The sequence below is a fragment of the Anomaloglossus baeobatrachus genome, chromosome 2, assembly GCF_048569485.1.
Source record: "Anomaloglossus baeobatrachus isolate aAnoBae1 chromosome 2, aAnoBae1.hap1, whole genome shotgun sequence".
Classification (NCBI taxonomy): domain Eukaryota; kingdom Metazoa; phylum Chordata; class Amphibia; order Anura; family Aromobatidae; genus Anomaloglossus; species Anomaloglossus baeobatrachus.
Window position 1 is genome coordinate 619,484,494 of NC_134354.1, and position 72,089 is coordinate 619,556,582.

A 72,089-nucleotide genomic window follows, 5' to 3' on the forward strand; every position below is an offset into this window, starting at 1 on the left:
TGCAGACGTTTTTTGCCCACCAAAAAAATGACGTGGGCTTCGCCATATTTTTGTATGCTAGCCAGGTACAGCAGGCAGCCACGGGCTGCCTCCAACCCCCAGTTGCCTATTTGTACCCGGCTGGGAACCAAAAATATAGGGAAGCCCGTTTTTTTTTAATTATTTCACTTATTTCATGAAATAATTAAAAAACAAATGACGTGGGCTTCGCCCCATTTTTGTGTCCAGCCCATTTTTGTGTCCAGCCAGGTACAACTAGGCAGCTGGGGATTGGAATCCGCAGCACAGGTTAGCCCGAGATTTCTGGGCGCCTCTGCTGCGAATTGCAGTCCGCAGCCATCCCAGAAAATGGCGCTCTCATAGAAGCGCCATCATCTGGCGCTGTATCCAACTCTTCCAACAGCCCTGGAGCCGGGTGGCTTGTTGGGTAATCATGAGTTAATACTAGCTTTGTTTTACTAGCCAGTATTAAGCCAGAGATTCTTAATATCAGGCACGTTTGACCCGGCCATTAAAAATCTCCAATAAAGGGTTAAAAAAAGACACCACACAGAGAAAAAATACTTTAATAGAAATAAATACACAGACACATTAGAGACTCCATCTTTATTACCCCCTGTCAGCCCTCCACGATCCATGGTCTTCTGTCTTTCTCGTTCAACAAATGCAGCTCTGCTACATCACTGCTTCATGGGGGAAGACGCTGCTTCCCGTGGAGCATTCACTCCGTGAAAGCTGCACGAGAAGCAGCGTGCAGCCTTCACTCCGTGAGTGATCAGTGCTGCTAGCGGTATCAGCGGTAACGCTGACAGACGCGTTACCATAGCAACGGTGCTCCCGGAGCCGCGGTTAGCGGTGACGTCACCGCTAACTGCGTTGCTATGGCAATGGTGATCTCCGTTAATGACCGGCTGCGTACACATATGTGCACCGTGTACCGGAGAGATGCACTCGCAGGTCCTACATGACGCGTCATAGTCATGTGACCAGTCTGTAGCCAATGAGATAATAGCCACGTGACTGGTCACATGGCTATTTTGACGTCACGATAGGTCCTGCATCTCTGCTGGCAGTGCCGGTCACCAGGAGGATTCAGCGATCATCGGATGGATTAGCGGCAGGAGACAGAGTGCAGGAAGGATCGCGGGGACCGGTAAGTGTTATGGCAATGTTTATTAAATGTATGTGTACATTTATAATGCATTTTTATGTGTTTGTGATTGCCTCCCATTATAGCCTATTGGTTCGAGTTTGGTTCGTCGAACGTTCGACGAACCGAACTCGAATGGGATCTCGGCTCGGCGAACCGACCTCGAGCCGAACCGTGACCGGTTCTCTCTTCTCTACTAAAGAGGGTTGTACACAGGAAATGCCTTCACAATCTGACAGATTTGGAGCTACTGCAATAAAGAGTGGGCAAAGATTGCTAATTCTAGATATACAGTATGTGCAATTCTGATTGCTCCTACCCAAAAAGACTGGATGCTCTCATAAATTCAAAGGGAATTTCAACAAAGTATTAGATTGAGGGTGTGCATTTTTATGCCACTACATTATTTTAGCTTTTTTATTTTGTTTTGTTATTTTTTATTTTATTTTTCAACCAAAAAGATTTATGATTATTTTTCGATTAAATTTTGTAGATTATAATCTGTACAATGCAATCATAATTATGGGTGGTGATAAGATGGAAAAAGTTCTGAAATTATTCTTTTTGGTATGATTTTTTTTTTACAAGGGCAAAATCTGACATTTAACAAGGGTGTGTAAATTTATTTTATATTCATTGTACACATATATGTACATATACCGTATTTTTCACTTTATAAGACGCACTTTTCCTCCCAAAAATTTGGGAGGAAAATGGGGGGTGCGTCTTATAATCCGAATATAGCGGTACCTGGGGGTCCTGTCTGTGCGGGGATCGGGCGGCCGGGTGCCTGTGGCTGCGTGCAAGCGGCTGGGTACCTGTGCTTGCATGCGGTGGCAGCCAGGTACCAGTCGCTGTGTGCGGACGGCAGCCGGGTGCTGTGTGCGGGCGCTAGCCGAGTGCTGTGTGCCGGCGGCAGCCGGGTGCTGTGTGCCCGTGGCAGTCGGGTGCCCGTGCAGGCGGCAGGCACAGGTACCCTGCCACTTGCACGCAGGGTGGGCAGGCAGCCTGCTGGCTGCCACTCTGTGCGTGCGGGGCGGGCGGATGTGCAGCAAGTTACCCAGTTTGTCCGCGGTCCCACTTTCAAATGATGGCGCCGGGAAGCGGGCGCGTTCGTAGATGGAGCTCTTGGATGAAAGGTCCATCTGCGCACGCGCTGCTCCGGGATTCAGCGCGTGCGCATGCACCGCTCTGGGCGCCATCACTTGAATCGGGACCGCGGACATACTGGGAAAACACCACATCGGTTTGCTCAACTACTGAGCCGTCGCCACCGCTGCCACCACTGAGCCATCACCGCCGCTGCCACCACTGAGCCGTCACCGCCGCTGCTACCACTGAGCCACCATTTGAACCGGGACCGCGGACACTCACTGCACCGGCCTGCTGCAAGACTCAACCACCACCGCTGCTGCCGCCACCACGGACCCCGCGGCTCCTGCCACCACGGACGCCACCGCGCCTGCCACCACTGACCAATCGCGCCTGCCAGCACAACCTGTGCCTCCAATGACCCGCTTCACCACCACTGCTGCCCCCCTCCAGTAAGAGAACACCGGAGTATAAGACGAACCCCATTTTTCTTTTTTTTTTTACCTTTTTTTATGTCTAAATTTGTGGTGCGTCTTATAATCTGGTGCGTCATATAAAGCGAAAAATACGGTATATTTTTTCTCTACATTGTATGTAACAGGGAGTGATGCTCTGTTTGCTGGATTTGCACTCCAGCTCCTGGCCGCTTCATTAGCCTCCTTTTTGTTCACCAGCTGCTCTTGTAGGTTTTTAAAACCAAGAAAAGATGCAGTTTAGAGTAGGACCCAGCAAAGGAGGGTGCCGTGAAGATGCGCCGGGCTAATATTACAATGGCCATTATAAAATTCTAAATACCTCCATTAATATTTTTTAAGTAGAATTTATTTTGGTTTTTCAGTGTGCGCGACTGTTCTTTTTTTCTCTTATCATGTACAGATATACACCTGTCCACATTGTAAAGGTGCTGCCAGTCCAGTTTGAAATCAGGTTAGTACCAGCGTGGGAAACCAGTAAGGGAATACCTGTTTCATTCTGGGGTTTTTTCTCTACATATACATATATATATATATATATATATATATATATATACATATATATATATATACACACACACATATATGTATGTATGTATGTATGTATGTATGTATGTGTGTGTGTGTGTGTGTATACATACAGATTTTTTTTATTTATTCACATTTTGTTACGTTCAAAGATAAATCTTCCAATGACAAGTTATGCTTTATACAGTGACTAATGTGAATAGAATACATTGCATTATGTAAGTAATCATCCTTTATTTTTCTAAGTGTGTGAGCTCCAGTGCTCCAGCTGACATTGTGCTTATTGTTATATTAATGGTCAATGCATATGAAGCCAATGCACCTGGCTTAATATGATGCACGAGAGCTGTAGACTGATTGATCATTTAATTATGATTATACTTTACCTTTACTTTGACCCAGATGTCTGAAAACATGATGAAACCAGGACAGCACATTGAAGTCAGAAACAAAGTAGTGATATGTGACCTTCAAATCTCTATCATGTATTGTCTTAGTTATATATCTTTTCATCTCTGTCAAAGATCCTCTATTTTTAGACATATATAACCTCAGTGTGTTCCTTCCCTCCAAGGTCCCCCGCATAAATTGTGTGTCTTGTCTCTTCTGGCTTCTAAGTCAGTGAGCTGACATAGTCTTTTTCAAGTTCATATTCCATTAGCGTTCATTAAAGGGAGCTATATAATTAGAGGGTGATAGAGTAGAAAGAAAGCTTTGCGACACTTTCAATAGGATATTAAAAGCACAATGAAGTTCAGAGTATACAGCATAATTACATACCCTGAGAAATGAAGTATTAAAAATAGAAATTGATATATGATTTTCTACATTCATTTATTATAGTTTATATTCGCTGAACTATATAATGCAATGATGAATGCTCTACTGTTAGAATACCCTAATGCCCTGGTAACAGTACTCTGAACACTGCGAACTGAAAAAAATATTGATATAGTAGAAACAAAGAATAATGTCAAGAAAAGGAAATGTATACCCCCAAAATATGTTAAAGTTGATATAGAGTTCTAATTAGAGATGATATTTTGAAATTCAATTTCTCCGACTTTACCAATTTTTCTCAAAAATTCTGTTTGCGGAGCATAAATTCGTAAATCTCAATGCTTATATTCGCGGGGAGAGAGAGGGGAGAGAGAGAAAGACGCTCTGATCATAAGGCTTACACACTAGAACACTACAGAAAGAGGTAGAGTACCCAGCTGGTCATAAGAGCTTACACTTAAGGCAACACAACTTGCGTTGTGTGGTATCCATCACATTGCGTTGTGTGATGGATGTAACGGATGCGTTGCATATAGTGGCACAACTGATGTGACGGATTCGGCAAAACAACGGAATCCGTTGTAGCTTTTTTCCAGCAATTTACTCAACTGAGCATGCGCAGTTGTGTAAAGACGGATCCGTCACAGGAATCCGTCAAACGACGGATGCCAACGGAATCCAGCACATTGCGTTTTTTTGACGCTCTGTGAAACGCAGAAAAATGCTACATGCTGCAATATTTCCGCCCGGCGCATGCAACGCAGCGTCGGCCGGCAGATGCAACGCAAGGCCATCCATCGCAATGCGTCATCAATGCAAGTCAATGGGAAACAGCGCATATCCGTTAATGGATTGCGCTGTTTCCCAAAGCAGCGGATTGCGACCGGTGCCAAACAACGCAAGTGTGAAAGTACCCTCAGGAGAGATAAACGGAGAAAACTCTGCTTTGATCATTAGAGCTTACTCTACAGGAGAGAGAAATAAGAGATCACTGATCATAAGAGCTTATACACATCAAAAAAGAAAGGACCTCACTGACCAAAAGAACTTACATACTACAGAAGAGAAAAGACCCCACTGACTATAAGAACTTACATATTAGAGAAGAGAGAGACTTGGAAAATGACTCTGCTGTACAAATCACTAATCTGTTGAGTCCCAGGTACTGACCACCAGTGTACTAGGTAATCCATTAGATAGAGCTGAGAAAGTTGTCCCAAACAGACCAGGCTCTGTATGTACATTGTCTATAGACATTTATACTGCCAGTCACAGCAAGGAGCGCACAGTGTGATACAGCACACAGCATACAGCACACAGTGTGCTAAGAGACACATTGATGAAATCTACAGTTAGGTCCAGAAATATTTGGACAGTGACACAAGTTTTGTTATTTTAGCTGTTTACAAAAACATGTTCAGAAATACAATTATATATATAATATGGGCTGAAAGTGCACACTCCCAGCTGCAATATGAGAGTTTTCACATCCAAATCGGAGAAAGGGTTTAGGAATCATAGCTCTGTAATGCATAGCCTCCTCTTTTTCAAGGGACCAAAAGTAATTGGACAAGGGACTCTAAGGGCTGCAATTAACTCTGAAGGCGTCTCCCTCGTTAACCTGTAATCAATGAAGTAGTTAAAAGGTCTGGGGTTGATTACAGGTGTGTGGTTTTGCATTTGGAAGCTGTTGCTGTGACCAGACAACATGCGGTCTAAGGAACTCTCAATTGAGGTGAAGCAGAACATCCTAAGGCTGAAAAAAAAGAAAAAATCCATCAGAGAGATAGCAGACATGCTTGGAGTTGCAAAATCAACAGTCGGGTACATTCTGAGAAAAAAGGAATTGACTGGTGAGCTTGGGAACTCAAAAAGGCCTGGGCGTCCACGGATGACAACAGTGGTGGATGATCGCCGCATACTTTCTTTGGTGAAGAAGAACCCGTTCACAACATCAACTGAAGTCCAGAACACTCTCAGTGAAGTAGGTGTATCTGTCTCTAAGTCAACAGTAAAGAGAAGACTCCATGAAAGTAAATACAAAGGGTTCACATCTAGATGCAAACCATTCATCAATTACAAAAATAGACAGGCCAGAGTTAAATTTGTTGAAAAACACCTCATGAAGCCAGCTCAGTTCTGGAAAAGTATTCTATGGACAGATGAGACAAAGATCAACCTGTACCAGAATGATGGGAAGAAAAAAGTTTGGAGAAGAAAGGGAACGGCACATGATCCAAGGCACACCACATCCTCTGTAAAACATGGTGGAGGCAACGTGATGGCATGGGCATGCATGGCTTTCAATGGCACTGGGTCACTTGTGTTTATTGATGACATAACAGCAGACAAGAGTAGCCGGATGAATTCTGAAGTGTACCGGGATATACTTTCAGCCCAGATTCAGCCAAATGCCGCAAAGTTGATCGGACGGCGCTTCATAGTACAGATGGACAATGACCCCAAGCATACAGCCAAAGCTACCCAGGAGTTCATGAGTGCAAAAAAGTGGAACATTCTTTAATGGTCAAGTCAATCACCAGATCTTAACCCAATTGAGCATGCATTTCACTTGCTCAAATCAAGACTTAAGACGGAAAGACCCACAAACAAGCAAGACCTGAAGGCTGTGGCTGTAAAGGCCTGGCAAAGCATTAAGAAGGAGGAAACCCAGCGTTTGGTGATGTCCATGGGTTCCAGACTTAAGGCAGTGATTGCCTCCAAAGGATTCGCAACAAAATATTGAAAATAAAAATATTTTGTTTGGGTTTGGTTTATTTGTCCAATTACTTTTGACCTCCTAAAATGTGGAGTGTTTGTAAAGAAATGTGTACAATTCCTACAATTTCTATCAGATATTTTTGTTCAAACCTTCAAATTAAACGTTACAATCTGCACTTGAATTCTGTTGTAGAGATTTCATTTCAAATCCAATGTGGTGGCATGCAGAGCCCAACTCGCGAAAATTGTGTCACTGTCCAAATATTTCTGGACCTAACTGTATGTGTTAACCCCTAGAGTATGCGGTCCTCAGACTACATAGCGAAAACCCCTGCTGACAGATTCCCTTTAAATCTCCATTAAAAGTATTTAAATTTGAATGACAGCAAGAATTTCAAGAAATTTAACTAGAACTTGATCATATAGAAAAACAACAAAAAAAGGACTAAATATCCTCCACAATTTAAGATACTCACAGCAGGATAAAGCAGTGGCCAAAAAAACTAATGCACTATCAGGATGCAACCAGACCCCAAACAGATGGAGACATCACGGGGCAAGAGGAGCAAATCACTCACACAACTCCCAAACATGGAGGAGTGATCGCTAGATAGGGTGCAGCCAGGCACCTCTATGTTTGGTACTTACATAATGGAGTCGCCGTCCCTATGCAGCCCGCCTGGTCGAATAGTATGGATGTGTAATAGGCTCCTGACTAGGATACTATGCACCTTTAAGTGTGAACGGCGCCCTATGCAAGCCACTAGTGTGCAATTTTATTATCTAGGGATCACCCCCTCCATGTTCGGGAGTTGTGTGAGTGATTTGCTCCTCTTGCACCTGTGATGTCTCCATCTATGTGGGGTCTGGTTGCATCTGAATCGAACTTGATCATCCAGAGATAAAGTCACTAATCTGTTCTAATAACTAGTGATGAGCAACATTTTTGATATTCAAATTTGCCTGGTTCACTGAGTTTCCCCTCAAAAAATGATTTGAGGTGAATACTAGAGATGGGCAAATAGTCAAATATTCAGGTTTGGATTCTTTGTGCTGAATAATTTCTATTATTCATAAATTGTAACGAATATCGAACCTAATGTAAGTCAATGGAAAATTTTCTGGAGGCCCTTGGAGGTAGGTCTGGGAGGGCTGTAAAAATGCTGCAATGAATGGAAAAGTGTTGAAACAAAATGGGAATACCATGGGGAAGATCATTGGATGCTTTTCTGACTCATAGTTGGTTTCTAGGAATAATGTCAGATTATTACGGAGAGTAAAACACTGAGTTCAATAAGTTCACCTGATGTTACTATGTAATTATGTCACAGCTGGAGTACCATGGGAACCCCAGCTGTGATGTCCCGTGAATTCACTAACATCACCTAACAACTGCAGCTCCATCAATGTGTCCTAGATGCCACAGAGAGTTGTCATGTTTTCTGATGTGACAGCACACTAGGAACTCAGATGTGGAGGAGCTGGGATTGTCGTGGGATGTCATGGTGGGTATTATGTCAGACCTGCAGGGGTGTTTTGGGGTTTAATAAATTGGAAAAAGATGATTTTATTTTCTTGTGTTTTTTTTTTTTTTTTAAATAAAAGGATTTTTTTCTGTGCTTTGTGTTTATTTCTTTTGACTTGCAGGGTTAGTAATGAGGGGGGTCTCAGACCCTCCCCATTACTATCCTTGGGTTTGATGACCGCTGTGATTTTTTTTTAGAAATCACAGCTGTCATTAACCCCTTATGATTGCCACCTCTCCAGGGCAAATGAGATGAACCAGGTAAAGTGCTGGAATTAGTGCATTTAATGGATACCCAAATTCTGGGGCAACTGTTAGCTACTATTTTTAGGTTGGGGAGAGCAGAATAACCATGGGACTCCACAACCTGAAAATACCAGCCCCCAGCTGTCCACTTTAGGATGACTGGGTATCAAAAATTGGGGGGGACATGACAATTTTTTTTTTAATTATTTATTTAAATTTTTAAAAAAATGCATGGGGCCCCTTGTATACACAGTCAAAATAATGAGTACTGCTAGGGGCTGCTGTCTCCAGTTGCCTGCTTTATCTGCACTGAGTATCAAAATATGGGTGATTCAACACCATTTTTTCCAATTATTTATTTTTGCACTCCACTCCATGGACCCAGACAGCTAGTGTGACTGCAATCACAGCCACTATCATAGAGGGTGAACAGGGGAATCAGGACTGCAACCAATCACAGATACTGTTACAGAGGGTGGGCGAGGGAAGCAGTGCATATTCATGAACCTTAAGGATCAGACACAGAAACAATGTGACAGTCATGGGGAAGCTCAGTAAGTATATTTATCCTGCCTTGATGACTGCACATCATTTGTTTTTTCACTGTGCCTCCAAATCAAAGTAATGCCAGTAGCAAAGATTGCTATGACATTATCAGGCCCAATGATTACACTTTAACCTCTTATTGACATTGGACGTACTGGGTACGTCATGTCTCATGTCAGTATACTCCTTGCTGGCTGCTGCGGATGGCCGTCACTGAGTTCCGCACATGTCAGCTGATTTGAACAGCTAACATGTGCGACTATCAAGCACAAGTAGATCCACTCTCCACTCGTACCTGTCAACCCCTTGCATCGCGCTGTGAAAATATGACAATGCGGTATACATCGCAGCTGCTGTAAGTTCTCACTTTTCTGGCTCCATCGGAAGTCACGTGAAGTGATCACGTGGATCTGATGGTTGCCATGGTAGCATAGGGTCATGTGATGACTCCTGTAGCTATAATGAGTCAGTTCCTCTTCCAGACGGCAGAGGGCCATGTGTGAGAGGAGAGCAGTTTTTGTGCAGATCAGAGCAATGCTGCTCTGATCTACAGAAAGGAACAAGCGATCAGACTGCTGATCCTTATAGCCCCCTATGGGGATGAGTAAAACAAAATAAAAAGTAAAAAAATGTAAAAAAAATTAAAAAAAATCCTAAATGTTCAAATATTTCCCCCATTCACCCCATTGAAAATGAAATGGTTAAAAAAAAAAAATATACACACATTTGATATCGCCGTGTTCAGAAATGACTAATCTATCAAAATATAAAATCAATTAATCTGATCAGTAAACAGTGTAGTAGACAAAAAATTCCAGATGCCAAAATTAAATTTTTTGGTCGCAGCAAATTTTGCAAATAATGAAATATAAGGTGATCAAAATGTAGCATCTGCACAAAAATGGTACCATTAAAAACATTAGGTTGAGACACAAAAATTAAGCTATTGCTGAGCCATAGATCTAGAAAAATTAAAATGCTATGGTTTTGGAAAATGGTGCAAAAACTGCGCCACTTTTTTGGACAAACATCTGAATTTTTTTTAACCCCTTAGATAACAGTAAACCTGTACATGTTTGGTGTCTACAAATTTATACTGATCTGAGGCATCACACCGACACATCAGTTTTACCATACAGTGAACATAATGAATAAAAATATCTCAAAAACAATCGTGGAATCGCACTTTTTTTGTAATTTTTCCACACTTGGAATTTTTTTGCCATTTTCCAGTACACTATATGGTAAAAAGTATGGTTTCTGTTTAAAGTAATACTCACTCCACAAAAAACAAGCCCTCATATGGCAAAATTGATGGAAAAATTAAAACGTTACGGCTTTCGGAAGAAGCGGGGCAAAAAGCAAAATCGGAAAATTAGCGGGGAGTGAAGGGGCAACTGGTTTATGTAATATGAATCCAAAACAAGTATACTGTAATGTTTTGAATGTGAAGTAGTAATGGTCTCTCAAGTAGAAATGAAACTTTTTGTGGTCCGCAAGAAAAGGGCTCGTGGCTCAGGGTATCTGCCTTAGGACAGTATAGGTACTGGTATGTGTTGAAGTGCATCTGATAATCACAATATTAGATAAAAACTGTGGTCTATTATGTCAAATATATGATATGTATTGCTGCTACTCCCTCAGCAACTTGTAGCTCTAATGCTGGCACAGGTATGGCAATATTATGTCTGTGTGGATCGCTGGAGAGGTCTGCTAGCAAGCCATGTGGGTGTCAGGTGAAAACTTCAAAGCGCACATAACAGTGCTCACATTGGTAGTACGTAGAGATGAGCGAACCGGTCGCGGTTCGGCTCGAGGTCGGTTCGCCGAACGGGGGTCCCGTTCGAGTTCGGTTCATCGAACGTTCGACGAACCGAACTAGAACCAATAGGCTATAATGGGAGGCAATCACAAACACATAAAAATGCATGATAAATGTACACAAACAGTTAATAAACATTGCCATAACACTTACCGGTCCCCGCGATCCCTCCTGCACTCTGTCTCCTGCCGCTATTCCATCCGATGATCGCTGAATCCTCCCGGTGACCGGCACTGCCAGCAGAGATGCAGGACCTATCGTGACGTCAAAATAGCCATGTGACCAGTCACGTGGCAATTATCTCATTGGCTACAGACTGGTCACATGACTATGACACGTCATGTAGGACCTGCGAGTACATCTCTCCGGTACACGGTGCACATTTGTGTATCGCCGTGTACCGGCGATATGCTCTAGCACACGGTCGACTCCCCGTTCCGTTAGGGACCGGCTGACACAGCCAGTCATTAACGGAGATCACCGTTGCCATAGCAACGCAGTTAGCGGTGACATCACCGCTAACCGCGGCTCCGGGAGCACCGTTGCTATGGTAACGCGTCTGTCAGCGTTACCGCTGTTACCGCTAGCAGCACTGATCACTCACGGAGTGAAGGCTGCACGCTGCTTCCCGATTGTAGTGAGGATTGTAGTGAGGATGAGGTGCCCCAGCCCATCAAGTAATGGGCTGGGGCACCTCATCCTCACTAAAATCCTCACTACAATCCTGAAGTGCAGTTTCTTCAAATTCATTTAAAGGCACTTGGAATGCTGAAATTGCTGCTTATAATTTAAGCCTCTATTAAAAACCTCTTATCAGCGCTGGTTTATTCGGGATTTATTGGGCTGACAGGGGGTAATAAAGATGGAGTCTCTAATGTGTCTGTGTATTTATTTCTATTAAAGTATTTTTTCTCTGTGTGGTGTCTTTTTTTTAACCCTTTATTGGAAATTCTTAATGGCCGGGTTAAACGTGCCTGACATTAAGAATCTCTGGCTTAATACTGGCTAGTAAAACAAAGCCAGTATTAACTCATGATTACCCAACAAGCCACCCGGCTCCAGGGCTGTTGGAAGAGTTGGATACAGCGCCAGATGATGGCGCTTCTATGAGAGCGCCATTTTCTGGGACGGCTGCGGACTGAAATTCGCAGCAGAGGCGCCCAGAAACCTCGGGCTAACCTGTGCTGCGGATTCCAATCCCCAGCTGCCTAGTTGTACCCGGCTGGACACAAAAATGGGGCGAAGCCCACGTCATTTGTTTTTTAATTATTTCATGAAATAAGTGAAATAATTAAAAAAAAAAGGGCTTCCCTATATTTTTGGTTCCCAGCCAGGTACAAATAGGCAACTGGGGGTTGGAGGAAGACCGTGGCTGCATGCTGTACCTGGCTAGCATACAAAAATATGGCGAAGCCCATGTCATTTTTTTGGTGGGCAAAAAACTTCTGCATACAGTCCTGGATGGAGTATGCTGAGCCTTGTAGTTCTGCAGCTGCTGTCTGCTCTTCTACATACAGACACACAGCAGCTGCAGAACTACAAGGCTCAGCATACTCCATCCAGGACTGTATGCAGAAGTTTTTTGCTGAAAAAATTATATGGGCTTCGCCATATTTTTGTATGCTAGCCAGGTACAGCAGGCAGGTACGGCTGCCCCCAACCCCCAGTTGCCTATTTGTACCCGGCTGGGAACCAAAAATAAAGGGAAGCCTTTTTTTATTATTTCATGAATTTCATGAAATAATTAGAAAACAAATGACGTAGGCTTCGCCCCATTTTTGTGTCCAGCCAGGTACAACTAGGCAGCTGGGGATTGGAATCCGCAGCACAGGTTGGCCTGAGCTTTCTGGGCCCCACTGCTGTGAATTGCAGTCTGCAGACGCCTCAGAAAATGGCACTTTCATAGAAGCGCCATCTTCTGGCGCTGTATCCAACTCTTCCAGCACCTGCCTGCTGTACCTGGCTAGCATACAAAAATATGGCGAAGCTCACGTCCTTTTTTTGTAGTTTTTTGGCAAAAAAAATAAAAAATGCTTCCCTGGATTTTCCATTGCCAGTGAAGGTAACACCAAGCAGTGGAGGTTAGCAGCCAGTAGCTGCTTGGATTACCCTTAGCTAGCAATACAAAAAATGCAGTGGGAGCCCATATATATTTTTTTTAATTATTTATTTAAATAACTAAAAATAAAATGGGCTTCCCTGTATTTTGATTGCTGGACATCACAGTGCTGTAAAAATAAATCTTTAAAAAAATGACGTAGCGCTCCGCGGTATTTTTGATTCTCAGCAGATAAAGCAGACAGCTATGGGTTGCCACCCCCATCTGCCTGCCGTTACCTTGGTTGGCAATCAAAATACAGGGAAGCCCATTAATTTTTTCTATTTAAAAAATAGTTAAAAAAAAAATGACGTTGGGTCCCCCCATTTTTGATAGCCAGCTAGGGTAAAGCAGACGGCTGTAGCCTGAAAACCACAGCTGGCAGCTTTACCGTGGTTGAGGATCCAATGTGGAGGTCCCCTCAGGCTCTTTTTTATAATTATTTTATAAATATTAATAATTACACAATAACAGTAGGGTCCCCCCCAAATTGGATCACCAGCCAAGGTAAAGCGGACAGCTGTGGTCTGGTATTCTCAGGGTGGGAAGGTCCATAGTTATTGGGTCTTCACAGCCTAAAAATAGCAGGCCGCAGGCACCCCAGACGTTGCGCATCCACTAGATGCGCCAATCCTGGCGCTTCACCCCAGCTCATCCCGTGCCCTGGTGCAGTGGCAAACGGGGTAATAAATCGAGTTGATACTAGCTGTAAAGTCACCTGAGATCAAGCCCAGCAGTTTGTGATGTCATGGTGTCTATTAGATACCCAACATCATAAACTGTCAGTACTAACAAAAAAAAAAAAAAACCGACAAAAGAAATTTATTTGAAAAAACAGTCCCCAAAACATTTCCTCTTTCACCAATTTATTGTAAGAAAAAAAATAAAGGGGTCCCACGACGACTCTAGACCGTCTAGAATATCGGGGGGGGGAGACACTCAGGGAACGTATCCCCCATTTTCTAGGAGTGCGGACCCTTCATGTGAGGAGTGTGGGTGCAATGAATCTGCACTCACTCTCCCCGGGTCCACAGCAGCAGAGTCCATGTCGTAATGGTTGCTACCAAAGCTGCAATGCCCTGCTCATGAGGTAAGGGCATGCCTAATCAGGAGAACTACTGTAGAGGAAGCTCTGCTCACTGGTATATAGGTGCTCAGAGGTAATAATAGATAAAATTAGTGAGTAACCTCGGCACTCTAAATCTTCCAGACTAAAGCGGGCTTTACACGCTACGACATCGCTAATGCGGAGTCGTTGGTGTCACGGAATTCGTGACGCACATCCGGCCGCATTAGCGATGCCGTTGCGTGTGACATAGATTAGCGATTTTGCATCGTTGAAAAACAGTGAAAAATCGCTAATCGGCGACACGGGGGTCCATTCCCAATTATCGTTACTTCAGCAGTAACGAGGTTGTTCCTCGTTCCTGCGGCAGCACACATCGCTGCGTGTGACGCCGCAGGAGCGAGGAAGCTCTCCCTACCTGCCTCCCGGCCGCTATGCGGAAGGAAGGAGGTGGGCGGGATGTTACGTCCCGCTCATCTCCGCCCCTCCGCTGCTATTGGGCGGCGGTTCAGTGACGCTTCAGTGACGTCGCTGTGACGCCGCATGGACCGCCCCCTTAGAAAGGAGGCGGTTCGCCCGTCACAGCGACGTCGCCGGACAGGTAAGTATGTGTGACGGCTCTGGGCGATGTTGTGCGGCACGGGCAGCGATATGCCCGTGTCGTGCAACAGATGGGGGCGGGTACCCACACTAGCGATATCGGGACCGATATCGCAGTGTGTAAAGTAGCCTTTAGTCAGTAAGTCACAACGGATAGTAATGCAAAATCACTCTTTATTGGTCCGTATTAGGAAAAAAAAATTTTCATAAGCATATATGTTTTTGTCCAAAACAAGTTACAAATGACGTTTCGGCCTGAGCCTTCGTCAGATTGGACTTATCTGCTTGTAATCATGAAAAATGACAATAATCAGTATCACATAAGAGTGAGAGAACAATAACATAAACTCGAACAATGTAGAGGTACAATTGGGATGCAGCAAAAAAATTGCAACACAGCAAGAAATGAAACACATGATACAAATGTCATAATACAGTACAAGGACAATATAGTAATGACAAATATGGGGTCAGAGTAGGCTTAGACAGCTCTGGTACGAAAGAGATGTCAATCATAAAGTAACATGTGCAGTAGGTGTAGAGCTACAGTATGCATGGCAGAACTAATGGATAGACTGACCATAGAAAAAGACCGGAGAAAAAGTGGAGAAAAAGTGGAGAAAAAGTGGAGTAAAAATGGAGAAAAAGTGGAGAAAAAATGGAGAAAAAAATGTAGAAAAGGTGGAGAAAAAGTGGAGAAAAAGTGGAGAAAAAGTGGAGTAAAAATGGAGAAAAAGTGGAGAAAAAGTGGAGAAAAAATGGAGAAAAAGTGGAGAAAAAAATGGAGAAAAATTGGAGAAAAAAATGTAGAAAAAGTGGAGAAAAAGTGGAGAAAAAGTGGAGTAAAAATGGAGAAAAAGTGGAGAAAAAACGGAGAAAAAAATGTAGAAAAAGTGGAGAAAAAGTGGAGAAAAAGTGGAGAAAAAAATGGAGAAAAAGTGGAGAAAAAGTGGAGAAAAAGTGGAGAAAAAAATGGAGAAAAAGTGGAGAAAAAGTGGAGTAAAAATGGAGAAAAAGTGGAGAAAAAATGGAGAAAAAAATGTAGAAAAAGTGGAGAAAAAGTGGAGAAAAAGTGGAGCACCCTTTGGTGCCTTTCATGTGGTACTAAGGGGTGCTTAGCTTTGTATTTAGCCAAAAAATGACGTAGGGTTCCCCCTAGTTTTGTAGCCAGCTAGGGTAAAGCAGACGGCTGCAGCCTGCAGACCACAGCTGGCAACCTCACCTTGGCTGGTAATCCAAAACTGAGGGCACCCCACGCTGTTATTTTAAATTAAATAAATAATTAAAAAAAAAAAACACGTAGGGGTCCCCCAAAATTGGATCACCAGCCAAGGTAAAGCAGACAGCTGGGGCCTGATATTCTCAGACTAGGGAGGTCCATGGTTATTGGACTCTCCCCAGCCTAAAAATAGCAGGCCGCAGCCGCCCCAGAAGTGGCGCATCCATTAGATGCGCCAATCCTGGTGCTTCGCCCCAGCTCATCCCGCACCCTGGTGCGGTGGCAAACGGGGTAATATATGGGGTTAATACCAGATGTGTAATGTCACCTGGCATCAAGCCCTGGGGTTGGTGAGGTCAGGCGTCTATCAGATACCCGACATCACCAACCCAGTCAGTAATAAAAAAAATAGTCGACAAACACATTTTTATTTGAAAAAACACTCCCCAATACATTCCCTCTTTAACCAATTTATTAGAATGAAAAACAAATCCAGGTCTGCTGTAATCCAAGGGGTTGCCATGACGATCCACACTGTCCCAGTCAATGAAGAGCAGGATGTTCCCCATTGGCTGGGAGAGCAGTGCAGTGACCTGAGCTAACATCAATGGGTCAGCCCAGGTCACTGCAGGGCATGACAAGTGCTGCTGTCAGCGAGGTACATTACCTGCGCTGATCTCCAGCACACTGACAGCCCCTGTCACTGAGTTCAATGACCGGCGTCTTCACACCAAGTATCGCGAGAGGCCCGTGACGTCACCGCTAGTCAGTCTCGGGTCGGAAGCGAGAGGTGATGTGACAAGCGGCGGCCATGGAGGACAGTGACAGCGCTGAGGTCGGGATGGCGGGACTTCATCACCGCAGGTAAGCCGAGCGGGACCGTGTGTGTGTGTGTGTGTGTGTGTGTATGTGAGTGTGTGTGTGTGTGTGTGTGTGTGTGTGTGTACGTGTGTACATGCCGCGGGCAGGAGGGGGCGGAGCGAGCTGAGCGGGAAGTGTGGGCTTCCTGCACGTAACTAGGATAAACATCGGGTTACTAACCAAAGCGCTTTGCTTGGATACCCGATGTTTATCTTGGTTACCAGCTTCTGGCAGGCTGCCAGCGATGGCTCCTGCACACTGTAGCTGTAAAAAGCCCTGCTTTTTGCTGCTAGAACCGTTCTCGAACGTATCTAGAACTATCGAGCTTTTGCAAAAAGCTCGAGTTCTAGTTCGATCTCGAACAACCCCCAAAATCACTCGAGCCTAGAACTGGAGAACCACGAACCGCGAACCGCGCTCAACTCTAGTCCTGAATCATGATCTCCAGGGTCTCAGCTAGCCCTGAAACCCCGGAGATTTTCTGACGCTGGGGGGCGTTATTCACTTATTTCTGCCTGCTGTTTATAAACGGCAGATCAGAATAAGGCTACATTAACACGACCGATCCATTTTTGCGGTCTGCAAAAAACAGTCCGTTTTTTTTCACGGGTGCATCCGTGTGGCATCCGTTTCCGTTCCGTAGACGGTCCGTATGTCATCTGTTTGTCATCCGTGTGCCTTCCGTTTTTTTTGTGTACTGCAAAAAAACTGAATGAGGGTAAATGCATAAATTTACCCAGGATCCATAGCTTCATCTTACATGAGGCGGTCACATGTTCACTCCAGTGCCATTTTCTACTGCTTTTCACAGCGTAGAGCGCTCTGGTGATTTTCTTGTGCTTGTGCACTTCATATCAGTCTTTTCTGTCATTATAATGGCAGAAAGACACATAATGTCCCACTCTCCTGCATTTTGTAATTTTGCACCTTTTGGTGCCTTTCATGTGGCACTAAGGGGTGCTTAGCTTTGTATTTAGCCAAAAAAAATGAAAAAAAAAAATGACGTAGGGTTCCCCCTATTTTTGTAGCCAGCTAGGGTAAAGCAGACGGCTGCAGCCTGCAGACCACAGCTGGCAACCTCACCTTGGCTGGTAATCTAAAACTGAGGGCACCCCACGCTGTTATTTTAAATTAAATAAATAATTTAAAAAAAAAAACACGTAGGGGTCCCCCCAAAATTGGATCACCAGCCAAGGTAAAGCAGACAGCTGGCGTCTGATATTCTCAGACTAAGGAGGTCCATGGTTATTGGACTCTCCCCAGCCTAAAAATAGCAGGCCGCAGCCGCCCCGGAAGTGGCGCATCCATTAGATGCGCCAATCCTGGTGCTTCGCCCCAGCTCATCCCGCGCCCTGGTGCGGTGGCAAATGGGGTAATGTATGGGGTTAATACCAGATGTGTAATGTCACCTGGCATCAAGCCCTGGGGTTGGTGAGGTCAGGCGTCTATCAGATACCCGACATCACCAACCCAGTCAGTAATAAAAAAAAATAGACGACAAACACATTTTTATTTGAAAAAACACTCCCCAAAACATTCCCTCTTTAACCAATTTATTAGAAAGAAAAACAAATCCAGGTCTGGTGTAATCCAAGGGGTTGCCATGACGATCCACACTGTCCCAGTCAATGAAGAGCAGGATGTTCCCCATTGGCTGGGAGAGCAGTGCAGTGACCTGAGCTAACATCAATGGGTCAGCCCAGGTCACTGCAGGGGATGACAAGTGCTGCTGTCAGCGAGGTACATTACCTGCGCTGATCTCCAGCACACTTGACAGCCCCTGCCACTGAGTTCAATGACCGGCGTCTTCACACCAAGTATCGCGAGAGGCCCGTGACGTCACCGCTAGTCAGTCTCGGGTCGGAAGCGAGAGAAGGTGATGTGACAAGCGGCGGCCATTGAGGACAGTGACAGCGCTGAGGTCGGGATGGCGGGACTTCATCACCGCAGGTAAGCCGAGCGGGACCGTGTGTGTGTGTGTCTGTGTGTGTGTGTGTGTGTGTGTGTGTGTATGTGTATGTGTACATGCCGCAGGCAGGAGGGGGCGGAGCGAGCTGAGCGGGGAAGTGTGGGCTTCCTGCACGTAACTAGGATAAACATCGGGTTACTAACCCAAGCGCTTTGCTTGGATACCCGATGTTTATCTTGGTTACCAGGTTCTGGCAGGCTGCCAGCGATGGCTGCTGCACACTGTAGCTGTAAAAAGCCCTGCTTTTTGCTGCTAGAACCGTTCTCGAACGTATCTAGAACTATCGAGCTTTTGCAAAAAGCTCGAGTTCTAGTTCGATCTCGAACAGCCCCCAAAATCACTCGAGCCTAGAACTGGAGAACCTCGAACCGCGAACCGCGCTCAACTCTAGTAGTAAGCCAATTTGGATTCCATTTCAGAAGCTGGAGAAAATTTCCCCATTATGCTTTTACAGCAAGGGTGTAAAAGCATGGCTTTCCAATAGTCATCACTTTGTTTCATGTTAACAATACACCTGTCCTGCGGCAAGCTTTGTTTCATTATTGTAACCTCACTGCAACAGTTGGCTGTGATCACCAGCATCATAATTAGCTTTATTTTCACTCTGTCTGCTTCATCACAATGCCTCAATGTCCTCCTCCATTTCCACATGCTCAACTTCCTTTTCTGCTTCTTACTACAAATTCTGCAGCATGTGACATGGACCTTCAGGGTCCCCAATAGACACATGACAACTCTGATTGGTGTTTTTCCTCCATACTCTCTTGCATACTGGCGAGTATTTTTTCCAGGATAAATATTACCGGGATTACATCTCACACGTGCGTACTGACATATATTGTCGTTTCTTCAAAAGGTTTCAGTGGGTGTCTTGCATTGTTTGACTTCTGTATCATGTAGTCTTTCACCATTTTACCCTGTTACAGACATGCAAATGCTATAACATACAGCTTCACACTCAAGCAGGTTGTGGTTTGATTTGAAAGAATTTTTTATTTTTTTTGCATCAGAGTGTGTTTAGCCAAATAAGACCTATTGAAATATATTGACACCTTTCTGGCAATAGCCACCACCTTTCTTAAGAGTATATATTTACAAAATAAAAATCTTGCACTATTACTTTCAGAAGGTGGGCCATGCATTCATCTTGGGTTACTTTGCCTAACTGTTCAGTAGCCAGAATGTTGCAAGCATTGTCACTCAAGACAATTCCAAGTTGTAGTTCATGGTTAGTCAGACAATAGTTGAGTTAATTTTTGATACACACCAGCAACTTTACCAATGTGTGGCTTTTCTCCCCCAGGATTTTAAGCTGTAAAACTGAGTCCAAGCTCTTTGACTTGCAATAAAAAAAGAAATTGGGAACTATATGGAATCAGTAATGTGCCTTGTGCTTGTTTGGGATGAGGTCTTGTCAGTTAAACAGGATCCGGAGGATGTGTAGGAGGAGAGAGCTAACTGCTGTTTATCGATGAAAATAGATCTAGGTTCCAGATGTAGAGGCTTCACAACCTGTCCAAGATGCGGTAATGCATCGCTCCCACTAAAACCATTCACTTAAGTGAGCTGTGAAACTCATATATTGTCCCTACCCATAGTTGATGTTCCAGGTATCTATAGTGCAGCACACTTTAAAGCTTGATGGAAAGTTTAGAGAGTAATATACAGTACCTTCCCCTGCACATGAAAACAGAGAGCAGGCACCCCTTTCTATAATAAATAATGATGAATTAGTAACTTCCAGCAAGGCTGAACATAAGCCATCGATTCTTAAGAGGCAGCAAAATCCACAAGCGGTTAAGGCACTGACTGCACCACAAGTAGCTTGACAAGATGAAAGTTTAGTTTGTAAACCAATGGATTACCCAGAGCATATGGTTATTTCCTAACTACACAATCAGCAATGAATATTTAACATTTAAAGAGGTGTACTTAGAGTACCATATGCAGTAGATGAAGATGTCAATAATAATGGTGGCGAGCATGACATGGTAGCGGCGCTAAGAGTGTGGGTTGAGCAAAACAAGCGTGGCAAGAATGGGGAGGACAGCTAAAGACTTCCCTGATTTCTGGTTGGCTGAGCTTTGCCAAATAAGCAGGTAATGTCACTTCATGGGCTGATGGAAAACCATAGTTTCGAGTCTGTAAAAGCTGGGATGTCCATGGCTTATTTTCCTTTTACAGAGCCTGCACAGTGGCAAAGAATCAGTTAACAACAACTCACAAAGGAACTCCCACATGAGAAGCCTACATGAACAACTTGCCACCCTTGTAATTAGAAATTTGAGGCACTCTAGAGCCTTCTATACTAACAGCATGTGAGGTCTTACCTGCTCCAGAGCTGACAATAGTTAAAGCAATGCCAATGACAACAACCTCCTCCTCCTTTGGTTATCTCAACTCTTTGTCACCCCTTCCGGGTCTGAGGTTTTGACATAATGATAATAATAATAATAATAATCATCTTTAATTCAGCTGACATGTGCCTAAATGTGTGAAATAGTCAGCAGTCCTTGCCACCCCCTGATTCCCACCCTGAGGTTGTCCTGACTAAACATTTTGGGTGCTGTTGGGCACAAGTTCACCAATCCTGCTGTTGCACTGCTGCTGCAACGGTGGTTGGCACACAGTGCAAAATCTTTAAGGCTATGGACCTGCTGAGAAGTTCCCAGTGACTTGGTAGTGGGCTTCCTATAGTTTGATCAGCATGTTAAACTAAAAACCTCATGGTCCGTTTTGAAAATGTTTGCATCCTGTTTCATTCAAACAAAAGCCACCATTGTGCTCCTGCACATGAGCACTTTGATCTGTCCTCCTGAGGGCAGAGAAAGTACTATAATACGCAGGCGTGAGAAAAGGTCAATGACCACTTGAACATGCACACTACAGTTCTTTGATCTGCCCTCAGCGGGGTAGATCAGAGTGCGCATGTGCAGGAGTGCAATGGAGGCCTCTCTCTGAATGACGCAGGATGCGTCATAAACACAGGGCTGGACAGGAGAACGGTGATCGCAAGAAGAGAGAAGGCACCAGACCAAGAGCAGTGACACCTATCGAACCAGACTGCACCCTAGCAGAGTATTATAAAGCTGTTATTTACATTGTACAGCGCGGCCTGGGCTCTTATATACAGTATTCTGGAATGCCGTGTATAAGGGCTCAATGTTGGCGGCTGTAAGTCGTAAGGTAAAAACCTGGTGACAGGTTCCCTTTAAGTTCTGTTTTTCTATTGTATGAAATATGTATTTCATGCAATAAAATGCAAATCAATTATTTAAAAATCATACAATGTGATTTGATTTCTGGATTTTTTTTATTCTGTCTGTCACAGTTGAAGTGTACCTAAGATAAAAATGTCAGACCTCTCCATTCTTTGTAGGTGGGAAATTGCAGTCTATATATATATATATATATATATATATATATATATATATATATATATATATATATATATATATATATGTAATATATATATATATAGTAAACACTGTATATATATACTGTATATATACAGTGTGTCCACCCATATCATGTTCACTGCCATTAACTTGAGCTTGAGAATGGCGGCAGCTATAGGAAAAGAAGTGGTGTCTAGGTATAGAAAAGTAGTGATGCGCTACGCAATGAAACCACCTATTTCGCCACTTGGTGGAAAACGACGGAGTTAGCATTTTTATCTTGAAAACGGAACGAGATAGAGAAAAAAAGTGAATTAAAAAATTGTAGGGTATCATCAATTCAATACAAATCGACACCTTGCATACAGAAATGCTATGATATGAAACCCATGACCCCCCAAAACATTGAATGCTGGTCACGCATATGGCACTCATTTAACTTTGATGCTCAAAGTGGCCACCGTCAGCTGCAATGCACATCTAGACTCTGGACAGCATACTGTATCTTGCTGTACATTGTGCAATATGGTAGGTGACACGTTTGCACAAGCATCTGTGAAACGTCGTCGTAGGTCCTGCAATGTTGGTGGAGGGGTTGCATACACCTGTTTGATGTAACCTCACAGAAAGAAGTCCAGTGGGGTCAGGTCAGGTGAGCGTGGAGCGTAGCCACCATACCCAATGACTTGTAGGAAGGTCTCCATGAGGTATCGCTTCATGTCTGCAGCCTTGTGAGTTTTACACGTTCTAATCATAGCATTTCTGTATGCAAGGTGTTGATTCATATTGAATTGATGATGCCCTACAACTTTGTAATTCACTTTTTTTCTCTATCTCGTTCCTTTTTTGAGATAAAAATGCTAACTCCGTTGTTTTCCACCAGGCCTGGCCCCGCCCCCAGCATGGATTGGCCATTTGGCCAGGCCACGCCCTCGCCCGCTGTACCGCTAGGCCATGCCCCTCACGCGGTGCCGCTAGGCCACGCCCTCATGCGGTACCGCTAGGCCATGCCCCCTCACACTATGCCGCTAGGCCACGCCTCCACACTATGTCGCTAGGCCACGCCCCCACGCAGTGCCGCTAGGCCACGGCCCCTCATATTATGTCGCTAGGCCACGCCCTCACAATATGCCACTAGGCCATGCCCCTCACACTGTCACTAGCCACGCCCCCTCATTATGTCGCTAGGCCACGCCCCCTCATTATGCCGCTAAACCACGCCCCTCACAATATGATGTGAGGCCACGCCCCCTCACACTATGCAGCTGGCCACGCCCCTCACACTGGCGCGAGGCCACGCCCCCTCACACTATGCAGCTAGGCCACGTCCCCTCATACTTTGCCGCTACACCACGCCCCCTCACACTGTGCCGCTAGGTCACGCCCCCTGACACTATGCCGCTAGGCCACGCCCCTCACACGATGGCATTAGGCCACGCCCCCTCACACTATACAGCTAGGTCACACCCCCTCACAATCCCGCTAGGCCACGCCCCCTCACACTATGCCGCTAGGCCACGCCCCCTCACACTATGGCACTAGGCCACACCCCTCACACGATTGCGCTAGGCCACGCCCTTTGCACTATGCCGCTAGGCCATGCCCCACTATGCCGCTAGGCCACGCCCCTGCCCACGTTGGGTACCTGTACACCTCCCCCCAGGACAACTCCTCCCATTATAGTCCTCCTATTATACTCCTCTCTGAGGGGTTTGCAGCATGGGGGATGGAGCACGATGGGGGTGAAGCATGGGGGATGGAGCACGATGGGGGGGTGAAGCATGGGGGATGCAGCACGATGGGGGGTGCAGCATGGGGGGTGGACCATGATGGGGGTGCCCAGAATGGGGGGATGAAACACAATGGGGGGTTCGCAGCATGGGGGATGGAGCATGGGGGATGGAGCACGATGGGGGGTGCCCAGAATGGGAGGTTGAAACACGATGGGCGGTGCGCAGCATGGGGGATGGAGCATGATGGGGGGTGCCCAGAATGGGAGGTTGAAACACGATGGGGGGTGCCCAGAATGGGGGGGATGAAACACGATGGGGGGTGCCCAGAATGGGGGGATGAAACACGATGGGGGGTGCGCAGCATGGGGGATGGAGCACGATGTGGGGTGCACACCTCCCCCCAAAACACTCACACACCGCCACACACACACCGCACAACACACCACACACACTGGGAACCACAAACACCCCCCTACACAGACACCCACACACACAGATACCGCGGCACACACAAATATACGCACATACAGCGCAACACACACACATTGCACAAAACATATGTGGGGCCCCGAGGTGCGGTGTCGGTGCAGCTGTGCATTACCTTCAGGGACTCCACGCGGCTGGATCTTGTCACAGGTAGGAAATCCTCTATTTTGATTGTCGTGACGCCACTCTCAGAATTGCGGTCAGTGGAGACCGCCACTGCAGGTTAGGGGTGCCTGGGGCCGATAGTGGGTGCAGTCAGTTGTAATAGCCTCCTGAGAGTGAGGCATGCCCCAGGGCCCCGTGTAGATGTGTGGAACTACAAGTCGCAGAATGACTCACACGCACAAGCAGAATGTCTTTCAAGGGTTTTACTCACTGAGGGTGGCAGGGTGAGTAACCCGGGCGTAGCTGGGATGAACCAGGCTGGAACCAGGCGTCCTTCAGTCTGACTTGTGAGGGTGGCTACTGACTCGCCTTCCTTAGCCCTTCTGTTGTTTGTGGTAACCCCGACTTGCAGTCCCTATGGGGGTCACCCAGGGAAGTTGCTGCTCCCCTCGTTTCGGCCCGTTTGCTTGTAGCCTGGACCAGGTCACTCCGGCTGCTTGCCTCCTGTGAACTATGGGCCCTCACTTTGCTACGTGGCTGCGGACTCTGTGGTGTTGTCTTGGGGGTTTGAAGTGCCCCCTCAGGCAGGTTTGGCAGAAGAAAACTGGATCTATCTCTGCACTGGGACCTGTTACCCCTGCGGGCCTGGTACCTCCCTAGCAGTCCTCTTACTCTCCACTCCGCTGCTCTCTCTTTAGCCTTGTGTGGATTTCAGACGGCACCACTAGGTGACCGTTCTCCCCCGTCAGTAGTCACTGCGCGGACGCTGTTAGACTGCAACAGCTCCAGGGTCGGCTTCTGCTCTCCCTGAGCTGCACACTAAACCGGCTCACTTGTGGGACCTGCCCTGCTGCTCCTGTCTGAGCTCCACTTCCATGCTCCTCACTCCTCCACACTCTGCTTCAGACTCCTCCTTCTCTTTTCCCTTTGTGCCTGCCTACGCCACCTAGCAACCAGGCTCTCTACCACACCCCTTGAGTGGAGATGGAGGCCTCGCCCCCTCCTGGGATCCCCAGGGGTCCTCCCAAAGGTACATGTGTGAGACCTGATCACTATGCGCCTGTGTAGTCACACCTCGGTCAGCCTTCTGGATTACCTGTTTTGTACTGTCCCCAGCATGGGTGCAGTACTCAGTGGTGCCTGACCAGGTCAGGGGCGCCACATATACCTCCCCCCAAAACACACACACACACACCCCACACCCACACAAACCGCGCAACACACACAGCACCACACACAGACAACACCGCTCTCACACACCCCCACCCAGACAACACCCAGAACATTTACAGCCCCTACACAAACACTTGGTAACTACACACAACAACATCTATATATATATATATATATATATATACAGTTAGGTCCAGAAATATTTGGACAGTGACACAAGTTTTGTTATTTTAGCTGTTTACAAAAACATGTTCAGAAATACAATTATATATATAATATGGGCTGAAAGTGCACACTCCCAGCTGCAATATGAGAGTTTTCACATCCAAATTGGAGAAAGGATTTAGGAATCATAGCTCTGTAATGCATAGCCTCCTCTTTTTCAAGGGACCAAAAGTAATTGGACAAGGGACTCTAAGGGCTGCAATTAACTCTGAAGGCGTCTCCCTCGTTAACCTGTAGTCAATGAAGTAGTTAAAAGGTCTGGGGTTGATTACAGGTGTGTGATTTTGCATTTGGAAGCTGTTGCTGTGACCAGACAACATGCGGTCTAAGGAACTCTCAATTGAGGTGAAGCAGAACATCCTGAGGCTGAAAAAAAAGAAAAAATCCATCAGAGAGATAGCAGACATGCTTGGAGTAGCAAAATCAACAGTCGGGTACATTCTGAGAAAAAAGGAATTGATTGGTGAGCTTGGGAACTCAAAAAGGCCTGGGCGTCCACGGATGACAACAGTGGTGGATGATCGCCACATACTTTCTTTGGTGAAGAAGAACCCCTTCACAACATCAACTGAAGTCCAGAACACTCTCAGTGAAGTAGGTGTATCTGTCTCTAAGTCAACAGTAAAGAGAAGACTCCATGAAAGTAAATACAAAGGGTTCACATCTAGAAGCAAACCATTCATCAATTCCAAAAATAGACAGGCCAGAGTTAAATTTGCTGAAAAACACCTCATGAAGCCAGCTCAGTTCTGGAAAAGTATTCTATGGACAGATGAGACAAAGATCAACCTGTACCAGAATGATGGGAAGAAAAAAGTTTGGAGAAGAAAGGGAACGGCACATGATCCAAGGCACACCACATCCTCTGTAAAACATGGTGGAGGCAACGTGATGGCATGGGCATGCATGGCTTTCAATGGCACTGGGTCACTTGTGTTTATTGATGACATAACAGCAGACAAGGGTAGCCGGATGAATTCTGAAGTGTACCGGGATATACTTTCAGCCCAGATTCAGCCAAATGCCGCAAAGTTGATCGGACGGCGCTTCATAGTACAGATGGACAATGACCCAAAGCATACAGCCAAAGCTACCCAGGAGTTCATGAGTGCAAAAAAGTGGAACATTCTGCAATGGCCAAGTCAATCACCAGATCTTAACCCAATTGAGCATGCATTTCACTTGCTCAAATCCAGACTTAAGACGGAAAGACCCACAAACAAGCAAGACCTGAAGGCTGCGGCTGTAAAGGCCTGGCAAAGCATTAAGAAGGAGGAAACCCAGCGTTTGGTGATGTCCATGGGTTCCAGACTTAAGGCAGTGATTGCCTCCAAAGGATTCGCAACAAAATATTGAAAATAAAAATATTTTGTTTGGGTTTGGTTTATTTGTCCAATTACTTTTGACCTCCTAAAATGTGGAGTGTTTGTAAAGAAATGTGTACAATTCCTACAATTTCTATCAGATATTTTTGTTCAAACCTTCAAATTAAACGTTACAATCTGCACTTGAATTCTGTTGTAGAGGTTTCATTTCAAATCCAATGTGGTGGCATGCAGAGCCCAACTCGCGAAAATTGTGTCACTGTCCAAATATTTCTGGACCTAACTGTATATAACAAAAATCATACATTAACTACACAATAAATTCTAGAATACCCGATGCGTTAGAATCGGGCCACCTTCTAGTATATATATATACACTATATATATAGTAAAAATTGATTTGGTGCGTGTTTTTGCTGCGTTTTGCTGCATTTTTGCTCACTCCGTCCTTATGCGTTTTTTATCAGTGAACAAAAAAAAAAAGGTCTGATGTCATTTCCTTCTTCAATGTGTTCTTCATTCTCCACTAGTGTATGCAGAAGAGCAGACAGCTGCAGAACTACAAGGCTCAGCATACTCCATCCAATAGTGTATGTGTGAAGCCCCGCAAGTGCAGTGTCGGTGCATTACCTTCAGGGACTCCACTCAGCTGGATCTTGTCACAGGTAGGAGGTCTTCTTTTAGGATTGTCGTGACGCCACTCTCAGAATTGCGGTCAGTGGGGACCGCCACTGCAGGTTAAGGGATGCCTGGGGCTGATGGTGGGTGCAGTCGGTTGTAATAGCCTCCTGAGAGTGAGGCAAGCCCCAGGGCCCTGTGTAGGTGTGTAGAACCACAAGGCGCAGAATAACTCCACACAAGCAGAATGTCTTTCAGGGGTTTTACTCACTGTTGATGGCAGGGTGAGTAACCCGGGCGTAGCTGGGATGAACCAGGCTGGAACCAGGTATCCTTCAGGCTGACTGATGAGGGTGGCTACCGACTCGCCTTCCTTAGCCCTTCTGTGGTTTGTGGTAACCCCGACTTTTAGTCCCTATGGGGGTCACCCAGGGAAGTAGCTGCTCCCCTCGTTTGTTTGCCGTTTGCTTGTCGCCTGGACCAGATCACTCCAGCTGCTTGCCTCCTGTGAACTATGGGCCCTAACTGTGGCTACGTGGCTGCGGCTTTTGTGGTGTTGTGGCGTGGGCTTTAAGGGCCCCACACCGGCAGGTTTAGCAAGGAAAGGTGGATCTATCCCCGCATCGGGATCTGCCGCCCGTTTGGGCCTGGTACTCCCTGACAGTCTCCTTACTTTCCACTACACTGCTCTCTCTCCAGCTGTGTGTGGTGTTCGGGCAGCACTACCAGGTGACCGTTCTCCCCCGTCGGTAGTCACTGCGCGGACGCTGTTAGACTGCAACAGCTCCAGGGTCTGCTTCTGCTCTTCCTGAGCTGCACACTAAACTGGCTCACTCGTGGGACCTGCACTGCTGCTCCTGTCTGAGCTCCACTTCCATGCTCCTCACTCCTCCACACTCTGCTTCAGACTGTTTACTCCTCCTTCTCTTTTCCCCTTGTGCCTGCCTACGCCACCTAGCAACCAGGCTCTCCACCACACCCCTTGAGTGGAGATGGAGGCTTTTTACCCCCTCCACTATTCCAGTGGAGGTGAAGGCTTTGCCCCCTCCTGGGATCCCCAGGGGTCCTCTCAAAGGTACATGTGCGAGACCTGATCACTATGCACCTGTGTAGTCACACCTCGGTCAGCCTTCCGGATTACCTGTATTGTACTGTCCCCAGCATGGGTGCAGTACTCAGTGGTGCCTGACCAGGTCAGGGGCGCCACATTCCCCCTTAGTTATCACCAGCACGTCCTCGGGCTGCAAGACAACATTTTAAAATGCATAAAACAGTAAAAACATGGTAAAACATTTAAAACCACCAGGTACCATACATCACCACCCTCCACCCACAAGTCCGTTAACCCACCCAAACCCTTTCAGGAGGCAGGTCACCGGTCCTTTTGGTAACCAGGTCTGGGCCATCCGTTTCCCCAGACCTTTCCTCCAATCTGCCTCTCCTGTTGGCCGCGCCTTCAGCCACTTCTGGCAGGATGTAGAGGCGGCTTTCATGGTCTGGTGGTCTTCAGGGCATACCTGGCCTGGTGAAGCCGCGCCTTCAGCCACTTCTGGCAGGATCCAGAGGCGGCCTTCACAGTTGGTGCTGACCAGGTACCCTCTTTGTGGTGGAGAGCCAGGCCCCATAAACAGGCATGCTCTCTGGTCGCAGGTGAGCCAAGGCCCTATATACGGACGTGCTCCCTGGTTGCAGACGAGCCAAGCCCCTAAACAGGCTGGCTCTGGTGGTGGTGCCTCTGGTGTAACTATTTACACTGCGAGAGTTTGTGGCTATAGCCAGTTCATAGCCTTAAGGTTCATTTCTCACATTAGTTTATGTGGGCACATCTCTTAAACAGTAACGTTGCAAACTTTCAAACTGGTCAAAACAGTAACTTGTTGTACTTCTTACTTTATGCAGATTCCTCCTCACCAGGGCTTGGGCCTGTAGGGCTGCGGCACCTGCTGCTTTCTCGGTCTTTTTCATCGTCCGTGGTGGTCTCATCGGTGGGTTCTTTGTCTGTTCTTTCTCTATCTCTGTCTGTTTCTTTTCCTTTAGGACATGGCGTGACATCTAGGGCATACCAGCCTCTTTCTCCTTGATGCATGGTAAACTGCACTGTGTCTCCCATCCTTAGGTTCCTTCCAGGATGTCCTCTGGGCAAATGGGCTCTAACGTCTCTTCTGTTGACAAAAATGCCTTCTTTCATACCAGGTGCTACTATGAAGCCGTATCCTGATTTTAGGCTGAAATCTTCCACTACTCCTCGACAAAGGGGTCCTCTGACCTGGGCTTTGGCATTTCTCAGGAACCGTTTCTCCTCTAGGTCTCTGGCCGTTATTTCATCTCTCTGCTCTGGGGACTGCGGTGCAGGGAAAGACTGGGTTCTGTTACGGCGCCGTGTCTTGCGGGCTGGATTCTGCGAGGTACAGCTTACAAGCTCCCAGGTGAGGCTTTTGGGCAGATCTTCTTCAGCGGAAGGTATCGGGTCTTCTTCGTCCCAGCGGGAGTATGGCAACATCTCTGGCTCTGGGCATGGATCCACTGCTGATGGCTCCGGGGTCAGCTCCTCAGCCTTCTGGCCTCCCCTCCCCCTTAGTTCTTCGGGACACTCCTGTCGTGGCAGTGCTGGGGATGGACTTTCATCAGCAGGCCCGGGCGGGGGACTCTTTGGCGTGGTTGCTGCAGAAGTCGCCTTGGGGGTATGCGGAGGGAGTAGATACCGGTCCACCATCTCCTGTGGGAACTTGGCCTCCAGGTCAGCCTTCAGTCTCCAGTATTCGGGGTCCGCACCTATCAGGGACTTCCTAGCAGGGACCTCCTTGGACTGGGGAGCGGTGTCTGCTCTGGCCTTGCAGGCCGGGGTAAACAAAGGTACATTCTTGTCTTGGCGGGCCGCGCCCTGCATGGCGGCGGCCTGGTCTTGGCGGGCCGCGCCTGACATGGTGGCGGCCTGGTCCTGGCGGGCCGCGCCTGACATGGCGGCGGCCTGGATCAGCGTTGCTGTCGCAATCCGGGTCGCAGCTGGAGTCTTAGCGGGCGTCGCTACTATGGCCGGTTCTTGGCGGGCCGGGCAGGGCATCGCTGCGGCGGCCTGGATCGGCGTCGCTGTCGCGGCCTGGATTGGCGTCGCAGCTGCGATGGAATCTTTACAGGCTGGGCTGGGCGTCGCTGCAGCGATCTGGGCTTGGCGGGCCGCACCTTGCGTGGCTGCGGCCTGGTTCAGCACCTCACTTGCGGCGCGGACGAGCGTTGCTGCTGCGGTGGGGTCTCGGCGGGCCGGGCCTAGCATGGCGGCGGCCTGGGTCAGCGTCACACCTGCGGCGCGGATGAGGGTTGCGGTGGCAGCTGGTTCTCTACGGGCCGAGCAGGGCATCGCTGCGGCGGCCTGGGCTTGGCGGGCCGCACCTGGAGTGGCTGCGGCCTGGTTCGGCGTCGCCGCGCCGGGCGCCTCTTCAGGGACCGCGGGCGTGGCAGCAGGGATCGGGGCACTCGCGCTGGCAGGGGCAACACTGGACTCACCCATCTTTGGCAGCATCGGGGTCTGAGTCGTCACCGTCCGGTCTGGCACTCGGCGCGTGGCTCTCCCCTCATAGGCCTGAACCGCCGCGGTCATTTCCAGAAACTCCGCACGTCCCTCTCTGATCTGCCTTCCGACCCTGGCCTCCAGTTGATCGCAGAACTCGGCAAGCTCCCGACACCACCAGGCAGTGGAGCCTGGCTCTGGGTCTCTGTGTTCAGACGCCATCTCCTCTAGCAGCAGACTTCTGGCTCCCTTTCTGTCCCGACGTCTCTGAACGCCTCCGCTCTCTTCACTTGCGAGGTCAGGACTCTGCAGGGGATCTCTGGGTAGCCACACCTCTTCGTGGGCGGTAACTTCTCCCAGCGCGGGCTGCTGTTGTTTTTCAGCGCGCTTTTCATGGTGGCAATATGGCGGCGCTTCCAATTTTTCAAGCGGACCGCCCAGGCACATGGTCACCTGTCTGAACAGGTCTAGTCCTTATCCTGTTCGTGACGCCAGATGTGAAGCCCCGCAAGTGCAGTGTCGGTGCATTACCTTCAGGGACTCCACTCAGCTGGATCTTGTCACAGGTAGGAGGTCTTCTTTTAGGATTGTCGTGACGCCACTCTTAGAATTGCGGTCAGTGGGGACCGCCACTGCAGGTTAAGGGATGCCTGGGGCTGATGGTGGGTGCAGTCGGTTGTAATAGCCTCCTGAGAGTGAGGCAAGCCCCAGGGCCCTGTGTAGGTGTGTAGAACCACAAGGCGCAGAATAACTCCACACAAGCAGAATGTCTTTCAGGGGTTTTACTCACTGTTGATGGCAGGGTGAGTAACCCGGGCGTAGCTGGGATGAACCAGGCTGGAACCAGGTATCCTTCAGGCTGACTGATGAGGGTGGCTACCGACTCGCCTTCCTTAGCCCTTCTGTGGTTTGTGGTAACCCCGACTTTTAGTCCCTATGGGGGTCACCCAGGGAAGTAGCTGCTCCCCTCGTTTGTTTGCCGTTTGCTTGTCGCCTGGACCAGATCACTCCAGCTGCTTGCCTCCTGTGAACTATGGGCCCTAACTGTGGCTACGTGGCTGCGGCTTTTGTGGTGTTGTGGCGTGGGCTTTAAGGGCCCCACACCGGCAGGTTTAGCAAGGAAAGGTGGATCTATCCCCGCATCGGGATCTGCCGCCCGTTTGGGCCTGGTACTCCCTGACAGTCTCCTTACTTTCCACTACACTGCTCTCTCTCCAGCTGTGTGTGGTGTTCGGGCAGCACTACCAGGTGACCGTTCTCCCCCGTCGGTAGTCACTGCGCGGACGCTGTTAGACTGCAACAGCTCCAGGGTCTGCTTCTGCTCTTCCTGAGCTGCACACTAAACTGGCTCACTCGTGGGACCTGCACTGCTGCTCCTGTCTGAGCTCCACTTCCATGCTCCTCACTCCTCCACACTCTGCTTCAGACTGTTTACTCCTCCTTCTCTTTTCCCCTTGTGCCTGCCTACGCCACCTAGCAACCAGGCTCTCCACCACACCCCTTGAGTGGAGATGGAGGCTTTTTACCCCCTCCACTATTCCAGTGGAGGTGAAGGCTTTGCCCCCTCCTGGGATCCCCAGGGGTCCTCTCAAAGGTACATGTGTGAGACCTGATCACTATGCGCCTGTGTAGTCACACCTCGGTCAGCCTTCCGGATTACCTGTATTGTACTGTCCCCAGCATGGGTGCAGTACTCAGTGGTGCCTGACCAGGTCAGGGGCGCCACATATGCAGGAGAGCAGACAGCAGCTGTCGAACTACAAGGCTCAGCATCCTCCTTCCAGGACTGTATGCAGGATTTCTTTGCCCCCCCCAAACAAAAAAAATGACGTGGGCTTCGCCATATTTTTGTATGCTAGCCGGGTACAGCAGGCAGGTACGGGCTGCCCCCAACCCCCAGCTGCCTATTTGTACCCGGCTGGGAACCAAAAATATAGGGAAGCCCTTTTTTTTAAAATTATTTCATGAATTTCATGAAATAATTTAAAAAAAAAATGACGTGAGCTTCGCCCAATTTTTGAGTCCAGCCGGGTACAACTAGGCAGCTGGGGATTGGAATCCACAGTGCAGGGTGCCCATGCTTTCTGGGCACCCCCGCTGTGAATTGCAGTCCCGCAGCCACCCCAGAAAATGGCGCTTTCATAGAAGCGCCATCTTCTGGCGCTGTATCCAACTCTTCCAGCTGCCCTGATGCCGGGTGGCTCGCCGGGTAATAATGGGGTTAGGGCTAGCTGTATAGCTGGCCCTAAGCCCGAAATTCATGGTGTCACGCCAATATTAGACATGGCCACCATGAATTTCTAGTAAAGATAAAAAAAAACACAACACACAGAAAAATATTTTTATTAGAAATAAAACACAACACAATTAGTGACTCCATCTTTATTGAAATAAAGAACCCCCCCCTCCGCAGTAATCCTGGGTCAGGGTCCCGCGCCGTCCAATCCGGATCCAATATCATCTGATCGGTTTGCTGTAAGGCAAAGCGATCAGATGATGTGTCAGGATCAAGTGCCTGAATCCCATCACACATCAGCTGATTGTATAAAAGCCGATTATACAATCAGCAGATGCATCGGTGCAAAAAAAAAAAATAAAAAATAATACTCACTCATGTGCTGATTACCGGCAGCTCCTGGAGCGATGGGGCGGGAGTCTGATCCCGTCCGATCGCTGCAGCAGCTGCCGGTAATCAGGGATGAAGTCTCCTGACGCATCCGCTGATACCGGCCGGGCGCTCGCGTCACCGCGATACTTACGATCACCTGATGTGTCAGGTGACTGCATCAGGTGATCCATCGCCAGGTCCTGCATCCATCGGAGCTTTCCCGGCCGTCTGCACACAGCCGGAGCGGGGGTGGCGATACCGTGAGAGGAGATGGGAGCGGGCATGGCACCGGGAGTCTGCAGACAGGTGAGTATAACTTTTTTTTTTTTCTACTGTTAACTTTTGTTTTCGCAGCCGCTTCCACCTCCTGCCTGTACATGGCGCCGCACGGCAGCATACATGCACAGGACGGGAGGTGGACGCGGCGGTGACGGTACCGGGAGGATTCACGCTTCTGTATATACTGACAGAAGGAATCCTCTTCCTGTACACGTCACTTTACTACCCACCTCCTGCATTTATAGCTGCGTTTTTGGTCTTAGAAACGCACCAAAACGCAGCTATTTGCGTTTCTCATTGCGTCTTTCAACATCCCATTGCACTCAATGGATGAAAAGCGCAGTGAAAAACGCGGGAATAATTGACATGCTGCGTTTTTGTGGTCACCACAAAAACGCAGCTGAAAAAAAACGCTGTGTGGGGACAGCAAAAATGAAAACTCATAGACTTTGCTGGGGAAGCAAAGTCATGCAGTTTTGAGGCCAAAAACGCACCCGAAAAACGCGCAAAAACGCCGAGAAAAACGCACTGTGTGCACATAGCCTAAGTCCCAGAAACCCTAGATGCAGAAACTAACTGACACTCAGACAATGAAGGAGGGACATGGAGACAGTATATATAGACCTTGAGGAGGTCATCTGTGTGCATCAAGTTGCCAAATAGATGCTAACATTCAGGAATACATGGATGAAAGCCCAATGTAAAGATACTGTCTTATAATATCTGCTGATAATACCACATATGAATAGATTTTACTAAAATGCCATTCTATCTGCATCCATATGGTGTACCACAATTTTCCAAACTCCCTGCAAAACTGCTGCAGTTCTACCAGTTGTGTGGCAAAAGAAGCAGCTCGGCAAGTCACATGTGTGACTGCAGCTTGGTAGTGCTAGTGCTTACTTGCTTAACTCCTTTACGACTTTTGACCTATGTTTCTATATACGTCAAATGTCGTATCTCTGCCCACATCATTCCCTACACATGGCAGCTGATGTAATCAGCCATCATGTGTCACTAATAGCAGAGGGTGGATCAGGAATCTGCAAGTGGTTTTTAATCAGTTATCTCCCACTGGCAATCTCTGACAACAGGGTTTAACACCCCCTGTTGGGGAGATCGTCATTCCTACCTCCCATAAAGAGATCACGAGACGGCGATATGTTGTAATGAATGACAGCCAGGGGTTAGATGATTACCCCTGTCTTTGTCATTACGATGTTCCTGTGAACACCGGCTTTGAGCCAGGATTCATAGGAGATCGAGATTTGTGCTCTACAGAGCAGTGCTGATGCTGATGTACTGCCCTGTAGAGTACAATCCATTGGATAATCGCAGTTTCAAGTCCTTTAACACTAGAAGTCCCAGAAATTCCGAGCTCCCCCTGAAGTCCCGAAAGAGGGTCAAATGATCCTTAAGTTACCGTCACACTAAGTAACATCGCTAGCAACATTGCTGCTGAGGCACGACTTGCTAGCGATGTTGCTGTGTGTGACATCCAGCAACAACCTGGCCCCTGCTGTGAGGTCACTGGTTGTTGCTGAATGTCCTGGACCATTTTTTAGTTGATGCTCTCCCGCTGTGAAGCACACATCGCTGTGTGTGACAGCGACAGAGCAACAACTAAATGTGCAGTGAGCAGGGAGCCGGCTTCTGCGGACGCTGGTAACCAATGTAAATATCAGGTAACCAAGAAGACTTTTCCTTGGTTACCCGATATTTACCTTCGTTACTAGCGTCCGCCGCTCTCACGCTGTCAGTGCCGGCTCCCTGCTCCCTGCACACATAGCCAGACTACACATTGGGTAATTAACCCGATGTGTACTCTGGCTAGGAGTGCAGGGAGCCAGCGCTAAGCGGTGTGTGCTGGTAACCAAGGTAAATATCGGGTTGGTTACCCAATATTTACCTTAGTTACCAAGCACAGCATCGCTTCCACGCGTCGCTGCTGGCTGGTCACTGGTTGCTGGTGAGATCTGCTTGTGTGACAGCTCACCAGCAACCCGTGTAGCGACGCTCCAGCAATCCCTGCCAGGTCAGGTTGCTGGTGGGATCGCTGGAGCATCGCTTAGTGTGAAAGTACCTTTAGTCCAAACTGAATGGAACTAACTAGAAAAAAAAATGGCTAAACTCAATGGAAAACAACAACCTCCTGTGGTGCGACAGTAGTGGCCTTAATTACAGAACAAAAGACTGTGATTATAGGATGTTAGTTAAAATCCTTTAGGTCATTCGACCCGTCTCTGGGTTGCAAAGGTAGAAATGTTAAATGACCCCTCTCTGGGACTTCTAGTGCTAAGGGAATGAGAGAATACAGTAAAAAGTATAAAAAAAAAAAACATTTTAAAAAATTTGAAAAAATAAAAAAAACACGAGTTCAAATCACCCCCATTTACCCCATTAAAAATATAACAATTAAACAAAATAAAAATACACATATTTGGTATCACTGAGTTTAGATATGTCTGATCTATCAAAACATAAAATAAGTTAATCCTACAGGTAAGCGGAAAAGGAGAATAATTAATTAAACCACCACAATTATGTTTTTTTGGCCACCGCATCATTGCAATATAATGCAATAAGAGGCGATCAAAACACATCTAGCCAAAATGGTATTTATGCAAATATTAGCTCAGAGCGCAAAAAATAAGCCCACACACAGCCCCAGATCCCGAAAAATGAAAATGTTATAGATCTGGTACTGAACAGGGGAATCATATTGGCAAGTCTGTTTTACCATACAGTGAATAATATAAAAAAAAATCGATCCAAACAATTGTGGAATTTGTGCTTTTTGCAATTTTAATCAACTTGGATTTTTTTTTCTTCTCCACTATATTTTAAAATTAATGGTGCCATTCAAAAGAACAACTCATCCTGTAAAAAACAAGCCCTCATCCGGCTATATTGAAGGAAAAATAAAAATATTACTGCTCTTGGAAAAGTGGTGGGGTTTGCATTCTTTGTTCTGCATTTTCATAATTAACTCAACATTAGTAAAAAAGAAAATAGGCATTATAGGACCACGTAAGAATAATTAATGTGAAATGTCTTCTTTTTATCGTTATTCATGTCAGGTTCTTAAAAACAACTATTACAAATATGGAGTTTACACTGTCAGTGGTCAGCTAAAATTGTAAAAAACCTAATAATTCTTCATTCCTACAGATTCTTCTATTCACTGTGTCTCCTGTGACTAATTTTTCTGTTCTTTAAGGATTCTCTTCTACAAACCAGTCCATAAATCTAAAACCCACTCAATTCAAGTAAAAAGTGTAATGGAAGTCTATGGGGAACTCAAGCATTTTTCTGATAGACACCGCTAGAGGGCGGAGAGTTCAGAAAAATGCATGAAGAAGATGCCTGGACACATCTCTGACTCCCAGGTCGCTGCTGAGAAATAAAAAAATAAGTAATTTTAAAAATTATGGGTTTCCCCTCATTTTTGATAACCAGCCAAGGTAAAGCAGACATGTCTATTTACCCTTGGTTGGTTATCAAAAATAGAGGAGAACCAAAGACTTTTTTTTTAGTTGTTTATTTATAAATACATAATTTTAAAAAAAATGACGTAGGGTCCGCTGCATTTTTTATAACCAGCCAAGGTAAAATGAACAGCTGCAGGCTGATATTATCAGCTGGGAATGGTTATTTGGCCCTCCCCAGACTAAAAATATCAGCCCACAGTGCCCCAGAATTGGTGCATCACATCAGATGTGTTATTTCTGGTGCTGCGCCTCAAATTTTCCCGATTGCCATTGTTCATTGCCAATTGGGGTAACAATTTTGAGGGTTGATTTCAGCTGTAAATTGTCACCTGACATCAAGCATCTATCATTTACCTCCATTACTAGCCTAGTAAGTGTAAATTTAAAGAAACACACACGTAGGAAAAAAAATAGTTTATTTGATTAAAGACTCCCTCATGAGTATGTGTGTGGAAGCAGATCCTGTAGCTCCTGCCAAGCATCTAGGAAATCCCTAGGGAAGAAACCCCAAAAAAAACACTCAGAAGTCACAGGCTGCAGCTAGATGACCCTCTGACCCCCTGACCTGATTGCAGTGCTTACTGGCACAGATATGACAAGGAGGGGGCCGGAAAAGATGGTGGGAGAAGTGGAGAAGCAGAATTAAGATGGTGCCATGGGCAGCATGGAGCAGAGAAAAGATAATGGTGCAGACGCTGAGGAGATCAGAAGACAGGCTGCAACACGGCTGGAGCGTTTTGCCAGGCAGGAGAGCAGTGGCCATCACAGAGAGACTGTGAGAGGTGAGCTGCAGATTAATATGGGACTTGCAGACAGCATGGTGCTGAGTGAAGGAGGGGGGAGGGGTGATAGCAGCGAGGGAGCTCAGGCCTGCAAGGCAGAGACAAATCCCAGATCTCAGGCAGCACAGCTAGTGGAGCTGACAGGCACACAGAATATCCCAAAAGAGCCCACACTGAGAGACATCCTCACAGCAGTAATGCTATGTAGAGCATCTATTACTCAGGTGACCCAGCAGCTTGGGAGCCTCAGAGAAGACATGGCATCTATGCGGCACAAGCTTCATGAAGTGAAAGAGAGAACAGGAGAAGTTGAGCAGAGAGTCAGTATCATGGAGGACCACATGGCAGGATCTGACAGAGACAGGCAGCGTGCAGCACAGCAAACAGCAGCACTCCTAGCAAAACGGATGATCTTGAAAATAGATCAAGGCGTAACAACCTGAGACTAATTGGTGTCCCAGAGAAAGTGGAAGGTACATCCCCAACTGAATTTTTTGAGGAATGGCTGAAAAGTAAAATTGGATCTGAGCATCTCACCTCTCTATATGCGGTGGAAAGAGCCCATAGGGTTCCCACCCGCCCCCTGCCTCCTGGACACCCACCGTGACCTGTCCTGGCCAAAATACTGCATTACAGAGGCAGGGATAATATCCTGAAGAATGCCAGAGGACATCCGGACTTGATCATCAATGGCTCCAAGATATCCATTTTTCTAGACTACTCCATAGAAGTGCAAAAGCAAAGAGCCAAGTTCATTGACATTAAGAGAAGGCTGAGACAACTAAATCTGGTATACTCCATGATGTACCCGGCGAAGCTCAGAGTGGTAGCGGGAGGAATAGTGCACTTTTTCCTAGATCCTAAGGAAGCGCTAAGATGGCTTGCATGGCAATGAACAACGCTTGCGGTGGGAAGTTTGTGAAGGGGAAGCTGGAGACTTACTTTTGGGGACACCCTACCTCTCATCGCATGCAGTGGTGTAGAGGAAGAATAATATTTTATGGTTGCCGGGGAGGAGTTCCAGTTTGAAAATTTAAAAAAAAATATTTTTTTTTTGTTTACCCCGGCAATCTCAATTTAAATCTACATTTAATGGGCTCTAGAGGAAAGCGGTCTGCAAACACCACTGAGGATGGGAGGAAATGGAATCCTGGCTATGGAAAGGGACTTTCCAACTCATACTGGACTCGCAATGCAAAAACACTGAATTAATTTTTATTCTCCCCCTTTCTTTTTTGTTTTTCTTTTTCTCCCCTCTCTCTCTCCTCTTATTCCACCCTTTTTCTTCTTCTTATACCACTTTTCTCTTTCTCTCCTTTGTTTTACCCACTTCCTCTCCCTCTTTCTTTTTCCTTTTTTTTTTCCTTCTTCTTTCCCATAACTTGCTTTCGTTTTTGCCCCTTAATATTGAAAAAAAAAAAGGGGCATTGTAAGAATATGGCAGGACTGCAATACTGATCAGATGGACAGCCGGATACCGTGCACGAGAAACCTTCTAGAGGTCCTGGTTTTGGTGTTATTGATGGTTGATTGGGCCCTGTCCATCGTAAAAGAGGAAACGCGACAAAAGATGGACACGGTATCTAGCACACTTGCCAAGGCAAACATATGCCCTCCGTCCCTGATACAAAGGGGACTGGTGGCAACGATGTGTTACTATGTTTATTGTTGGAGGGGGGTGTTTATATTGGGGGGGCAGGGGGAGGGTGGGCCGGTCGACAATCTCATTTGGCCTATTAAGGAGCTCTGGGAGAACCAGAATTTGTCAATTAATCATATGGCGGGATGCATTATGCTAATTAGTTGGAATGTTAGGGGCTTAGCCTCTAGCATCAAAAGGCAAGCAGTATTTCAATTTTTACGCACAGAAAAACCTGACCTAATTTGCTTGCAGGAAACACACATGATGCCGGAGAAGCTGCATCTACTGAATTGAAGGTGGCTCAGGGTGGGGTATCATTCTACATATTCTGCATACTCCAGAAGGGCCAGTATACTAGTACGCTCAGGCGCACGGTTTGAATTTCTAAAGGTCATCGTGGATAAAGATGGGAGGTATGTATGTCTTTCCTGTAGACTGGGGACAAGAGCCGTAGTAATTAAATCCCTATACATACCTCCGCCATATTGCAGCAAACTACTTCACAGTCTGATAAATTTATTGGCAGACTTTCCGGGGGTTCCCTTTATGATAATGGGAGATTTCAATAATATTCCGAATTCACATTGGGACAGAGGGAGACATGAGGTACGAAAAATGGGGGGGTAACTGTACACCATTCGGTAATTTACTTAAAGAAACGACGCTGATTGACCAGTGGAGGACTCGGCATCCGGAAGTGTATCAATACTCCTGTTATTCGGCTACGTTCTCATCCCTTTCACACATTAATCTGGCCTTGGGCAATGAAGCAATGCAAGGTTTGGTAGTGGGTGCTAAATACTTCCCCAGAATGGTATCAGATCATTCACCCCTGTGTGTAGAAATAGACCCGAGGGAACAACAAAACCAAAATAGACCCTTATGGAAATTAAATCCCTTTTGGTTACAATTAGTGGAAGAAGGGGGGGGGTATTAGTGATAGTTTAAGGGAATACCTTAGGTTCAATGAAGGATCAGCGTCTATTGGAATGGTTTGGGAGGCAATGAAGGCATACTTGAGGGGATTGTATATAAGGGGTATATCTAAGGTAAAGTCGGAGGCAAGAAGACGGAATCAGCTTGCGTTTCAGGAATTAGGGAGGCGGAAGATGCTTTAATATCAAACCCCACGCCGGCGGCAAAAGCTAGGATGAAGGCAGCTCAAAAGATGGTTAATAGATTGATCATACAGGCAGCGGAGAGAAAGAAAATGTTCCAGACCATGCAGTCCTTTGAGAATGGAGAACGGGCGGGTCACCTATTATCAGTGATAGCTGAGGCACAGAGGGAATCGACATATATTGCACGGTTACAGTCAGCAGATGGGGCAGTTGTCACGGACAACTCGGGGATCCTAAAAGTACTAGAAACATTCTACTCTGATATATACTGAGTCAAGGTGCACCCGGAGGCGGGGGAGGTGGATGAATTTCTAGGCAAAGCTCAGGTGCCAGTCCTGTCAAGGGAATCTAGAGAGTTACTAGACGAGCCATTTGACTTAGAGGAGTTGGAGCTAGCTCTAAGTGATATGGCGAACGATAAGGCGCCGGGGGTAGTTGGGTTTCCGGCTGAAGTATATAAGCAACATAGGGAGGTTTTACTGCCGGTGCTGCTTAACCTCATAACGACGGCCGTACGACTTAAAGCGGCGGCAAAACAGGGTACTTATTCTGTTCCGCCGCTTTAAAGCGGCGGCCCGAAAAAACCCTGTAGCGCCCCCCAGCGACCGAAAATCTCGGGGGTTTCAGCTACCGGGGGTAGCTGAGACCCCCCAGATTATGAATTGGGGTGTTTTTTTTGGACCCCGATCATGTGATCGGCGGTATACACTGTATACCGACGAACACATGAAAAAAAAAGAAATGGCCGGTAAAACTGATTTCTTTTTCATCTGACATGATCAAACATGTCAGATGAGAAAGAAATCTAACCCCCTAGTGCCCCCAAAGCCCCCGGTACCGGAGAGTCCCCCCACCCCCACCCCTACCCCCACCGGACATCCAAAATGGCGCCGAAGCGCACAGAAAACTGCCGCCGGCGCCGGCTCTGCAGTCATTTCCCTCCGATCTGAAATGATCAAACATTTCAGATCGGAGGGAAATGTCCTCCCCCTGACCCCTCCTCCGGTCCACCGGAGCCCTCTGGTCACCGGAGCCCCCTTTGGTACTCCAGAGCCACCACCCCCCTCCCCCATCCCCCCTCCGGAGCGTGGAAGATGGCGGCGCACAGCGCGCGGCCGCCTTCATTCTGCTCTTTCTGCCGCATGTGACACGTCACATGCGGCAGAAAGGTGTCCCCAGGTCCCACTAGGTCACCCCCCGTCACCCCCCCCCCCAAGCCCCCGGTTATACGTTACCTGTCTGCCGCTCCGGGCCCGCGATCGCCGCCTCCTTCTTCAATGCTGGCGGCGCATGCAAGCAGGGATCCTGCTGACGTCGCTGATGCACAGGCTCCACTGTGGACCGGGGGAGGGTGAGTGCAGTGATCTGCAGCCACACTCCTCACATGGAGAGGCTGCTGTTCCAGAAAATGGGGGGTACGTTCTGTGAGCGTGCCCCTCATATTCTGGAATGAGGTTACTGCAGGTCACTCTGCCCTAGGTTGGACCGGGGCAGTGTGAGTGCAGTATTCTCAGATTACTGCACCCACACTGCTGATGGAGAGTTTGCTCTTCCAGAAAATGGGGGATACGTTCCCTGAACGTGCCCCCCATATTCTAGAAGATCCAGAGTCGGCGTGGGACCTCCAAAATGGATTACAGCGACCGGAATTTCTTTATTTTCAATAAATTGGTAAAAGAGGAATGTTTCGGGGAGTGTTTTTTCAAATAAATTTTTTTTTTGTCTTTTTTTTTTCTATTACTGACTGGGTTAGTGATGTCGGGTATCTGTTCAGATGCCGTGACATCACTAACCCCAGGGCTTGATGCCAGGTGACATTACAGCTGGTATCAACCCCATATATTACCCCGTCTGCCACCGCACCAGGGCGCGGGATGAGCTGGGGCGAAGCGCCAGGATTGGCGCATCTAATGGATGCGCCACTTCTGGGGCGGCTGCGGCCTGCTATTTTTAGGCTGGGAAGAGTCCAATAACCATGGCTCTTCCCACCCTGAGAATACCAGACCCCAGCTGTCCGCTTCACCTTGGCTGGCGATCTAATTTGGGGGGGACCCCATGTTTTGTTTTTTTTTTAAAAACGACTGGGGAGCCCTCCAAATTGATCACCAGCCAAGGTGAAGCTGTCAGCTGTGGTTTGCAGGCTACAGCTGTCTGCTTTACCCTAGCTGGCTATCAAAAATAGGGGGGACCCCACGTCGTTTATTTTAATTATTAATTTTTTGGGGGGCTAAATACAAGGCTAGGCACCCTTTAGTGCCACATGAAAGGCACTAAAGGGCGCCAGCTTAGAATATGCAGGGGAATGGGACGTTATATTTGTTTGACATCTATCCATTCATCCATTGTAGCATTTTACGCTGTGTGCCCACAATCAGGGTTTGCAGCATTTTGGGCGCAGAGTGTTTTCCCTGCGTCCATAACGCTGCGTTGTGCAGTAGAAGCACAGTGGAAGGATTTTTAGAAATCCCATGCCCAATGTGCTTCTTTTCTCCGCAGCATAAACCGACCTGTGGCGCAGCTTCCCGAGCCTCAGCATGTCAATTTATGCTGCGGAGATGAGTGTTCTCTGCAGGTAGCATAGAGCTCCACAGCGGCCTGAACCCAAATCGTGGGCATGGGCAGCTGCGTTCTCCCGTGGACAACACTCACATCTCTGCAGGAGGCTGACACTGTGTACTAGACGCCGTGTCGCTGGATCATGGCCACATAGCCTAACAGTGAGACATTTGTTGCTACAGCAACATTTTTGTGAAGTACCTGTGGATTCAAAATGCTTACTATACTCCTGAATAAAATCCAGTTTCCAAAATGGAGTCACTTGTGGGGGGTTTCTGCTGTATAGGTACCCAAGGGGCCCTGCTAATGTGACATGGTGCCCGCAATTTATTTCAACTTTTCCAGAATTCAAATGGTGCTCCCTCCATTCCAAGCCCTCCCATTTATCCAAACAGAGGTTTTTGGCCACATGTGGGGTATCCCTGTGCTCATAAGACATTGGATAACAACCTGTGGGGTCCACGGTTTGTTGTTGTCTCTTGAAAAAGTGAGAAATTTGATGCTAAAGCAACAGTTTTGTGAAAAAAATGAAAATTTTCAATATGGCAACCTCAGCTTATCAAATTCTGTGAAGTACTCGTGGATTCAAACTGCTCACTATACACCTAGATAAAAGCCTTGAGGTGTCTTGTTTCCAGAATGAAGTCACTTGTGGGGGACCGCCACTGTTTAGGCACCTCAGGGGCTCTCCAAATGCAACCTGGCGTCCGCTATTGATTCCAGCCAATTTTGCAGTCAAATGGCACTCCTTCCCTTCTGAGCCCTGCCATGCGCCCAAACAGTTGATTTCCACCACATATAAGGTATCGCCAAACTCAGGAGAAATTGCACAATAAATGTTATGCTGAATTTTTTCCTTTTACTCTTGTAAAAACAAAAGCTACCTGGTTGAAATAACAATTTTGTGGTAAAATTTTATTTTTTTTTTTTCATGGCTCAACGTTATAAAATTCTGTGAAGCACCTGAGGGTTCAGGGTACTCACCAAACATCTAGATAAATTCCTTGAGGGGCCTAGTTTCCAAAATGGGGCCACTTGTGCGGGGTTTCTGCTGTTTAGGTACCTTAGGGGACCTCCAAATGCGACATGGTGCCCGCAATCTTTTTCAGCCAAATTTCCTTTCTAAAATTCAAATATTGCTCCTTTCGTTCCAAGCCCTCCCATTTGTCCAAACAAAGGTTTCAGACCACATGTGAGGTATCACCGCGCTCATAAAAAAGTGGTTAACAAACCTTGAGGTCAAATTTTTGGAATTACCTCTTGAAAAAGTGAGAAAATTGATGCTAAAGCAACATTTTTGAGAAAATTATTAAAATTTTCAATATGACAACGTAACGTTAACAAAATCTGTGAAGTACCTGTGGATCTAAAATGCTCACTATACCCCTAGATAGAAGCCTTGAGGGGTGTAGTTTCCAAAATGGTGTCACTTGTGAGGGATTTCTTCTGTTTAGGTACCTTAGCGGACCTGTAAATGCAACATGGTGCCCGCAATCTATTTCAGCCAAATTTGCTTTCCAAAATTCAAATATTGCTCCTTCTGTTCCGAGCCCTCCCATTTGTCCAAACAGAGGTTTCTGACCACATGTGGGGTATCGGCGCGCTCATAAAGTGGGGAACAAGTTTTGAGGTCCATTTTGTTGTGTTATTTCTTCTAAAAGTGAATAAATTTGGGTTAGAGCAACATTTTTAGGTAAAATTTAATTTTTGCTTTTTTTCATTCCACATTGCTTTTGTTCATGTGAAGCACCTGAAGGGTTAATAAACTTCTTGAATGTGGTTTTGAGTACTTTGGGGGGTGCAGTTTTTAGAATGGTGTCACTTTTGGGTATTTTCTGTCATCTAGGCCTATTGAAGTCACTTCAAATGTGATGTGGTCCCTAAAAAACTGGTTTTGTAAATTTTGATGTAAAAATGAGAAATTGCTGATAAACTTTGAACCCCTCTAACTTCCTAACAAAAAAAAATTTTGTTTCCAAAATTGTGCTGATGTAAAGTAGATAAGTGGGAAATGTTATTTATTAACTATTTTGTGTCACAGAAATCTCTGGTTTAACGGTATAAAAATTCAAAAGTTGAAAATTGCTAAATTTTCAAAATGTTTGCCAATATTCAATTTTTTTCATAAATAAACACAAAAAATATTGTCCTAAATTTGGTACTAACATGAAGTCCAATATGTGACGAAAAAACAATCTCAGAATCACCGGGATCCGTTGAAGCGTTCCAGAGTTATAACCTCATGAAGTGACACTGGTCAGAATTGCAAAATTTGGTCTGGTCATTAAGGTGAAAATTAGCTCCGTCACTAAAGGGTTAAGGTATATAATTCAAGTCTGGAGAGAGGAGAGCTGATGCCGTCTATGCAGGAGGCAATAATTGTGGTACTCCCTAAAGAAGGCAAAGACCCGGGTTTGCCAGCCTCTTACAGACCGATTTCACTATTGACGGTAGATGTAAAGATCCTGGCTAAGATGCTTGCAAATAGGCTCACCAAAGTCATTACATCCCTAATACACCCAGATCAAGCAGGGTTTATACCCAACAAATCCACGGCAACTAATCTTAGGAGACTGTACCTGAATATGCAGATACCGGCGGAAAATAAGGGGAGGCGGGTTATTCTCTCCCTAGATGCGGCCAAAGCTTTTGACAGCGTAGAGTGGGGGTACCTATCGGCTACGATGCGATCAATGGGGTTTGGGAAAGTGTATATTAGGTGGGTGCAGCTGTTGTACTCTGCTCCTATGGCAAGAATTAGGGCAAATGGCAGCATGTCAGATAGATTTTCTCTCTATAGGGGCACAAGGTAGGGGTACCTACTGTCCCCCCTGTTGTTTGCTATCGCTATCAAACCACTGGCGGCGGTGATGCGGCGGGATCCTGGTGTAGTGGGTTACCGATATGGGAGTGTGGAGGAGAAAGTGGCCTTATATGTGGACAACTTATTATTGTTTCTGGGAGATGCAGGGAGTTCCTTGGAGGCGGTAATGAGGGTCATATCTAACTTTGGAAGGATATCAGGGCTCACGATAAATTGGGACAAATCGGTTTTGATGCCACTAGATGAAATGCCTTCCAATGTAGTGGTGACTTGTGCTCCGGTTCAGGTGGTGTCAGAGTTTAAATATCTGGGAATTATGATATCCAATAAACTGACTGAGTATGAACATCTTAATCTCGCCCCCCTTTTACTTAAGTTCAAACAAAAGATTCTGGCCTGGTCCAAACTGTACCTTACGGTGGTGGGGAGAGTCAACTTAGCTAAAATGATACTAATGCCTCAACTGCTCTATGTGCTCCATAACGCCCTGATGTGGCTACCACAAAATAGGTTTTATAAAATAAATTCTATTTTCCGAGGCTTAATCTGGGGAAGGAAGCGCCCTTGGATGAGGTTAGAATATTTACAGAGACCAAAAGACGAAGGGGGACTGGCTCCACCTGATCCTTGGTGCTATTGTCGCGGGCGGAGAGGACGCAGCCGCTGCTGCGCTCTCGCTAACGCTCGGGTCCGGCGCTGCTGCGGCTGCTGCTGCTCGGTGACTCGAGTGGTGGGTCGGATCCGGGGACTCGAGCGACGCTCCTCACCCGTGAGTGAAAGGGGTGGTTGGTTTGGGGAATTTAGTCCGTGACGCCACCCACGGGTCGTGGTGAAGATGGGCACCACCGCTGTTGGTGACGGGGATCCCGGGAGCGATGGTAGGGAGCAGCTGGGATGTTGTTTTCCCCCTCTGTGGGTAGGGGTTGGTGGTCCCGGGGCCTGATGATGTGACGGGGAGGCAGGGTTGGTGAGGTGCAGGGTTGCAGGGACAGCACGGCATGGTGCCAGATGGCACGGGTGTACTCACTCAGCAAGAAAGGTACAAAGTCCTCGATAAACCAAACGGCTCGATGAACGGGTCCCGCAGCCGGCTGCTGTGTTTCTCCCTGGACAGGTGATGGCGGCTGTCTTTCCCTGCACCTTGATGTTCTCCTTCTGACTACTATGGATTCCCAATGGTAGTCTGCTCCCCGGTGTATGGGTACCGAAGGAGCCCGTTTGCCCGCAGGCGCTGGCCCTTGGGTCTCTAGCCTTAGGCGGTAGCTGTATACCCTCACTGTGTGGGCTGTTGCCTTCAATCGGGACTTTTGCTGTTGTGAAACCCCTGGGGTTCCAGTCACATTCGGATCTGACTATTGACGGCGGCTCCAAGCCTGGTCGGGGTCCGATGGCCCTGCCTGTGTGTGCTGGCTTCACTTCGCTCCCCGGTCGGTACCAGCGGGCCAACGCCCGAACCCGGTCCTACGGTTCCGCGTTGTGCCACCACTCCTGCAGACGGCCACCACCGTCTGGCAACCTTGCTGTTAGTGCCTGGGCCACAAACCCAGACACCCAAGTGCTTGTTCCTCTCACTTCAAACTCCTAAGCTCTTCTCTCACTTTTCCTGCCTCCAGGCCTGTGAACTCCTCGGTGGGTGGGGTCAACCACTTGGCTCTGCCCCACCTGGTGTGGACATCAGACACTGGAGGGAGGCAACAAGGGTTTTTGTTTGGCTGGTGTCCCTGTCTAATGGGGGTGGGGGTGTTTGAGTGTTATCTGTGACGACCTGGCTAGGCCAGGGCACCACACTATTACTTAGCTGCCCAGAGTCAACACATGGTGGGGTGGGGTGTGACAGGTTTGGAGACCTCGGCGGGGAAAATATTACAGTATGTGATCGGAAAAGGTCCTCTACTGGCAAGTCTGGAGGCGGGAAAGTTTCATCCACACTCTGCATCATATCCTACTATGCAGTTGACAGATAAAGTATGGGGTAAGATCAAACAGGTGAGACAGGTAACCGGGTTCACTAGATATACCCCCATGTGCGACAACCCCAACATTCCGGAATTTTTATCCCTTAAAGAATTTGGGCAATGGAGGAGAATTGGTATCTGGTACCTCTACCAAGTGATGAATGGAAACATATTTAAGACTTTTGAAGTACTGCTAAAAGACTTCCCACTTGGACATAGTATGTTTTATAAATACCTGCAGCTACGTCACGCATTTGAGTCGCAGAACAGAATAACACCAATTGTTATACAATCAGATAGTGTAATTAATAGATTAGGGACACAGAGAGGGATAGCAGGATGTATATCGATGGTCTACGGGGGACTTCTGTCCATGTCGGTTGGGAGGCAACAAATTGGGGCATATGCAAGGTGGGTGGAAGATTTGGGAGAAATTGGGGAGGAGAAATTGGAGTCTATTTTGCAATATGTCATCAAAATATCTCTGAGCGAGGCGAAACGGCTATCACAATTATATGTTATATACAGAGTATATAGAACCCCGTGTGGATGAAGAAAGTGGGAGTGAGAACGGATTCCAAATGTCCAAAATGTACTGTGGAGGAAGCAGGGATCATGCACATGTTGTGGAAATGCCCGTGTTTACAGGGGTTTTGGATCACAGTGTTAAATTTAATTCAATCAGTGATGCAAGTGGACCTACCCAGAAACCCGCTGGTGTGTGTGCTGGGCTATGTGGATAAAGTGGGAAACCCGCTGGTGCGTGTGCTGGGCTATGTGGATGAAGTGGGGGTGGATGAACAAGAGAAACTGGCAGTGGCATGATTGTTGTATGCAGCAAGGAAACTAATTGCCTTGTATTGGCTATCTGAAAAAGCACCGACACGTAAGGAATTTGTTGAAAAAGTGAATTGTATTATTTATATGGAGAAAAATGTTTATATTAAAAGGGGAAGGAGAACTCAATAGGAGAAGATCTGGAGCAAGTGGCTGGACTTTCCAGGATTAACACCATTTGATCTACTGAAAGATAGGATATTTAGACTATAGGTAGGAAAGGAAAGATCGCAGTGGCTGAGAAATAAGGAGGGCCAGTCATTATGTGAATAAAGAGGGATGTAGAGAGTGTCGACCGGAAGAGGGTGGGGGAAGGGGGAGGGAGTATGTGTGAGGACTACCCTCACAATTTGTTATGTTTATGAAAGTTTTAAAATGCAATAAAAATGTATCTAATTTTAAAAAAAAAAGACTCCCTCACACTATCCCTCATTCTACAATTTATTTAAATAAAAACATGAAGCTGTAACGTAATCCATTGTATAGTGGTCCCACAATGTTCCCCAAATCCACACTCCCACCTATGATGCCTTATATAAAGAACAAGGCTCCAAAGGTCACTCCCAGTCAGTGCCAAACCTGGAATTTCTGCACTTGGCTGGTTATAAAAAACAGGGGGGACCTTGTTAGTTTTTTTTTTTTTTTAATTATTTATTTGTTAATTTAAACCAGGTTAAAATCATCCTTTAGTGGGACATGAAAAGCACTAATGGGTGCAAGTGTAAAACCCTGCCTACTCTTCTGCTCTAATCTAAGCTTTCCCTCCTACATCAACTCTCCCTGAAGTGACAATTGCCGAGCGTCGCACCCCTGGGTTTCATATAGGATGCGATGATGCAATACGGCTAGCCAATTACAGTAATGTCAGTAGGTAACCGTTTAATGGTTGAAAAACAGCAGTGAAACATGGAGGGCAAGTACTTGAGGATGGATTTTGAGCACCTGCGACATTTAGCTGAGTAACGAGCGTACATCAGCACCCCTATGCTCATTTGAATATCGAGCAAGCACGCTTGCTGATCATTATAAAACAGACATAGAAAGCTTTGCAAAAAGGGCACATATGCAAATATATAGCAGGACTTATAGAATACTATAGGGTAAAGCAATCGTGTCACATTACATGGGATGTTACATGGAGACTATGCTGACAGTCACATCAAGAAAACAGTACTTTAAAGCAAGTGCTAAAATAGAAAGAGCCGTGTACTTACTGATAAACAGCTAAAGTATGGGGCTCCCGCTCCTGGGTGGCGTCCACCTCAATGCACTTTTCAGACCTGCCTTTATTAGGGGGTCTAACAAAGGCTTGTGGATGACACAGAGGAGCTGGATCCCCATTATATTCAGCAGTAAGTATAGAACTTTTTGTAAGTATACAACTCTATCTTAGTATACAACTCTTTCTATTTCATCACTTGTTACTATATTTCCTTTGAATTACTGCACTTTTAATGTGTCTCACAGCCTCCATGTAATGTGACAAGTCACGGTTGCTTTATCCTATACTATTCTATGAGTCCTGTTATATATTAGGCTCCACAACTGCTGGGGTTTTTCTTTATACCCTGGGTATGTGCCTTTTTGCAAGGTTTCTTTTTTATGTCTGACTTGTAAACCATTTTGCTACTTGACCCTCAATAACTAACAGTTTATATCTTTTAAAATAGAATGGCTTTTTTAATGAACTTAATAGTCGGTAATATTTTTTCCTCTGTCTCCTTTTTGTGTTTTTCTGATTGTCCTACAATTGCCAATAGAGTCCTGTGAGTAGGTTGGATATTCAGTTATGTTCCACATGCATTTTCTTCTCTCCCATTTACTTGTCTATGGGCAAACATAACATAAATCCAAAATAGACATTGGGTCTATAGTACAATATATAAAACCTCTGCATTTATGGGACATTTCTGTACCTTTTTGACTGCTCTCACTAATAATGTTAAATATCAAGCGCTATATTCAAAAGAGAATTCTCAGGAACCTTGGTGCTAGAACTTTGAGATGTCAAATTTTCTTTTGTTGTGAACTGTAAAAACGAGCCGAGGATGAAAGAAGTTGTTAGGGTGGTTTGGGCCAGATGGAAAACCCAAGAAAACACAACAAAACCACTCATTTGGAAAGGACATCGCCTATAAATCTATATCTATAATACGGTGATCTATTACTATGTTCGACAGGACTGGGGTCAACCACTGTAGAGTGATAATATCAGTGTTAAGCCCACTTTACACGTTGCAATTAGTTGTACAATCGCATTTGCGATGTGACACGCCCAGGTTGCATACGGGATCTATGAGATTTCACGTTGGTCGTTCATTTGCTGTCACACGAGCGTTAGTAGTCTATGTTAAATTGGTCAATTTTGTGTGCGATCCTTTAGATCATGTGTTCTGTGACGTATGCATTGGGCACCTTTTTTTTTTTTTTTATTTATTGACTTGCCAAGCGTGTGTAATGTGTAGGGATGCGTTTTTACTATGTCATCTGCCATTCAGCTCTGCTACATGGCCGCTAACAGCAGACACAGACAGCCATGCAGCAGAGCTGAATGGCAGATGACAGCAGACACAGACAGAGCCGCACTGTCAGAATGAACTCGGGTGAACTTCACCCGACTTCACGGTCTTTCTGCGGCTCTGTCTGTGTCGCGCCCTGATTAGCGGTCACCAGTGAAGGACTCACCAGTGACCGCTAATCTCCTAAGTTACTGAAGTTAGCAGCCCTCTCTCATACTCACCAATCCCGATCACCGGGACTGCACGGCGTTCACACTGCTCCGGCGGCTTTTACTGTTTTGAAAAAGCCGGCCGCCCATTAAACAATCTCGTATTCCCTGCTTTCCCCGCCCACCGGCGCCTATGATTGGTTACAGTGAGACACGCCCCCCACTCTGAGTGACAGGTGTCACACTGCACCCAATCACAGCAGCCGGTGGGCGTGTCTATACTGTGTAGTGAAAAAAATAATTAAATAATTAAAAAAAACGGCGTGCGGTTCCCCCCAATTTTAAAACCAGCCAGATAAAGCCATACGGCTGAAGGCTGGTATTCTCAGGATGGGGAGCTCCATGTTATGGGGAGCCCCCCAGCCTAACAATATCAGCCAACAGCCGCCCAGAATTGCCGCATACATTATATGCGACAGTTCTGGGACTGTACCCGGCTCTTCCCGATTTGCCCTGGTGCGTTGGCAAATCGGGGTAATAAGGAGTTAATGGCAGCCCATAGCTGCCAATAAGTCCTAGATTAATCATGTCAGGCGTCTATGAGACACCCTCCATGATTAATCTGTAAATTACAGTAAATAAACACACACACCCGAAAAAATCCTTTATTAGAAATAAAAAACACAAACATATACCCTGGATCACCACTTTAATCAGCCACAAAAAGCCCTCCATGTCCGGCGTAATCCAGGATGGTCCAGCGTCGCTTCCAGCGCTGCTGCATGGAGGTGACCGGAGCTGCAGCAGACACAGCCGCTCCGGTCACCTCCACGCAGGTAATGAAGACAGCCGCGCGATCAGCTGAGCTGTCACTGAGGTTACCCGCTGTCACTGGATCCAGCGGTGGCCGCGGGTAACCTCAGTGACAGCTCAGCTGATCGCGCTACTCACCTCAGTTGCTGCGTGGAGGTGATAGGAGTGGCGGTGAGTAGCGCGATCAGCTGAGCTGTCACTGAGGTTACCCGCGGCCACCGCTGGATCCAGTGACAGCGGGTAACCTCAGCGACAGCAGCTGATCGCGCGGCTGTCTTCATTACCTGCGTGGAGGTGACCGGAGCGGCGGTGTCTTTTGCAGCTCCGGTCACCTCCATGCAGCAGCGCTGGAGCAACGCAGGAGCATCCTGGATTACGCCGGACAAGGAGGGCTTTTTGGGGCTGATTAAAGTGGTGAACCAGGGTATATGTTTGTGTTTTTTATTTCTAATAAAGGATTTTTTCGGGTGTGTGTGTTTATTTATTTACTGTAATTTACAGATTAATCATGGAAGGTGTCTCATAGACGCCTGACATGATTAATCTAGGACTTATTGGCAGCTTATTACCCCGATTTGCCAACGCACCAGGGCAAATCGGGAAGAGCCGGGTACAGTCCCAGAACTGTCGCATCTAATGTATGCGGCAATTCTGGGCGGCTGTTGGCTGATATTGTTAGGCTGGGGGGCTCCCCATAACGTGGAGCTCCCCATCCTGAGAATACCAGCCTTCAGCCGTATGGCTTTATCTGGCTGGTTTTAAAATTGGGGGGGACCGCACGCCGTTTTTTTTAATTATTTAATTATTTATTTCACTACACAGTATAGACACGCCCACCGGCTGCTGTGATTGGGTGCAGTGTGACACCTGTCACTCAGCGTGGGGGCGTGTCTCACTGTAGCCAATCATAGGCGCCGGTGGGCGGGTAAAGCAGGGAATACGATTGTTTAATGGGCGGCCGGCTTTTTCAAAACAGTAAAAGCCGCCGGAGCAGTGTGAACGCCGTGCAGCGCCGGGGATCGGGGATCGGTGAGTATATGAGAGAGGGGGATAGACTGACATGGACAGAGAGTGAGGGACAGAGATAGTGACCGACTGACAGAGATTAGTGAATGACAGACATTGTGAGGCGCTTCAGAACGCAGCTTTTCAGCTGCGCTCTGAAGCGGACCTTTTTTAAGCTGCGGTGCAGAGCGCACACCTGCGCACATAGCATCAGACACCAAAATCGTATGAGGGATGTCACACGTTACAATTGACTAGGTTCGTGCAACAAAACGCTCAATTCTAGAGAATGATACGATGTGTTTACGATCAACGGTTTTGCGTTCAATCCTGATCGCACTTAGCTGTCACACGCAGATACCTCACAAACGATGCCGGATGTGCGTCACTTACAACTTGACCCCAACGACGGATTGTGAGATATATTGAAGCGTGTGTAGCGGGCTTTAGACTTCTCTATGAGATAGATCCAGCCAAACATCTCCGTTGGTGACATCTCTTAGAATAAAAGGATCAGCATTCTGAATTCAGACACGCAAGATCTTTATCCCTACCAACATAAGGAGGGACCTAAGAAATTGACTGAGTATGATTGAGCTATAAAACCAAAAGATCTTCAGTTCTTTTTCTTTACATTTGTTTTTTTAATATTACAGATTAAACAAATATGGACAGTAAAATTCTTTATGATCTTCCAGAGTAGCTAATAGCTTTAAATGTAAAATTCAAATCTATGCTGGTGGGAAAATAAGAATTAGTCTTGTAAATGTCATGAGAAGGCACCATGGGAGATGATGAGAATGGCAAACCACATCTACTAATGTTTTAAGAGCTGTTCACATCACATTGTGTATTTTTACTCTGTGCCAATAAATGTCAAAATGTGGTTTTGTATACCCTGTGGCCTATCTGTCAAAGATAACTTAGTAAGTCAGAAGTGAAATAAGGAGAATGAAAATAGCAGAAGAAATTTACACCTGGGGGAAAAATGGAACCACAATTCTTAAATCATGTCAGCGCTAGAGTGCTTAATTTTTAATCATGCAATTATTTAAAAAGCTCACCACATGGAAACTATCAAGACATATATGAAAACCACTACATTGATGTTCCTTGCAGTGTCACATTTGTAGACTACTTTTCAAAGTGCAATTTTTACAATCTGCATTGACCTAGCATTACCTAAAAAAAATAGTAGGAAAACTTTATTAAGACTGTGGTATTAGAATTAAAAAAGCTTGTAGCGAAATAAAGGCACCTAACTACCAATTAGAGATGAGCAAATAAATTCAAATGGAAATTAATTCTACTCAAATTTTACAAAATTCCCCTTTAGCCAAAATGTTGATTTTTTTGTAATTTGCTAGAGCGCAGATTCAGTTTGATTGTGAATGATAGCTGATACTCACCACCTACCTTTCTGGCTCCTTCATGTTTCACTGCCACCTGTCCATTCCACGCTTCATCTTCTGATCCCCCACCGCTTACTGTGGAATCTTTGGGCATTTCACACTGTGCCAGACTTCTGAATGTCATGGCTCTTGGGAGGCTTCTGCTCATGCGTGTTTTAGGTCATGGCGCACGTCATCAGAGGACTCAAGATTCCTACATGAGCAGCTGTGGATCAAAAGATGTGCTGAGGACCAGACAGTTGGCGATGAATAGCAGAGGGCCAGAGAGGTAAGCACAGGGCAATTTGTTCTATATTTACATATTATAAATACAATTACAACAATCATTTATTACATGAAAAACAAGGGGAATTTTTGGTAGGATCCAGTTGCTTAAACAATTAGAGAAGATGTAGAGCTGATTCCTTCTTTTTATTTTTTTTTAACATATTACATTAATCATGTCTCTCCAGACCCTAGAGCATTGTTAAGGGACATGAAATGTACAATTACATTTTCCGCAAATTAAATTTCCTTGGAAAAACTACATAAACAGGCAAATTAGAATTTTCCAAATTTTGCCTGATCAGCTCATCTCTACTAACTATACGTTTTTGCATTTAGAAATTTGAAAAAGTGAGAGAATGATATCTTCGTCTGTTCCCCAAAATGTATTGACTGTCACTTTACTTTGTTTTAGTTAATGCATTTCATCTAGTATATTTGATAATAATAATATTAAAAAAGCTGGAGGTGGAGTATAACTGCAGGACTCATTCATAGCCAGTATAGAAGCTAATTGGGAAATGGGGGAACATTGAATCAGTTACCCACAAAAAAGTGATTGTAATCTAAGCTCCATTGTGTATGTTGGTGATTAATTAGGTCTTTTATCCCAAGGCCTATTTCCCACGTCAGTGACAAACATACTCATTTTTCAGTGACGTGATAAAGGTGCATATGTCCCTCCATTTTCTGTGATTTTGGTACGACACTTATTCTGTCTCTTCCTAGAAGCTGTGAATCCCAACCGCTCTAATTATCAGTCCCTTAGATAACTGTATGATTGTACTCACTCTTCAAAGCATCAACAGATAGTTTTAACTCAGCCCAACGATGACTTGTAGAAAGACCAGGAGAAACGCTGTAGTTTTCTTCTAGAATCTTGTATTAAGTACAAAGTAAAGGCATGTGAAAAGGAATAATCTGTACAGGGTTGTAGACATGTGTCTTCGGCAATGGTTCCTCTCTAGACTAAACTGAGGAAGAAAGGGAGAAGCAATCTATACAGAAGCCAACTAAGGGAGGAACATAGGGACAAACTTCATACAGTCTAAATCTACCTAGCAACAATAAGGAATTTCCTGATAGGAGGAAAAATATGTAATGCAAGAAATATATACAACATGTTGTTCCATTCATGGGACACAACTACACTCCTATACTCACCAGTCCCCGGCGTTGCTTTCTGTGGTGCTGAAGTCTCCCATGATGCTGTGTCTAGACTCCGCGGTCTCCCCTCTGCAGCTACTTCTGGGTCGGCTGTGCAGTGCATCATCATGACCATAATTAACCAGCCTGGAAGCAGCAGACAGCAGCGACTGAAGACAGCATCGCTGGAGTTTAAAAAGCTTTTTTATTTTAAATGTACCTGATTTTCTGGTACATGTTTCATGATCACACCATAGTGTGGTCCGTGGGCCATCAGTGATGCCAGAAAAAAATGGACTTCTCTCTGTGCGGAACACAGGGACACACGTGTGCGCCACACAGAAACACATCAGTGAGAAATCTGTGTGCGCAGACCCATTGATTTTAATGCGTCTGCGTATGTCTGATTCTGGTAAGTATAAAAATTGCAACATACGTACCAGAAACAATGACATGTGAAGGAGGCCTAAAGGTGTTACCTCAGCAAAAAAAAAAAATAGTAGAGAGTAGAGATGAGCGAACCGGTCGCGGTTTGGCTCGAGGTCGGTTCGCCGAACGGGGGTCCCGTTCGAGTTCGGTTCGTCGAACGTTCGACGAACCGAACTCGAACCAATAGGCTATAATGGGAGGCAATCACAAACACATAAAAATGCATTATAAATGTACACATACAGTTAATAAACATTGCCATAACACTTACCGGTCCTCGCGATCCCTTCTGCACTCTGTATCCTGCCGCTATTCCATCCGATGATCGCTGAATCCTCCCGGTGATGGCACTGCCAGCAGAGATGCAGGACCTATCGTGACGTCAAAATAGCCATGTGACCAGTCACGTGGCTATTATCTCATTGGCTACAGACTGGTCACATGACTATGACGCGTCATGTAGGACCTGCGAGTGCATCTCTCCGGTACACGGTGCACATATGTGTATCGCCGTGTACCGGCGACATGCTCTAGCACACTGTCGACTCCCCGTTCCGTTAGGGACCGGCTGACACAGCCGGTCATTAACGGAGATCACTGTTGCCATAGCAACGCAGTAAGCGGTGACGTCACCGCTAACCGCGGCTCCGAGAGCACCGTTGCTATGGTAACGCGTCTGTCAGCGTTACCGCTGTTACCGCTGACAGCCAGCACTGATCACTCACGGAGTGAAGGCTGCACGCTGCTTCCCGATTGTAGTGAGGATTGTAGTGAGGATGAGGTTCCCCAGCCCCAAATGATGAGCTGGTGAACCTCATCCTCACTACAATCGTCACTACTACTACACTAGAAAGAAAGAAGACAGAAGAGCAGGATCGTGGAGGGCTGACAGGGGGTAATAAAGATGGAGTCTCTAATGTGTCTGTGTATTTATTTCTATTAAAGTATTTTTTCTCTGTGTGGTGTTTTTTTTTAACCCTTTATTGGAGATTCTTAGTGGCCGGGTCAAACGTGTCTGACATTAAGAATCTCTGGCTTAATACTGGCTAGTAAAACAAAGCCAGTATTAACTCATGATTACCCAACAAGCCACCCGGCTCCAGGGCTGTTGGAAGAGTTGGATACAGCGCCAGATGATGGCGCTTCTATGAGAGTGCCATTTTCTGGGACGGCTGCGGACTGAAATCCGCAGCAGAGGCGCCCAGAAACCTCGGGCTAACCTGTGCTGCGGATTCCAATCCCCAGCTGCCTAGTTGTACCCGGCTGGACACAAAAATGGGGCGAAGCCCACGTCATTTGTTTTTTAATTATTTCATGAAATAAGTGAAATAATTAAAAAAAAACGGGCTTCCCTATATTTTTGGTTCCCAGCCGGGTACAAATAGGCAACTGGGGGTTGGAGGCAGCCCGTGGCTGCCTGCTGTACCTGGCTAGCATACAAAAATATGGCGAAGCCCACGTCATTTTTTTGGTGGGCAAAAAAATTCTGTATACAGTCCTGGATGGAGTATGCTGAGCCTTGTAGTTCTGCAGCTGCTGTCTGCTCTTCTCCATACAGACAGACAGCAGCTGCAGAACTACAAGGCTCAGCATACTCCATCCAGGACTGTATGCAGAAGTTTTTTGCCCCCTGAAAAAATTGTGTGGGCTTCGCCATATTTTTGTATGCTAGCCAGGTACAGCAGGCAGGTACGGCTGCCCCCAACCCCCAGTTGCCTATTTGTACCCGGCTGGGAACCAAAAATAAAGGGAAGCCCTTTTTTTATTATTTCATGAATTTCATGAAATAATTAGAAAACAAATGACGTAGGCTTCGCCCCATTTTTGTGTCCAGCCAGGTACAACTAGGCATCTGGGGATTGGAATCCGCAGCACAGGTTGGCCTGAGCTTTCTGGGCCCCACTGCTGCGAATTGCAGTCTGCAGCCGCCTCAGAAAATGGCATTTTCATAGAAGCGCCATCTTCTGGCGCTGTATCCAACTCTTCCAGCACCTGCCTGCTATACCTGGCTAGCATACAAAAATATGGCGAAGCTCACGTCCTTTTTTTGTAGTTTTTTGGCAAAAAAAATAAAAAATGCTTCCCTGGATTTTCCATTGCCAGTGAAGGTAACACCAAGCAGTGGGGGTTAGCAGCCAGTAGCTGCTTGGATTACCCTTAGCTAGCAATACAAAAAATGCAGCGGGAGCCCATATATATTTTTTTTAATTATTTATTTAAATAACTAAAAATAAAATGGGCTTCCCTGTATTTTGATTGCTGGACATCACAGTGCTGTAAAAATAAATCTTTAAAAAAATGACGTAGCGCTCCGCGGTATTTTTGATTCTCAGCGCAGATAAAGCAGACAGCTATGGGTTGCCACCCCCATCTGCCTGCCGTTACCTTGGTTGGCAATCAAAATACAGGGAAGCCCATTAATTTTTTCTATTTAAAAAATAGTTAAAAAAAAAAATGACGTTGGGTCCCCCCATTTTTGATAGCCAGCTAGGGTAAAGCAGACGGCTGTAGCCTGAAAACCACAGCTGGCAGCTTTACCGTGGTTGGGGATCCAATGTGGAGGTCCCCTCAGGCTCTTTTTTATAATTATTTTATAAATATTAATAATTACACAATAAAAGTAGGGTCCCCCCCAAATTGGATCACCAGCCAAGGTAAAGCGGACAGCTGTGGTCTGGTATTCTCAGGGTGGGAAGGTCCATAGTTATTAGGCCTTCACAGCCTAAAAATAGCAGGCCGCAGGCACCCCAGACGTGGCGCATCCACTAGATGCGAAAATCCTGGCGCTTCACCCCAGCTCATCCCGTGCCCTGGTGCAGTGGCAAACGGGGTAATAAATCGGGTTGATACTAGCTGTAAAGTAACCTGAGATCAAGCCCAGCAGTTTGTGATGTTATGGCGTCTATTAGATACCCAACATCATAAACTGTCAGTACTAACAAAAAAAAAAAAAAATCGACAAAAGAAATTTATTTGAAAAAACAGTTCCCAAAACATTTCCTCTTTCACCAATTTATTGTAAGAAAAAAAATAAAGGGGTCCCACGACGACTCTGGACCGTCTAGAATATGGGGGGGAGACACTCAGGGAACGTATCCCCCATTTTCTAGGAGTGCGGACCCTTCATGTGAGGAGTGTGGGTGCAATGAATCTGCACTCACTCTTCTCGGGTCCACAGCAGCAGAGTCCATGTCGTAATGGTTGCTACCAAAGCTGCAATGCCCTGCTCATGAGGTAAGGGCATGCCTAATCAGGAGAACTACTGTAGAGGAAGCTCTGCTCACTGGTATATAGGTGCTCAGAGGTAATAATAGATAAAATTAGTGAGTAACCTCGGCACTCTAAATCTCCCAGACTAAGTCAGTAAGTCACAACGGATAGTAATGCAAAATCACTCTTTATTGGTCCGTATTAAGAAAAAAAAATTTTTCATAAGCATATATGTTTTTGTCCAAAACAAGTTACAAATGACGTTTCGGCCTGAGCCTTCGTCAGATTGGACTTATCTGCATGTAATCATGAAAAATGACAATAATCAGTATCACATAAGAGTGAGAGAACAATAACATAAACTCGAACAATGTAGAGGTACAATTGGGATGCAGCAAAAAAATTGCAACACAGCAAGAAATGAAACAGATGATACAAATGTCATAATACAGTACAAGGACAATATAGTAATGACAGATATGGGGTCAGAGTAGGCTTAGACAGCTCTGGTACGAAAGAGATGTCAATCATAAAGTAACATGTGCAGTAGGTGTAGAGCTACACTATGCATGGCAGAGCTAATGGGTAGACCGACCATAGAAAAAGAACGGAGAAAAAGTGGAGAAAAAGTGGAGAAAAAGTGGAGAAAAAGTGGAGAAAAAGTGGAGAAAAAGTGGAGAAAAAAGTGGAGAAAAAAGTGGAGAAAAAAGTGGAGAAAAAAATGGAGAAAAAGTGGAGAAAAAGTGGAGAAAAAAATGGAGAAAAAGTGGAGAAAAAGTGGAGAAAAAGTGGAGAAAAAAAATGTAGAAAAAGTGGAGAAAAAATGTAGAAAAAGTGGAGAAAAAGTGGAGAAAAAGTGGAGCACCCTTTGGTGCCTTTCATGTGGAACTAAGGGGTGCTTAGCTTTGTATTTAGCCAAAAAAATGAAAAAAAAAATGACGTAGGGTTCCCCCTAATTTTGTAGCCAACTAGGGTAAAGCAGACGGCTGCAGCCTGCAGACCACAGCTGGCAACCTCACCTTGGCTGGTAATCCAAAACTGAGGGCACCCCACGCTGTTATTTTAAATTAAATAAATAATTGAAAAAAAAAACACGTAGGGGTCCCCCAAAATTGGATCACCAGCCAAGGTAAAGCAGACAGCTGGGGCCTGATAGTCTCAGACTAGGGAGGTCCATGGTTATTGGACTCTCCCCAGCCTAAAAATAGCAGGACGCAGCCGCCCCAGAAGTGGCGCATCCATTTTTAGATGCGCCAATCCTGGTGCTTCGCCCCAGCTCATCTCGCGCCCTGGTGCGGTGGCAAACGGGGTAATATATGGGGTTAATACCAGATGTGTAATGTCACCTGGCATCAAGCCCTGTGGTTGGTGAGGTCAGGCGTCTATCAGATACCCGACATCACCAACCCAGTCAGTAATAAAAAAAAATAGACGACAAACACATTTTTATTTGAAAAAACACTCCCCAAAACATTCCCTCTTTAACCAATTTATTAGAATGAAAAACAAATCCAGGTCTGGTGTAATCCAAGGGGTTGCCATGACGATCCACACTGTCCCAGTCAATGAAGAGCAGGATGTTCCCCATTGGCTGGGAGAGCAATGCAGTGACCTGAGCTAACATCAATGGGTCAGCCCAGGTCTCTGCAGGGCATGACAAGTGCTGCTGTCAGCGAGGTACATTACCTGCGCTGATCACCAGCACACTGACAGCCCCTGTCACTGAGTTCAATGACCAGCGCCTTCACACCAAGTATCGCGAGAGGCCCGTGACATCACCGCTAGTCAGTCTCGGGTCGGAAGCGAGAGAAGGTGATGTAACAAGCGGCGGCCATGGAGGACAGTGACAGCGCTGAGGTCGGGACTTCATCACCGCAGGTAAGCCGAGCGGGACCATGTGTGTGTGTGTGTGTGTGTGTGTGTGTGTGTGTGTGTACGTGTGTACATGCCGCGGGCAGGAGGGGGCGGAGTGAGCTGAGCGGGGAAGTGTGGGCTTCCTGCACGTAACTAGGATAAACATCGGGTTACTAACCAAAGCGCTTTGGTTGGATACCCGATGTTTATCTTGGTTACCAGCTTCTGGCAGGCTGCCAGCGATGGCTCCTGCACACTGTAGCTGTAAAAAGCCCTGCTTTTTGCTGCTAGAACCGTTCTCGAACGTATCTAGAACTATCAAGCTTTTGCAAAAAGCTTGAGTTCTAGTTCGATCTCGAACAGCCCCTAAAATCACTCGAGCCTAGAACTGGAGAACCTCGAACCTCGAACCGCGCTCAACTCTAGTAGAGAGGATTTATTAGAATAGTTAAGTCTACAAAAAAAAAAAAGTTTGAGGTGACATAAAGGCACACTTCCCAATAAATTAGTTGGATTTTTGACATTTTTTAAAGTAAAAAAAAAAAAGAAATCTACACCTGTTATGTGCAGAAATGCTTGAGATTTGCACAGTTTTCTTGTTTTATTAGACCATTTAAAAGTTGTTGGCTGGTCGTCTGGTAAACTGCGCCCATTTTTTCAACTATTGTCAAGTGAGGCATACTTGCCAAAAACTAGCATACACTGATTACTAAATGTGAGCCAATGTTCTCGACTAACACTTAGTGTAACATTTTTTTTTTCTAGAGTTTCTTTAAGGATTAACAAAGAATTAGTTGCAATGTTTACATTGTTAGATAATAATAAATTAAAAACAGATCAAGAGGAACAAAAAAAATGGCCTCTTAAATAATGAAATGCAAATATAGATTTAAACTGTTTTGTGAGTTTTCATTTACCTCAAATTATTACTTGCTACTCTTGAGGCTGAGTTAAAATAAGTGAAGATACACATGCACTATGGTTACACCTTCCAGAGGCAAATGACACAATAGTTCAATGATCATCTATGCAATAACTCTGTGCCAAAATTTCCAAAACTCAAGAAAATTCCCAAAAATATAAACAATTCTTAACTTTGTAGCCTCTTATTCAAAACTGCATGAATGTCCATCTGCATTTGCCAAAATTGCCAGATAGCCAGTATGTCTGTGCCTCTTTTCGTATAATGTTAGTGAGATTTATTAATGTTGTCTAAAAGACCAACCAGAGCCCTTCTTTTGTTTTTTAACGAGTTATAGAAATATATAAACAATTTATTTATAGGAGTGAAAAATCTTGTTTTTCATCTATTTCTTCTCATTTTCATTAAAAGGAACCTGATTCCATGTAGATATAGTCCAGTCGGAAAGCACCATATTATAGAGCAGCAGGAGCGGAGTAGATTAATATAAAACATTGTGTGAAAAGATTCAGTATACCTGTGTTTTCTGCTTTTTCAGGGATTTTCAGGCAAGTAGACAGTCCTATCAGTTTTCTTTGTGTTAGTATGCATATAAAGATAGCTGTCAGTCACTAATAGGACGGCCTTCTGGACTAAAAGTCCCCGAAAAAGCAGAGTTGTAAATTATGAATATGGTGATCAACCTACTCCTGTTAACCGGTTAGATAGTGCTGTCAAACTCTCACAACCTGATCTAACATATGCCAGAGGAAATCCCGCCATTCCTTGCTGCCATCGGAGCTCCAAAGACGTGGTCATGGGGCGCAAATGAGTTTTCACGACAGCACAATGTCAGCTGATTACCTCTGTCACTGTCATGACTCACTTCCTGTAAATACCCACAGAGTGCCAGTGTTCACAGTAGATTAGCATTTCTGCTGATCAGAGCGATGCTGAAGCACCACTCTGAACAGCAGAAGTGATCAGACAGTGCAGGCTTCAAGTAATAAAAGCTATAAAAAAAATGTAAAAAAAAGTTTTTAAAAAATATGAAAAAAAAAAAATTCAAACCACCCCCTTTTGCCTTGTTGAAAATAAACAATAAAAAATACACATATTTGACATTGCTGCTCTCAGAAATGACCGATCTATAAAAATGTAAAATCAATTAATCTGATCAGTAAACAGTGTGATGAGAAAAATAAAAAACAAAACTCCAGAATTACGTTTTTTGGTCAATGCAACATTACATTAAAATGCAATAACTGGTGATCAAAACATTGCATTTACCCCAAAATGGTATAACTAAAAATGTCAGCTCAAGACGTAAAAAATTAATGAGCCCCAGATCCCAAAAAGTGAGAATGCTATGGATCTCAGAAAATGGCGACAAAAAAAAGCGCAATTCTGTTTTTTGGTTTGTTTTTTTTTTTTTCACAAATTTTTGAAGGTTTTTTTCACCACTTAGATACATGTGAAAATTTACATGTTTGGTGTCTACGAATTCGTACTGAGCTAAGAAATCATAATGCCTGGTAAGTTTTACCATATAGTAAAATATATGTAGACCACTGCGCAACCAGCTCTGTCCTCACTTATTGTACCATCACCCATTCCCTGTAGACTGTGAGCCCTCGCGGGCAGGGTCCTCTCTACTCCTATACCAGTCTGTTTTGTACTGTTAATGATTGTTGTACGTATACCCTCTTTCACTTGTAAAGTGCCATGGAATAAATGGCGCTATAATAATAAATAATAAATAATAATAATAATAATAATAATAATAATAGTAATAATATAGTGATTATGGTAAATAACAATACAAAAACGCTATTGTGAAATTAAACATTTTTTGCAATTTCCCCACATTTGGATTTTTTTTTCCTGGTTTCCTGTACAGTATGGTGCAGAATGAATGGTGTCATTCAGAAGTCCAACTTGTCCCTCAAAAACACAAGCTATCATATGTCTGTATTGAAGAAAAAATAAAAAAAACTTATGGCTCTTGAAAGAAAGGAAGGAAAAAATGAAAATGAAAACAAAAAAATCACTGGGGTGAAGGGGTTATTGAGACTAATAGTGATTTGCTTTGTTTTTATTTTCTTGCATTATAGTTGTTACATTTATACATTGTGATTGTTACATTATCATCCTTTCTCAGAAGACCTGCAAATATTGATTGTGTAAGATCTATATCAGAGGTCTCAAACACGCAGCCCGCAGGCCGCATGCGGCACCTGAGGCTGTTTCTTGCGGCCCGCAGACACCTAGACCCCTATTGCAGCCCGGTACATACACGGGCCGCCGCCATCAGCGCTTTCCCTCTGGCGAATATAATTTGCGGCACCGCACAGAGAAGCATGCCTCTACACAGCTTTACAAATACCAGATGCCGCCGGCCAATCAGAGGCCAGCAGCTAACGTTGGTGTGTTCTGATTGACCGGAGTGGCTGCCATTAGTAAAGATGTGAGGAAAGCAGCAGTGCCGCAAATTACTCCCCATTAGGAAAACGCTGATGGCGGCAGCCTCGTGTAAAGGACAGCAATCGTCATGGCCTTTATGGGGTCTAGGTGCCTGCTGACTGCAAGACACCAAGTGAATGGAGAACAGGTGAGAAAAATCTTTTTTTTTTGTATGGTATGTGAACAATGTCATAGTGTGATATTACTACAGGATGGGACATTACTACAAAGGGGCAATATGGACACATTACTACAAAGGGGCAGTATGGACACATTACTACAAGGGGACAGTATGGGCACATTACAACAAGATGAGGACAATATGCGCACATTACTACAAAGGGGCAATATGGGCACATTACTACAAGGGGACAATATGGGCATATTACCACAAGGTGACAATATGGGCACATTATTACAGGTGACAGGATGAGCACATTACTACAAGTGGACAATATGGGCACGTTACCACAGGGCAAAATATTGGCACATTACTACAGAGCACAATATGGGCACATTACAAAAAGATGGGGACAATATGGGCACAATACCACAGGGCACAATATGGGGGCATTACCACAAGATGGGCACAATATGGACACATGACAACAAGATGGGGACAATATGGGCACATTACTACAAGGGGACAATAGGGGAACATTACCACAGAGCACAATATGGGCACATTACCACAGGGTGCAATATCGGCACATTACTACAGGGCACAATATGGGCACATTACTACAGGGCACAATATGGGCACATTACTACAGGGCACAATATGGGCACATTACTACAGGGCATAATATGGGCACATTAATACAGGGCATAATATGGGCACATTACCACAGGGCACAATATGGGCACATTATTACAGGGCACAATATGGGCATATTACTACACGGGACAATATGGGCATATTACCAAAGGGCACAATATGGGCACATTACTACAGGGCACCGTATGGACACATTACTACAAGGGCACAATATGGGCATATTACCACAAGATGGGCACAATATGGACACATGACAACAGGATGGGGACAATATGAGCACATTACTACAAGGGGACAATATGGGAACATTACCACAGAGCACAATATGGGCACATTACCACAGGGCACAATATGGGCACATTACTACAGGGCACAATATGGGCACATTACTACAGGGCACAATATGGGCACATTACTACAGGGCACAATATGGGCACATTACTACAGGGCACAATATGGGCACATTACTACAGGGCATAATATGGGCACATTACTACAGGGCACAATATGGGCACATTAATACAGGGCACAATATGGGCATATTACTACACGGGACAATATGGGCACATTACCAAAGGGCACAATATGGGCACATTACTACAAGGGCACAATATGGGCATATTACCACAAGATGGGGACAATATGGGCACATTACCAAAGGGCACATTACCACAAGATGGAGACAATATGGGCACATCACCACAGGGCACAATATGGGCACATTACCACAGGGCACAATATGGGCACATTATCAGAGGGAACAACATGGGCACATTACCAAAAGATGGGGACAATATGAGCACATTACCACATGGCACAATATGGGCACATTACCACAGGGCACACTATGGGTACATTACCACAAGATGGAAACAATATAGGCACATTATCACAGGGTACCACATGGTCAAATTACCACAAGATAGGAACAATATGGGCACATTACCACAGGGCACAATATGGACACATTAACACAGGGCATAATATGGGCACATTACTACGGGATTGGCACATTACTAAAAGATGAAAACCAGGATGGAAATATGACTACAAAATGTTGGCGAAAATTACTATATGGTGGTAATTGTAAAACAATGTTACTTACAAGAAGGGGATAAAATGTAAAAAAAAAAAACCCAAAAAAATGTTTTTTTTTCTCATAAAAAGTATTTTTTATATATAAACTGAAATAAGAACGTGCACATTTATCATAATAAATAAGCGATCACTAAAAATGTCACTGGATCCAGCAAGTAATGCGGCCCCACAAATAATATTTTTTTTATGTGCCCTTATACTCAACCGAGTTTGAGACCCCTGATCTGGAATATCACATTTGCATGTGAATTGTCTGATTGCCTTTGTGTGAATGACCTCTAAAGGGGGCTTTACACGCTGCGATATCGGTACCGATATCGCTAGAGAGCGTACCCGCTCCCGTTGGTTGTGTGTCACAGGCAAATCGCTGCCCGTGGCATACATCGGTAACAACCGTCACACGGACTTACCTTCCCTGCGACGTCGCTCTGGCTGGCGATCCGCCTCCTTTCTAAGAGGGCGGGTCGTGCCGCGTCACAGCGACGTCACACGGCAGCCACCCAATAGAAGCGGAGGGGCGGAGATGAGCAGAACGTAACATCCCGCCCACCTCCTTCCTTCCACATTGCCGGTGGAGGCAGGTAAGGAGATGTTTATCGCTTCAGCGGTGTCACACATAGTGATGTGTGCTGCCGCAAGAACAACAAACAACCTTGTTACTCACGATATTTGGTGTTTGGACGACCTCAACAAAACCAACGATTTTTACCACTTTTGTGATCGCTAGCGGTAGCTCGTACGTCTTACACGCTGCGATGTCGCTAACGACGCCAGATGTGCGTCACAAACACCGTGACCCCGACGATAAATCGTTAGCGATATCGCAGGGTGTAAAGCACCCTTAAGTGTAGAGTATGTGACCCCTCATGGTAACTAAGGTGCCAATTTTATAGTATCTGAATCCTCTCCTTTAATCACATCTTATACAATCTTTACTATTACTACATGTGCCTACTTTTATTACTTATGTGCTTATATAAAAATTTTCAATTGAATTATAGCTGTCCCTTTGCAACATTTTACCTGATTCATTAGACTATAAATCATGGACTTCTTGTACCACCGTAGGATTGACATTGGTTAGACCTGGCATGCCATTTAAGAAATCAATGTACTTTCATGAAAACTCATGCAAAAAGATATAGATTTTACACAGCCCAAGGTCAACATAAAAGTTTCCTATAGATGATGTCAAACATAGACATAAAATAAGCCAAGACAGATGTCATGAAAGTCTTGTACATGAGAGAAGATTCAAGGTCATGCTCAAGCCACAGTCAAGCTCACATACACCCGCGCAAAGTCAGGTAAAAAAGATAAAAAAAAGTACAGAATAAAACCTAGGTCAAGATCAATGCAGATCAAACAAGATGATTGTCTTTCCATCTAAGTGCACTATAATAATAAAGAAATTTCTCTCCAGTACAGCTTCATACATTTGTGCCCAAAGTATCTCAGAAAAGGGAAAATGATCATTCATGTGGAAGTACAAGTGCAGGCACAGATACAAGGGTAATCAAGACTCTGTGCTTGAGCAGAGAAACTATACATATCACATGTGACCTCTTAACAGAGGAAAAATAAAGCTATTGTTCCAATAGCTAATTAATGGCACATTGTGTCTCAAAAGACCAAACAATACACATTGACTATAAAACTAGTGTTCTTTGTATACAAGGAAGTCAGTTTTCTTGAAGATGAACACAATTGTGCTGCCATCTTGTGTCTAGTTTCCAGTGTCTGAGTGCCTCTATTTCCCCTCCGTATCCCTACACAAGAGAAATATTAGACAAATGACTGTAACAGCTTTATTAATCAGACTAAATCTTCCTAACACCAACACAAAGATAGCGACCACTTTCTGCCAGGACAGCAGAATGCCTGCAAACAAACCATAAATTGCACCCACTGTCCCTTAAAATTTGCCTTGCTCTGCACTATTGCGGTTCTGGGATTAATTAAATTCCACAAAATAATTAAGACCGTCATAAGGCAGCTAATTTGCACATTGACTTTGCTTGCTCGTAATCTTCTCCACAGTGTCATAAACTCTTAAAGAGGCTGCAAACTGTTCTAGTTTACTAGATCTGATAGCAATAAAATCAACTCACGCAAATGTAAATGCCAAGTAATATAGGATGAATAACGTAGGACTAGACATCCCCTCTGATCGTCATTACAGACACACTCAGACTCTTTTCGTACCTTTTCCCCTGAATCAAGCTCAAGCTTACTTTGATTTGGCAGTTTCGGAGGTGATTTACACAAGGTAGAGTTGGACGAGTTAATATGGTGCGCTCATCTGTATTGTTTTGATGGAAAAATTTGGATAAATTTCGGATTGCCTATATTATCATGAGATGTTTACACAAGCTATCTGTATAGACTACTCTACGCATTTTATTATAATTGTGAAGTCAACAGGGCTCTGAGGCACAATTAAGAGATTTAACTGTAACCTAGAGGCAATGAGAAGCTGGTGCATCTAGGATGCCTGAGGCAATCTCGTCTGTAGGGAAGCCTCTACTCGGCTCGGTTCTAAACATTATCATTTCTGTGTTCTGAATACACAAAGGGAGTGTGGCCTAGCATAATACTGTATACCATCACCGAAGCACATGAGTATATACGGATTGCAGAAAAAGACATTCCAGTACCTAATGGTAATTCTCTGATATAATGGGCACTATGTGATTATTAGCATCGTTAACCATGTAGTGGTATGCAGAGTACACTGACCTCACAAATTCTAGTTAAAGGGCGGCTTTGCACACTACGACATCGCAGGTGCGATGTCGGGGGGGTCAAATCGAAAGTGAAGCACTTCCGGCGTCACTTGCGATGTCGTAGTGTGTAAATCCTAGATGATATGATGAACGAGCGCCAAAGCGTCGTTATCGTATCATCGTTGCAGCCTCCGACATTTCCATAATGCCGGTGCCACGACAGGTACGATGTTGTTCCTCGCTCCTGCGGCAACACACATCGCTGTGTGTGAAGCCGCAGGAGCGAGGAACATCTCCTTACCTGCCGCCGGCCACAAGGCGGAAGGAAGGAGGTGGGCGGGATGTTTACATCCTGCTCATCTCCGCCCCTCCGCCGCTATTGGCCGCCTACCATGTGACGTCGCTATGACGCCGCACGACCCGCCCCCTTAGGAAGGAGGCGGGTCGCCGGCCAGAGCGACGGTCGCAGGGCAGGTGAGTGCATGTGAAGCTGGCGTAGCGATAATTTTCGCTACACCAGCTATCACAAGATATCGTACTTGTGACGGGGGCGGGGACTATCGCGTGCGACATTGCAGCATCGGCTTGCGATGTCGCAACGTGCAAAGCCCGCCAAAGAGTAACAATCATTTTCATTTTTATTTCATAAATCAAATTACTGTAACTTGTTTAAATAAGAAATGGTGTAATATATTATATGAGATAAATCTGATTCTTTCTCCTCCTGGATTGAGTTTTCACTCCTAATGCATGTCTGATATTGGTAAACTCTGTATTCCATTTCCATGGCTTTTCCCATTTTTGGGATAAAAAAGCAGATGCTGGAAAGACAAAACGGTGCAAAATAGGATCTTATGTTGGTGGGACTGGATCATTAAATAGCAGGGAATTGCTCACCGTGGTTGGTTTGCTTGTGATATGTATAAGCACTGCTGCAGTCCCCGTCAGTATTGAGATAATAAATGAAGATAGGGGTTAATATGTAAAGAAGTTATAGACACAGCTGATAGGTTGCTACAGTCGAGCAGGTCTATACCTGCCAGGAACTGTTAAAGCGCTACTTGTGATCGAAACGGCTGTAGTCCACATGTGCCCCATCCCCCCTTCCCTTCACTTGTACAATGTTTTGAAGACTTTTAAATACTGCAATAAATGATAAGTGCCATTCTTTAATTTCTTCCACACTGGATTATAGAAAGGGCTCAACACCACGCTACCGAATAGAATAAAGCTGGCAGTTGATGAAGAAGTTATAGGTTCAGTAGAATAAGGCACTTCCACCAGACAACTCTAAAGGGGGCTTTACACGGTAGCGATATCGCCAGCAATTTGTAGCGATATCGAGCGTGTAAGTACCCGCCCCCGTCGCACATGCGATTATTTGTGATCGCTGCCGTAGCGAACATTATCGCTACGGCAGCGTCACACATACTTACCTGGTCGTCGTCGTCGCTGTGACTGCTGAACAATCCCTCCTTCAAGAGGGAGGGACATTCGGCATCACAGCGACGTCACCGCAACATCACTAAGCGGCCGGCCAATCAAAGCGGAGGGGCGGAGATGAGCAGGACGTAACATCTTGCCCACCTCCTTCCTTCCGTATTGGGGCCGGCGGCACGTAAGGAGACATTCCTCGCTCCTGTGGTGTCACACATAGCGATGTGTGCTGCCGCATGAGCAATGAACCACCTGGATAAACAACCCTTACCGATTTTTGAGTTTGGGACGACCTCTCCATGGTGAACGATTTTCACCATTTTTGAGGTCGCTTAAGGTCGCTGGTCAGTGTCACACGCTGCAATATCGTTAATGACGCCGGATGTGCGTCACTAACAACTTGACCCCGACGATCAAACATTAACGATATCGTAGCGTGTAAAGCCCCCTTTAGTGGCTGGGGTACTCTCGTAGGCTTCCACACCATATAGTATAAAAATCAGATAGGAGGCACTCCCAGATAAGG